The following is a 72,089-nucleotide window of genomic DNA, read 5'->3' on the forward strand; positions in this document are numbered from 1 at the left end:
AAATGTGTGCAATTTAATGCTGTTTCCAGAAAGTTAGGATATACTGTTTGGATAATTTTTCCTGTTAGTTATTGCAAGTCACTGTGTATGTGGTACAAGACTACTTTTGAGGGGGAATGTTAACAGTTAATGTAGTGTATTTATTATTCTAGTAGGTACGTTGCCAACTAGCTGAAGCTGTTTCAAGATTGTTTTCATTTATACTTGTAAATGTGTGCATCTAATTTTTTATGCATTCTTAATAAGGTTAAAATGTCCTGCTTTGCTTGTAATGTGAATATGGGTGTGCTGCTTTTACTTGGGCCTGTTTATTGCATCGCTGTGCTGGGTAAATTACTCTTAATTGCTATGTTTTGAGGTAGAAGGAGCCCATGGAGTCTGCTGTATATTGTAGTTTATTTTACTTCTCTTGCAAAAAGTATTTTTAAAAGTTAAAAAGTTTACAGACTTTTTTCCTGTTTATTTTTTTTTTTACGGATGCATGCTCAGAAGTTAATGCAGTGTATCTGAGATTGTGCTAAACCATGTTGTTGTTACAGGGTAGTTTGCTTTTATAAGTAGCAAAGTTTGTATTTTGTGTTTTAGTGGTGTCTTCAATAAACTTACAATGTACTGTTTTCATTAAAATCTGATTATGACCATTGCTGCTGTTGGGCATGTTCATTAATAGAACATTACACTGTGTAAATTAGTGCCATACATTTCTTTTAACTGCTGTGGTCAAAAGCTAAATCAGGTCTATGGTATCCTCTGTGCATTCTCATTCATTTTAGTGTTTTTTTTGGTTCAGTGAATGTGGTTAACTTTTTTTTCTTGAGGGGTGGGGTGTGGTGGGCATGTTCTGTGGTAAAAGTAATGCCTTTCATTTTCTACAAGCTGTATTAGTTAGTTTTCAATGGCCAAAATGCCCCCTACATTACTTCATTTACTATTTGACCTTTTTCAAACTCTTTGTAATAACTCTTTTCTATTCCATTCTTCGGTTCTTTCGCATGACAATACTTTTTGAGCCAGTTCTTTTGAGTGCCAATGTTTTTCAAGCCAGTTTTTTCAAGGGCCACTGTTTTTCAAGCCATTTTTTTGTGCCACTGTTAAGCCATTTTTTTCACATGCCAGTGTTTTTCAAGTCAGTTCTTTCAAGTGCCAATGTTTTTCAAGCCAGTTCTTTCAAGTGACTATGTTTCTCAAGCCAGTTCTTTTGTATGCCAATGTTTATTAATCCAGTTCTTTTGTATGCCAATGTTTTTCGAGCCAGTTCTTTTGCGTGCCAATGTTTTTTGAGCCAGTTCTTTTGTGTGCCAATGTTTTTCGAGCCAGTTCTTGAGTGCCTATGTTTTCCGAGCCAGTTCTTTTGCATGCCAATGTTTTTTGAGCCAGTTCTTTTGTGTGCCAATGTTCTTTGAGCCAGTTCTTGAGTGCCAATGTTTTTCGAGCCAGTTCTTTTGTCTGCCAATGTTTTTGAGCCAGTTCTTTTGTGTGCCAATGTTTTTTGAGCCAGTTCTTGTGTGCCAATGTTTTTTGAGCCAGTTATTTTGTGTGCCACAGTTTTTCAAGCCAGTTCTTTTGTGTGCCAATGTTTTTCCTTGTGTGCCAATGTTTTTCAAGCCAGTTCTTTTGCATTCCAATGTTTTTTAAGCCAGTTCTTTTGTGTGCCAATGTTTTTCGAGCCATTTCTTTTGCGTGCCAATGTTTTTCGAGCAAGTTCTTTTGTGTACTAATGTTTTTCGAACCAGTTCTTGTGTGCCAATGTTTTTCAAGCCAATTCTTTTGCATGCCAATGTTTTTTAAGCCAGTTCTTTTGTGTGCCAATGTTTTTTGAGCCAGTTCTTTTACGTGCCAATGTTTTTCGAGCCAGTTCTTTTTTGTGCCAATGTTTTTCGAGCCAGTTTTTTTGCGTGCCACTGTTTTTCGAGCCAGTTCTTTTGCATGCCACTGTTTTTGAGCCCGTTTTTCGTGTACCAAAGTTTTTTGCGCCAGTTCATTTGTGCCTACAGCAGTATGTTACTGCACCCTACTAACACAGTTTTGGTAAATATGTTGCATATCAGGTAAGTACAGATTCAAGCATGAAGAGAGCAGCAGCTTCATCACAGTCAACTCGCAGCAAGAGAATGTGCAAGTGGCAGGATGTTTGGAAAACAGAATTCGACTGGATCAAGAGATGCAGTGATGTCAAAGCGTTCTGCAGGTACTGCAAGAGAGAATTTCTAGTGATCCACGGTGGAAGAAATGATGTTGCGTGACATGAGGCAACTAAACAGCATAAGACTGCTATTCTTCAAGCTAAATCCACTCACCTGATGACAAAGTGCGCAAGGAATGCAAACCTTGAGGGACCAGAACTTAGGATCATTGCAGCAGAAGCCTCTGAGGTGTTCCATGCTGTTAAGCACAATATTTACTATAACAGCTTGGACTGTGCAGTAAAGTTGGCCAACCAGTTGTACAGTGACTCGGACACTGCAAAGAAACTATCTTGTGGAAGAACCAAGGCTAAAGCCATAGTTGAAAATGTTTTGGGACCGCACTCATTGGAATGCCTCCTGCATGACCTTCAAAAACCAGGCACTTCATTTGCAATTTCATCAGATGCTTCCAACAAGGGGAACATAACATTATTTCCACTTGTTTTGAGGTATTTTTCTAAAGAAGAAGGGGTGGTGAATGACCTTTTGTACTTCTATGAAGACCCTGATGAATCTGCACAGGCTATTTTGCAGCAAATTTCCAACATTATGGAAAGGCACTCCTTGCCCTGGAACAGCATTTCAGCTTATGGGGCTGATAATGCCAGTGTGAACTATGGGAAGAAATCTGGTGTGTATACCAGATTAAAAGAAAAGTGCCCATCACTCCAGAAGGCTAACTGTGTTGCCCACATCATTCACAATGCAGCCAAAAAAGCTGCAGCTCAACTACCGTATGATGTGGAAGCATTTGTAATGAGACTTTTCAGCCACTTCTCAGGTTCTGCCACAAGGACCAGAGACTTGAAAAACTTCTTTGAGTTTTGTGGCATGGAATTTGAGAGTCTGTTAAGACATGTGCCAACAAGGTAGCTGTCACTACTCCCAGCCATTGAAAGAGTAGTGAAAAATCTCCCAGTGTTCCAGTCCTATTTCCTCTCCCAGGGAGAAGAGGAGACCCCCCCGGCAGATATGGCAGTACTTTTCAGCTAACGAACATGGTGAGAATGAATTGCCTATGCTGCCCCAGTACTATTTGCACTTTCTCTGTGCTGTTCTTGTTGATTTTAATGAACATATAAGTACATTAGAAAAATCAGCACTTACTGCCATGGAAACTTTTTGTGTAATGGTCTCTCTGAAGCAAAAACTGCAGGCAAGAGCTGAAGGTGCTTTCTTTGGAGGGAACCTTAGGGCACTTATGAGCTCATTAGACAGCACTTCTGCTAACAAACTGAAAAGAGACGTCATCGTGTTCTTGGAGACAGCAGTGAAATACCTGGAGCAGTGGTTTGATTATACTGAAAGCAGCTACTTGTTTACATTATCTAAATTATCTCTAAATGAGCCCTTTGCTTTCAGTGACTTACTTAATGTGACCACTGCCCTGAGTCTGCAGGATGTAGATGAAGATTATCTTTTTAGGGACTACTTGGCAATTAGGCCCTTTCTGGAACAGTTATGGAACACAAGCTTGACACCAGGAGAGAAGTGGCTGAAGCTTTTCAAAGAAGGGCCTGAACTGACTACACTATATTCGGTAATTGCTAGGGTTTTATCTATACCGACCTCAAATGTATTTGCAGATAGAATTTTTTCTTTGGTGAAAGGTAAATGGACAGATGTGCAAAACCGATGTAGTGTGGACTTGTTAAAAGCTGAACTAGTGATGACTGTAAATTACCGGTTGAAATGTTATGACTTTTATTCAAATATTATTTCAAATCGGGCCCTTCTTCAAGCCATAAAATCAAATTCAAAATACACCTTTAAAAAAAAGTGATTTAGTGTACTAGTGTGTAGTATAAAGTACTAGGGTGCAGTTTGTAATTTTGTGTTCTTTGTTTAGCGTTAATTTGCTAGTATGCATTATGTAGTACTAGGGTACAGTATGTAGTTTTGTGTTTTTTCTTTGCTTTAGCTTTAATTGATGATAAACAGTCTTAATTTTATACTTGGCTTGTATGTGGTATGTAGATTTTTTTAAGTTTTCTTTCTGAATAGTCATAGTTGGTTTATGAATTTTTTTAACTTTTTAAATAAACAAGTGTCTGTTTAATGAGTAGTGTGTTTTTTATTCCTTTAAAGTTTATTTACTGTTACAACTGAGTAATGTGTGTTTTTGCAGTAATAGTTCACTTCATTTAAATGGTTTGAGTTTTCAGTATGCTGTAATGTCACAATGTTGTATCCTTAACTGTAATACTGCATCTCCTTTAACACCTCTGGTGATGTTGTGGTGGGGGTGTGGCCAGTGTCATACTGACCATACCCGTATCCTATTGGCCACACCCCCATGCCCCACTTTGGCCTTGTTAAAAGGTGGCAACCCTATTTCAGAGCTTAAGATGCAGTGTTAAGAGCTACTGTTGTAACCTTGGTGAAGTGACCCTCTACAATAAGTTTGATACTTTTGTTATCCTTGTTACTTAGTTACTTAACACATACCTCTAAACCTGCAGAGGTTGAAAATCAGTACAAAGGCTTGAATGCCATTTGCACTGATATCAGGATTGTCTACGATGTATTGGCTAAGGTTTCAAATTTGCCTTAAAATGATTGTATAGCTTCTAGGGAGCTTTATGCTATCTATCTCCTACAGACTTATTCTATCAATCAAAATGGAAAAATAAGTTATTTATTCTAGTTACTGGAAGGAAATCAATCCTTCAATCACAAATAAACTAATAACTCAAGCGATCCAGCTTACCTCCAAACTTGTTCCCCTTAAAAAACTTAAATATACACAGATCATGATACTTCATAATGCCTATCTCACTCCAGTCATTATAAATAAAATATACCCAACCACCTCTCCATTCTGTTCCTATTGTAATAATCACAAGGCTGATCTACTCCACATCTACTGGAGCTGCAATTGCACTTACAAGCTATGGTGCTCACTTAGTCCAGCTAGAAAAAATGGGCTATGAAAAGTCCACCTTATCTTGGAAACTAGCTCTCCTACACATCACCCCGCTGGCCTGACTAAACTACAAACACGAATATTAATAACACTAGTTTCTTTACTTAAATACTACATTGCATTACATTGGAAGGATGGAGCATCACTCATATGGGAGGGTTTCAAACAATTAGCTACCAAACACCTACTAGCTCACAAATATTTTACCTAGACTGAGAAATTCCACACTCACTTTGCAGAATTTTGGAAATCCGTTTTTGAACATATTCTAGCTTGAAGGCAGTATATATAATTAATGATGGAATTTTAGCATATGTGTAAATAGTTCTTACTGTTTTGCATTTATGTTTTATTATTCAGCAATGTATTCTCTGGTCATTCTACTACCTGTCTATTAATATTGTTATGTTTTACTGTATCTGTTTTCACAAAAAAAGGAAATAAAAAGATTTTATAAAAAAAAAAAAAAAAAAAAATCAGTACAAAGGCCATGAAAAAGAAGGCACAGCCAGTCAAAAATCTGGACATTTAGGTATCCTAAAATTAGAATACCAAACGGTGTATAATCTATCTGCTTCCATTAGGAATGAGAGATACTACTCACAAACATGTTTAAAAACAGAGTGGCAAAAAATATGGAGAAAATACAAGCACATTATCAAAGAGAGAGTGCAAAAGCTGTGGACTTTAATAAACTGTACTACAAGGTTCTACAAAATAATCTCACTTATGTTTTTGCTTCTGTAAAAGGGAGAGTCAAGATGTCTGCCTTCTTACTTTAAACTATTTGTGCCACATGTAAGTTGGCCATGGAATGTGGTTTTCTGTGTACTAGACAGCTTTAAATAGCATGTGTGACTGGGGGAATGCAGAAAATTGTGTGAAGGGGTAAAGAAGCTTGAAAACAGGGATGTACTTGCAAAAATAGGAATATCATGTGCAAGTCACTTAGGGTAAATCAGGCCTGAAAATAGGTGCACCCCGCAAAACAGGGACAGTTGAGAAGTATGATTTAACTTCTTGTAAAGGCAGTATCACTTCACTGGTTGGTATAAACCATAATGTTAACCTCAAACTGAAAAAGGTTCTTACTACTGTCTAAGGAAAGAAATAAACAGTGTGTTCATCAAAAATGTTATTATTCAACTAATTATGAAATGGATGAAGATTATTTATTTACTTATTTTTTAAGCTGATCAGACAAGATGCAAATTATTTTTTCTTGCTGATTTCCTCTTCATGCCTACAAACTATCACCCTCTTTCTAGTCTGTCTCAGATATTCTTTGTATTTATACATCTAACAAGATGCAAGCTTAATAGTTTAAGCAAATCTGTTGAGGTACCCTAAATCAAAACTGAAAACAAATGTACAGAAATACCCTTTAGAGTTTGATTTCTGCTTTCCATGATTCAACAAGTAAAGGACAGTCATTGTTCCTACTGTCTTATCATAGAAGGAGCAAAGCGATTAACAAAACCATTTCCTGGTGTATTGGTTCATTCGTACTTGTTACGTTTGTTAAAAAAAGCACACTACCAGTCTGCTTTAATGCAAAGAAATAACTTTATTAGCTCAAAGAGACACTGTCTAAGCAAATACTTTATTTTACATTCAGTTATTTTTTGCTCTACTGAGGGCAGAGTGACAGCGAGCTTGATATACATCACTCCTCCATCAGAATGTTATAGCAGTATCATGTAACTGATTAATATCTATCTGCACAACAAAAATGTTAATAAGGCTACTGCTGTCCCATAATCAGCCGATTCTTCTCCTTAAACATAAGGACCGCCATGACACTAGGAATGGCTGACCATAACACTATTACAGCAAATGTCTCTAGGGATTCTTTTCCTGCATGCTATCAAAACAGCTTATTCATTGGAGTTTGATAGGGAAGGTAGAATGTGTGTTGTGCCATTGGGCTCTTGTTCAGCACCAAGCCCTCATCGGACTGCAGGAAAGCATCCTGGCATGCCTTGCATGTCACTAGCTTATAACAAGTGTGACGCATTGTGACAAGCTGGCAGTATATCAGGTGCTTACTAGATTACTATAACTGAAGGGCCAGGATTTATTAAAGGCAGTTTAATCTGCTCCTGGACATTTTTGTTTAAATAGCAGCATATTAATGAAACACTGTGGTATTGTACTTGTAGCTATGACATACCAGAGCAGTTCAGCTGTGGTACTATGCAAAGAACAAGAAAGAAGGAGTATAGTATGCCTCTGCACAATGAACATGCACGTAAACCTACAATAAATGTGACTTTCTACACTGATATTGCTACATGACATTTTGAGAAGATGAAGTGAATGTATATGTAGAATGTATATGCTTTTCACATTATAGGAGGTGGGAGTGGTGATCCTACACTGTGCAAATAATCCACTTGACACTCAACTATATCGGTCAACTGTGCAGCACAATAAATCTGAAAAAAGCCAAAATTTATTGGGGGAGGGGGGCAAACGACAAAATCAGGGGCACATTTTAAACAAATCTTGTATAACCTTAGAAAGTTGCTAGAATAAAATGTTTTGTGTTACCATGCATTTCCTGAAAGATAAGAAGACTGAAACTTAAATGTCATTATTTAGTGAATTCAGTTCTCACTGATTTGCCAGAAAACCACAAATTTGAAGAGAAACAGACCAAAAGAATAAGACAAACATTTCCAGGCCTAGACAGTTCCTTGAATGGGTAGATACTTCAGGCTGCTATTCCCTGTACACAAGGTACAGGGTTTGAGCTTGAGTAACACCTAACTGGGGCATGTTATACACACACACAACACACACACACACACGCACACGCATGCACACGCACACACACACACACACACACACACACACACACACACACACGCATGCACACGCACACACACACACACACACACACACACACACACACACACACACACACACACACACACACACACACACACACACACACACACACACTTGAATTCACAAGAACTCATTCAAACAAGAACACCTTAAAGCTGCATAAATATGCTCACTGTGAGCTGCATAAAAATATCTCCTTATTTGTTTGCAGTTGAACTTGGAATTCCCAAAATAAACATCCACTTGGCTCCTGGCTCACACGTTAAACTCCACGCACTGCATGGCACGTCAACAGTTTGTGCAACAATGCATGTACACAAACGTGAATTATGGACTCAGACGTGATGTGAATGGACCAGAAAAGTGCCACCTGGGGTGGACCACCCCTCATGCCCCCCCTAGCTACGCCACTGAATAATAAAAATCAGACTCTATTTTCTTTAAAAATGTATATCATCTCTAAAGCCTTAATGCATAATAAGCCAAGTGAAACCTTGGAGCATTTCTGTAGTTACATTCTATTGCTTGTTCATAATTGCTTTAACAATATCAAAAATATGCTACATACAGGATATTAGAAGATTTCATCTTATCGCTTACCATATCTGACCTCTGTTATCTAGTGTAGCTAAACAGATATTAAATATTATTTGCATGCTACTTATTTCTAATGTAATAATGTTCATATTGTACTAAATATCTCAACGATCAAATGACATGAACAGAACTGCTTAGCCTGATATGAAAGCTCACAGATGAATGAAGAAAATGCAGCTGGCAGTATGTGTGTTGCTTGAATTGTTACAGAGATATCCTAGGCTGTTTATACAAGATTACAAATAATATTTACTTGTGTTAATTGTAGCTTGTTAAAATCCAGTTTAAAATGTAGAATCAAATTAATGCAACCATTGTAAAGATTACTTTGTAATGGATAGTTTCCCATTTACAATTTTCTATTAAAACTATTCTAGAGATATTAACATTTGTTTGAACTATGAAACCCTAACTTCACTTTTGTAAAGGCTCAGGCCACACCCATTCAAGCTCCAATGGAGAGAAGGAGTTAACAAGTTTCTTATCTCTTAATAAATTAAACCTGAATTTCCATTTACACCCCAAATGTTCTATAATCACTAATCAAAATTAAGATATAATGCAATATGATCTAAAAATTAATAGTGTGAAGTAAATACAACTGATGTTTAGGCAACAGAGAATAATCAATTCTGGAATAAGATTTGCAGATAACAAAAAAGTGAAATGTCTTATTTCTGGAAATTTTGAATGATAGGGATTACATTACCCATGGGCAGCCACGGTAGTGCAGCGGTTAGCATTGCCACCTCACAGCAAGAGGTTCTCCAGTTCGATCCTCAGCTGGGGTGCCTTCTGTGCGGAGTCTGCATGTCCTCCCTATGGTCACGTGGGTTTCGTCCGGTTTCCTCCCACACCCCAAAGACATGCTGTAGGTGGATTGGACACTCTAAATTGTGTGCATGTGTGTGCCTTCTGTGGAAAGTTGGGCACTGGGCTGACAACTCGACACTGTAAAACTCCTCTGCCAATCATGAGCAGACAGGTGATCCACTGTGGCGACCCCTAACCGGGAAAAGCTGGAAGAAGAAGAAGGGATTACATTACCCGTCATCATCATCATCATCATCCCCTTTTTCCCATTTACATGGGGTCGGGGTATCATATTAACCATCGCCAACTCTCTCAATTCAGTGCCACTCTCCTGCCTTCTTCAACACTCATGCCTGACTGTCACAGATCTTCTTTCACACAATCCATCCACCTCTTTGCTGGATGCCCTCGCTTCCTCTTACCTTCTTCCTGTCTGTCCCAAATCTCCCTCACCAGATTGTCTTCTGCTTTTCTACACATGTGCCCATACCATCGTAGTCTGTTTTCTTTTATCTTTTCTGCAATTGGAGCTACTTTGGCTTCTGCTCTTATGTCCTCATTTCTTCGCCTGTCCCGCAGTGTGCATCCTACCACCTTTCTCAGGCACTTCATTTCCATCACCTCTAGCTTCTTCAACTGTTCTGCCTTTACTGCCCAGGTTTCTGTACCATACAGTAGTACTGGTCGCACCACTGTCTTGTACACCTTACTTTTCAGCTTCTTTGGCATTCTTCTGTCATATACTACACCTGATACTCTATGCCAGTTGGCTGCAGCCCCTCTGATTCTAGCTTTGACCTCTTCATTCAGACTACCCTTCTCCTCAACCACCCCTCCCAGATACTTGAAGCTGTTTACCTGTTCCACTATCTTCCCATCTATCTCTATTCTCAGCTTCTTCTGATTTCCCCAATCTGCTGCCATTACCACTGTCTTATCTGTGCTTAGTTTCATCCCATGCACCTACAGATTTACATTCCATTCTCCTATCCTTTGCTGAAGTTCTAGATCAGAGTCTGCCTGTACTGCCACATCGTCTGCATACAGCAGCTTTGTTGCTCTGACCCCTCCAACCTGTTTGCTGATGTAGTCCATTACCAGTATGAACAGCAGTGGGCTCAGAGTTAAACCCTGGTGTACACCCACTCCCACTGGGAACCCCTCAGTGAGGCCAAACACTGTTCGTACTTGAGTCACTGGGTCCTTGTACATAGCATGTACTAATTCTACCAATGTTTCTGGGACTTCAAACCACTGCAGTACTGCCCAGATCAGCTTTCTTGGGACCTTGTCATATGCTTTCTCCAAGTCTAGGAAAGCCCAGTTTGACTCTCTCCTCTTCTCTAGTTTCTTCTCAAGTATCTGTCTCAATGCAAACATCGGGTCAATTATGCTGCATCCTGATCTGAATCCGAACTGTTCATCTCCCATCTTACATTCTACTATTCTGCGTATCCGTTTATCTCCAGAACTTTCATGCAATGTGGTAGGAGTTTGATGCCTCTGTACTGCCCACAGTTGTGGATGTCCCCTTTGTTCTTGTACACTGGCATGAGTATGCTTATTCTCCAGTCATCTGGAATACACCTTTCTCTCCACACTGCAATTAGTACCCTCAGGAGCCATTTCTCCCCTAGCTCACCCAGCATCTTTATCATATCTGCTGTGACCTCATCTGAGCCTGCTGCTTTCCCTGACTTCATTTTCCTTAGTGCTGCTCTTACTTCTTCTAAGCTGGGCTCCTCTTCTACTCTCATTGAAGGCTGTTTCTGGGGCAGTACTGCTTCTGTGGGGTTTTCTTCATTCAGAAGCTGCTGGAAATACTCCTTCCATCTGCCTTTGTTGTCCTGTGGACTGCTGAGCAGGTTGTTGCTGGCATCCCTTATGAAGGGTGTCTGACTATCTTCTTTATCTTTCTGTATTTGCCTTGCAACCTGGTATAGTTTCTTTGTGCCCCTTTCTGAGTCACTTTCCAGAAGCTGATAGAGTGCCTCCGATGCCCTATTCTTTGCTATTGCAACTTCTTTCTTAGTTTCTTTGTTAGCCAACCAGTAGTCCTTCCTAGCTTGGTCAGTCTTTTCAATCTCCCACTTCTTCCTGCACTCCTTCTTTCTTTTGATTACTTCCTGCACTTCTGCATTTCACCACCAGCGTTCCTTATGTACCTTATTTCCATACCTGGCTCGGCCACATATCTTTTCTGTAGTCCTAACACATGCTTTGAGTACTGAAATTTCAACTTTGCTTGAAGAAGAATTAAAATTAATCTGGTCTATCTTTTTATTTAAGGTGATATTTCAATGTCTAACTAGAATACCAAGATGATTTTGTGTTCTTCAAAAAATATCATTAAGATGTAGAAGGAATGGAGCATTTTTTTATTTTTTGGCATGCTGTATAAATAGATGTTATAACAATTTTTGATGTGGACATGTATTATTCAGTGATTTTAAATCTTCCTTTAACATAATTTATGACTACTTACTTAAGTATTTAATGGCTATATATTTAGACTGTTTACTTTCTGACTATGCTAACTATTACCAAAGACATATTACTTATCCAGGGTCTATATTAGAAGACTGAACGTTCAAAATTTCGAGTGTTCTAATATCGAACCCTATGAATCGAAAATTTAAAACATCGAACATACAGAACAGCAAATTTTTTACTAGGGAAAAAATTTGCTGTTCCAAAACACATACACACAACACAAGCACACCAAACAAACAGCAATCCACACACATACACCTAAACTCTTACACCTAACCCTACACTAAACTATACATACACCACTAACTATCCACTTACCTTAACCCAAACCCTAACCCTAAGGTCTGTCACTGTCGCACAGTCACCTCACCTGTGCCCTAACCCTTACTCACCTACCCTGCCCTAACCCTCACGTCCACACAATCACACACTTACCAGAACATGACCTGTAACTTTCCACCACAGTTCTGAAAATACCAAAGCAAAAGAAATGGACAACTGAATTCTTTCCCTAGGAAAAAATTTGGTTTTCTGTTTCTTCGATATTTTCAGCGTTCACTGAAAACAGGTTGATATTAGAACACTCGAAATTTTGAAAGTTCGGTGTTCTAATATAGACCCGTTATCCAGATTTTATTAAGCTTCTCGAGTTGTTCACTTGTCATGTGCATGTCTCCTGAATACATGCAATACTAAAGTCTGCTTTATAGAAGAGCTGCTAAAATAGCATCTGCTTTCCTGCTAGTTGGATTCGGTTATGATTCCATGAGACAAATTTCATCTCTACCCTAAAATGTTAACTATTTGCAATGACACTTATGCTTCTGTGGGAAAAAAATAAGAGTAAAGTAGAATATTAACCTCACAGATATTTTAATATATCACCATTATTGGCATTTATTACAGGAATTTCCTTGCCTAAACCTTAAATTTCCTTACCCAAAATAAACCTTCTATTCAGTAGAAACTCTAAATATAATATCTTGAAAACAAAAACATAACTATAATTCACAACAAGTTATGAACTAAATAGCAAACACAGCTATGCAATAACTGAGCAAACCTCTAATGATATATAATATAGCTCTCTGTTATATATGTAAATTTCCCACCATATAAGATATTCCTCAAAGACATGGCATAACAGCATTGTACTTCTCATGCCTAATAAAGACTGTAATAATGATTATTTTTTTATCTCCCCCCATTACTCTGCCCATGACCCTGACTTGCTGTATAAATACATGTAACATCTGTTTATAGAGTTAAACTGCAAGTGTATTGTAAAGGCAAAGAATTTAGAGGGAACCTAGCCCACTCTCAGGAAAACATAATTATATTCCGCTGAAAAGATCTTCGAGTAGTATCACACTACTAACATTTTATCACCATATTAGCTGCTTATAGCCAACCCACGGTGGTGGTGCTGCGGTAGCATTGTCGCCTCACAGTAAGACGCTGTCTGGTTCGATTCTCAACTAGAGCGTCTTTTGCGTGGAGACATGCGTGAATGGGTGTACCTTCGTTGACGGTTGTGCATCAGGACTGGTAACTCGGCATGTAAAAATCAACTACCAATCACTAGCGGACCGGAGTTCCGCTGTGGCGACCCCTAACCGGGAAAAGCTGAAAGACACAACATTAGCTGCTTATAGCCAATAGATAGATAGATAGAAACAGAGAGATGTGGCAGTACCAAAATATAGGCTGTTTCTGTTCCTTGATTTATAACTTTATGAATTTTTAAAATTCCCAAATGGTGTGAACTACTTTTCTTACAACTGCACTATATACTTCAAAGGTTTAGAAGACTACAACAAAATGAATTGTTTGTAGGGCAGTAATTCAGTGTTGTATTTCATATAACAAAGCATTTTTAAAAGGAAAATATATAAATCTTCATTTCAGAATAGTGATCACATTCAAGCCATCATTTGTATGTAATATTTAAGCTGTGATAACATGAAATTGGAAAGGTATAATAGAACTGCATGCATTATTGAATTAGTTACTTGTATCATGCAATGTCACCATATAATTTAAATGCTTGTGTATAGCTGAGAGCTTTGTAAGCAGAATCTTTCTATAAAAGGTGAAGGGATGAAGAAAAGACATATGGAATTTTATTGCATGTTGTGTATGGTTGCCATCATCCTCTGTCATTCTTTTTATTACTTCCACTTGAATCCATGGGAACAATAAAGTTTGTGTTACCAGGTAAATTTTAAATGCTCTCATGATATGTGCTCTGTGCAGAACTTAGAAACACATGGATATACTCACAGCTGCTGCATAGAGCACTTTGTATGCTCATTTTATCTTTATTCTTCAAACTTCTAATATGCCATTGTCTTTGAAAAAGCTCCTTGAGAAAGTCCTTGATTGCACTTTGAAATTTCTGTGCCTGCTTGATATTGAACTGGTTTGAGGACAATAATAAAGTATTTGCCTACAATGGTATTAATGCCTGGCTTAATGTGCTTATTGTAAACTAAGAAGAAGGCTGAATAAAATCATAGAAGCCATCCATATTTAGCATAGGCCTGTTACCTAGTAAATTACTCTCTCACTGAGGGAACTAAAAGGAACTGCTATTCATCTTTCTTCTTTGTCTACATTGTTAGTTTTAAGCCTTCTTTAGTGAGTCATGTACAAAAATAAATGTTCCACACTCAATATCTTTGTAGCAGCTATATATCTTAATCTCTGGCCATTATTATTTTTCAAATCATCATTGTTCTGTTTTGCTTATAGGATCATAGGTTCACAATAAACAAGTAATCCAGGAGACCACTGAAGGGCCTAGTCCAATTTCCCAACAGTCCCAGAGGACTGTGTCTCTAAGTGACTTGCTCAGAGCATCACAATAGACAAATGGAGGCTGAGGGATTCAAACCCTGGAGTAGCAGAAGCAGCTCATTCACAACATATAATTGTAATCATCTTGTCTTATTCATGAAATAAAACAAACTTTGTAATCACTTAAGTTGGATTACTATTGTGCATATTTTTGGCACACTCCAAGACCAGCATCATTCCAAGGAACAAATATCCTGGAAAAAAGAGGTATTCAGGGAGTGGATAGTTCTACCAAACCGAACAAGTAGACATCTATGTATATATATATATATATATATATATATATATATATATATATATATATATATATATATATATATAGATATATGGGTAAACAGTTATATTTCTTACCAGGGAGTAGTATGACTCATGATGTAAGCTTTTAAGTTGAGACTTGAGCAGAGGTTAGTAGTCAGACATCTAAGGCCCTTAGAGCTGCTCAGTTTCAGACCCACCCTATTCCATGTTCCACCTGCCATCAGAATTGCATAACATACAACACAACAATAAGGCACGGTGCTAGAAAGATTGCCCTCAGACAAGATTAAGTAAATATTAATAAAAAGCTTTCAAATACAAGTTTACCAAATGCTCTGCTAGAATCTGCTATATGCAAGAAAGTATGGATGATCATGATGAATAGCATGGCATGACCATGGCAGACCATCCATTTTTGTGTACCATTAACTTAGTTTAACACTTATTTTTAGTTTACAATTAGATAAATATGGTAAGAGAATTAGTTTGATGAGCATTTCCAGTCATGATCTAGGTGCAAAATTACAATGCAAACAAGAGACATGAAAAGACAAAAATTGGTATGACATAGTATATACGAGCAGTAGTATATATGAGCAGTATAATCTTGAATAAATGCAGTACAATGATAACATTAAGCCATGAAAGGCAATAACAATTAAATTGTGTTCATTAAATATAGAAGAAAATTGTTTACACAAAAAATAGAACTTAGAATAAAATATTACAAGAATAATTATTTCTGCATTCTCAGTACAAGCACTGTTAAAATTACTTAATTAATTTGATAAATTTACAATGTGTACATTTTAGATAGAATGTTCCTATTCTCTGGGACTGAATAACTTAGTAGCTGCAGTGCATAGTCAAATAGATTTTAGTTGTAGTAATTAGGTTGTTTTCGAAGTGGATTGTGCCTGGTCTTTTACCTTTAGGAGGTTTGCATGAGATGGAGGACTTGGTATGCTGGCAGATACAGAGATCCCAGAATGATCCCTCCTTTTAAGCTTAATGTGTCTACAATAGGTACAGAAATACTGACATATAGAAGAGCTTGTGATTTGCACAGGTTTCACCTTAGTCCAATTTTGCTCTTGTCTCATACTGCTAAAGTGGCTAGGAATCAGTGCTGAGCTTTATAATTATGGTCTGTCAGTCACTTCCCAAATGTGGCAAACTCTTTTTATTCTTAATAAAATACATTTCAGTAATCACGCATCATTATAATTGTGCAACCAGTAAGTAAAACCACTTCCTGCAGTGTCCAAGTCTGAAGAAGCACTTGTTCCTTCCCACCAAAGTTTCTGAATTTGCACATCACTCAATGCAATTATTTATTACAGTCCGGCAGGGTAAATGTAATTATATGGGCCACCCCAGTGTGTACTGAAGTCAGAAACTGGGCTAACTTTATAAATTAGTAATGCTGACCATTGCAGAAAATGGAATTAAGCTGCTGACATGATGGCGTTCCACAGTGCTCCATCCATCTATATGATTTTCTTTCAACTCACTCAAAAGTGTTGCCATTTACTTAGCTCTCAGACATCCTGTCCATTTCAGAACCTGTCACCCATCAAAAGCCACTCAGACTGCTGTCATGATATTTCACCAATAGCAGGAAGTATGGTAAAATTATACAAGGTTCTTAATGGCACATGATATGTTTGCTTTATTGAAAAGAAAATTCAGAAAGATGAAGCTACTGCTATATTATTGCAACAGCAATTTTGTTGTTAAAGTACAGTGGACAGTTTACCTCTTCTTCACCCAAACCATCCAGTCCATTCAGTCCTACAGCTGCAGTTATAAGGACAGGCCTTTGATAAATTAGAGACGTTTCTTATTTAGAGGAAACCTGTTGACTTCTCCAAGCAACTAAGAAAGATTGTAACCATGTTCTGTGATATTGCTGTAAATTATTGTAAGCAAATCATAAACAAATTAGTACTAGAGATGTTTTTTATTTAGAGAAAATCTGTTGACTTCTCCAAATAACTAAGAAAGATCTTAACCATCTTCTGTGATATTACCATAAATTATTATAAGCAAATCATTAACAAATTAGTTCAAAAAAATTAAATTTCCTTTAAAGCACTTAAAAATGGGAGCTATTTGGATTGCAATAGTGCAATGTTGTGGAATAGCAATATTCAAATGATCATAGGAGTGCCAATATCTATCCTTAGGCCTTGAATTCTATTTCAAGGATGACCAAGCCAGTCATATCAGTGATGAATTTATCAAGCTGTTTTTTAAAAGTAGACAGTGAGTCACACCGCTTAACTTACATTAGGAGTTTGTTCCAGAGGAGGGGTAGGCACTGTGTGACAAATCTAACTCATCTCTGCTCTTAGGTTTATGTTAAAGACTATCTCCTCAATCTATAAAATCCACTTCAACTAACTAAACTTCTCCACTGCAATCTCTCAAACAAGTCACCCCAAACCAACCACTAACCGAAAACTATCATGTCACACTTTTAAGCTGTCCACCTTGCCATTATTCAGTGACATACACCCCAATTCTGGACCCACTACTCTTACCACACCCATCAACAGTAAAACCCACACATCATTATATATAGTGAATCTGAATCTCTGCAGTATCCACAAAAAAGTCTCAGACTTTCACACATGGATCACTCACCACCATTATCGGCTTTCCAAAAAAGGGGAGAAGTTGCTATCATGTACCTAGAACAGCTTAACCTCTACCCCCTCCCTCAACCCCTTACTAACTTCTCCCCTGCTGAACCTATCCTTCTCAATTGTCACCTTAACCCACACAAAATAAATTGCCATAACATCTATCTATATACCTCCTGGTAACAATATTCCAGTTCTTGAATCTATTTTATCTTGCATCTCCCAGCATCTTTCCTATGAGACAGTTATACTAAGTGACGTAAATATTGATTGGAATACACTCTTCCCCCACTCCCTTACCCTTAGTATCAACCTCTTTGGTTTCAGTCAACTTATTACTTCTCCCACGTTCTACAATAAAAACTCCAACTCCATTCTTGATTGGATCATAACTTCCAGCCATAATCATTACCATACTCCTACCACTCTACCAGACTCCTTAAGTGATCACCTCCCTATCTCAGTACTAGGAATTCCTTCCCATACCCCAAAGCCCACCTTTATAGAGACTGCCACAGTTTGTCTAACTTTAACCTTCCATAATCAACTCTCCCTTGTCAATTGGTCTAACCTGTATAATCTTCCTCTAAATGATGCTGTTCTTGAGTATAATAATACTTTCTGAAACATACTAAACAATTTAGCACCCACCAGAAAAATTAAGATCAAACGTAATCCCACACCCTGGCTCTCTAAAGACACCCTTTCCACAATGAAACGTAGACAGAACCTGGAAACAATGGATAAAGTCAAATTCTGTTTCTCTCTTCCTTAACTACAAAACACTAAGAAACCTTACTAAAAAAACTCATTATCCGTGACAAGAAAAAATTCTGTCAAGAAGCCCAGTCCACAAACACTTCAAACCCTAAGAAAGTTTGGTGCACCATGAACAACATTGTCCATCCAGGGAAACCTTCTACCTCCAACCCCTTCCCCAATAAAACCCCTTTTCAAAATTGTCACTCAACTAAACAATTACTTTATAAACTCTATTCACAAACTATCTCCCCCTGAAAATATCCAGTCACAATTCCCCACCCCATCCTCCACCTGACTCCACACAGCCTTCTCCCTGAAATCTGTCTCCACTGCCTATATAAAATTCCTTCTACAGAAACTTAAACCCTGTTCTCCTTCCTTTGACAACCTACCCCCACCCCAATTTCTCAAACCTGCAGCCAATTCCATAGCATATCCTATCTCAATTTTCATCAACCATTCTATCAAAGAATTCTCAGTCCCAGAAATTTGGAAATCCCTTTATACTATTTCTTTGCACAAAGGAGGTAACTCCACCAACCCTTCCAACTTCCATCCTATAGCCATCCTCACGCCTCTCTCTAAAATTCTAGAGAAATGCATTCATAGGCAACTTCTTAAATATCTACTTCAGGAAAATCTCCCCACCCCCTCTCAACACAGATATTGGCCCCATCACAGCACATCTACAGCTCTTCTATCCTTCACCCAAACTATAGCAGAGACAAGAGATAACAATAAACTTGTATCATGTCTATTACTTGATCTCTCCAAAGCTTTCAACACTGTCTCAGACCCCAAGCTCCTTACTAAAGTAACTGAACTCAACTTCTCCACTTCCACTACTCCCTGGTTCTCATGTTACTTTAACAACAGACTGCAGTCTGTTTGATAGCAGTTCTCCTGCTCGCCTTTCTTACCTATCCAAACAGGTGTTCCCCAAAGATCCATTTTAGACCCCCTTCTGTTTAATATTTTTACTAACAATCTTACCTAAAGTACCTCTTCACTGATCCAGTATGCCAACAACTCTACTCTAATTACCTTATCCGACAGCCCTACTGAACTTCACTCCCTCACACAGACTTCATTTTACACCATTCAACACTGGTTAATCAATAATCCAATTGATCCTCAACCCAAAGAAAACTAAGCTTCTTCTTTTTCTTCTAAAATCTATGTCAAACCTTACTACCTTCTTCAGTCTCTCTTCTCTTGACAATACCATCATTCACACAGACTCTCACACCAAACGTCTAGGAATCAAAATTGATGATCAACTGAAATTTGACCACACCATCCAACGATCTATAAAAAAAAATCAAAAACTTGGTTTACTTTATAGAAATAAAAAAGTTCTTATCCATCACCTCGAGGACCCCACTTGCTCAAGCCTACCTCCTCCCCTGCCTACTCTACAGTTCCCCCATAGTTACTCACCTACAGGCAAATCTTTTAACCAAACTTGAACAAACTTATAACCAGATAGCTAGAATTGCCTGTAACTCCCCTTACAAATCCCATCACTGCATTGCCCTTAAACAACTGCAGTGGCTTGAATTCCCTCAACTACTCCAACTTTCTCAACTACAGATGACACATTCCTTTCTTTACAAACTTGCAGACTGTCCCTCTCTGTCCACCCTCCTATCCTTATACAAACCTTCTCAGCCTCTCCGTAGTGCTAAGCAAATGCTACTTGGCACCTATAGACCTAAGATGACAAAAGGTAGATTACTTTATAAATACTCCTTAGCTCAAACTTGGAACAAACTCCCAACTAATCTACATGCTATCCAATGTCCGATCCATTTCAAAAGAGAATTGGTAAACCACCTCGCAATCACTCCCTCCTGCCCCTATCACCACCCTACCTAACACATACTTCCCCTCTAATCTAACTATAAATATTTTATTTTCTCTCACCTTTCTGTAGTTTATCTTTATATAACTAATACTTTTCACTCTCTTGACTCTCCTATACATACCCCCCTCTTTTTACTTCTACCCTTTATTTTTAGTCTTTTTCTTTATACCTCTGTTCTCCCTCTGTACCAACTTGATCTAGTTGTCTAGATGTTTTGGGGCTTATTTCTTCTTCCTTCTGATTCCCTACTGGAAATCCTCATTTTTAATATGTTCTTTATGCTAAATTTTTATCATTTGTTAATTTAATTTAATGCACAAATATATGTAGTTATGTTTTCATCTTACTCTGTATGTATTTCTTATTCTTCCATTACAATATGAATGTATTTATATTATTATTATTTGACTGTAACATTGTATTGCTATCTTTGTAACTGGAGCTTTTATCCTCGGGTCTCCACTGAAAATGGGCCACTGGTCCAGTTGGACTAACCCGGTTAATAAAAGACAAATAAATAAATAAATATTGCCACCACTGAGACCTGGCTAAAACCCCATATTAAAGACATTGATTTTCTTCCTTCAGACTTTCAAACAGAAAGGTTAGATAGAACCCAAAAAAAGGAGGCGGTGTTGCCCTCCTCTATTCCAGTACCTACAATGTAGTACCTTTTACTAACCAAATACCTCAGTTCTCAAACAGAGAAATACTCATAACATTTCTAAATATGAATAATGACAAAAAACCTTGTATCATAACTATCTACATAACATCTGGAAACAACGTACCCATATTGGAGGATATCCTAGCTAATATTAAAAATGAGACTATCTTACTAGGCAACATAAATATCAATTGGCTAGAAGTAAATCCAACCCCCCCCATCCTGTAATATTAATCTTTCCAGCTTCACCCAGCTCATTGACTCCCCCACCAGACCTAACAAAGACAATAACAATAGATCAATTTTATACTGGATTCTGTTTACAGACCCTAACAGAATATCCTCAGCAGGAACTCTTCCAAACACCCTCAGTGACCATCTCCCTGTCTTTATAAATCATGCTTCTCCCTCCAGTCAAGGTCAACATCAATATAAACAAATAAGAAATCTGACCTCTTTCAACCCAGTAACATTCAACAATATGCTAAAAGCAACAGATTGGACTTTACTAAAAACCTTCTATTTCGGCAAACAACCTTTATGACTACACTAAATAGCATTGCACCTCTACGTGTAAAAAGGATCAAAAATAACCATTCTGCTAAGTGGAAACGGCAAATAAATGTTTCTTTTGCTTCTTCTGAAGTCAACAGTAGTGCTGGGAAATCTGACAATGAAACTAAGGCTTTTCCTCCCCTTCCACAGCCCCAACAGCCCAGTTATATGCAGGAGAACTTTTGGAGTTACAACAGACCAGCAACCAACGATAATAACTGAAAATGAGGACATTTCCAGAACAATAAGGAGGGACAGCACTTTAACAGCAAGAAAAGAAAATATTGACTATACTGTTTGCAATGTAGCAAAATCAGCCAGTGTTACCAGTAGTGACAACCTGATTGTAAACCTTACAGGTAACCCCTTGTCTTGTACAGAATTATCAGTATTACAGCATGGGTTAAAATTTATTCCCACATCTCTGCCATGATTATATGTCTGTAAAACTGAATTGTTTAAGCTGTTGGATTATTTTGAAAATAGTAACATTTTGTCTGAGGATGCCCCTCCATTGAGACAGATGGAGAGGATGGGGAATGTGATTTTTTTCTCATGTAATTCATCAGTGGATTCATATGATGACATTAATGCTTACTGTCTTTTAAATACTTCCAAGGTACCACATAGTAGTAATTTCATTCCCCCTTTTGTTAATAATAACATCCAAGAGTTTTCATCTTTGGTAAATTATGTTCTTGAGGTTAGTCTGAATACCTTTAAAAAAGAAAAAGCTAAAGTATGTTATAATTTGACTAAGGCTGAATGGAATGCACTGCAATGTCTTAGTACTAGGAGGGATATTGTTATCAAGCCCTCAGACAAAAGTCAAAAATAGTTGTGTTGCACTATATGCAATATTTTAACGTGTATGGATCATCCTTCTGACAGTAATGTATATCGTGTGGCTAGTTACATAAGGGTTACAGACTTGAGTACTTTTCCAAGCAAGATGTGGAAGTTAAATTTAAAGCGGAAGGCAGTTGTTTGGCAAAATTTTACTTCCTGCCAAAAATCCATAAGAAAGTTTTTCCCCCCTCCTGGAAGGCCAGTTGTGGCAGCTGAGAATGATTATTTACGCAATATGGGTCTGTTTCTTCATACTTATTTGCTTAGTTATGTTGTTGGTTTACTCAGAATAAACAGGCTGTGTAATCAGATTAAGTCTCTCAAGGAAGAGATTTTGCATTCTTTTATAACCTTTAAACAAAGGGGATATAGCAATGAATTAATTAATTCTTTGAATAAACTGCTGTGCTTGAGAAGGGATACCACTAGTGTGGTTAATGTTCCAGATGCTATGAAGTCTGTGAATTGATATAGGAGTCATGCATGGAATATTAGTGATAAAGGATATATTTTGTCACTACTTATAATATCTATAGTGCTGAGTTAGTAAAAATCTTAAGATATTACTGGCCATTCTTACATAAGGGGAAGTCTGGGATTAAGAATTTACCTGACTTCTTTACTGTCTCCTATAAGAGAGCCAGAAATATAAAAGCCATTGTTGTTCATAATTTGTTCTCTATGGCTACTGAAATTTTAACTATTCCTTTACAAAATTCTGGTACATTTCCCTGTGGTAAATGCTATATTTGTATTCATGTGGTCAGGACTTTTGATAAAATAAATGACATTTTTTTCAGCCTAGGACTGTTTTCTCCTGTGTGCCTAAGGGAGTGGTTTACTGTCTCTCATGCCTCTGTGGTTTCTCCTATATAGAAGAATCCAAAAGAATGTTTAAAATCAGAATACAAGAGCATGTTAGAGACATTAAACATCAACATTTGGATAGCTCTGTGGTATCATATTTTCATGTAGTACATCTGGGATCTTGTACCAGTTTAAAAGCATGCATTTTAGAACAAGTTCTGATTAAGGATGATGTTGCACTTAAAAACAAACTGTTATATAAAGAAGCAGTCTGTATTTTAAAGTTTGGCACTTTGGTGCCTCATGGTTTAAACAAAGAACTTGAGTGGAAGGCTTTTCTGCATTAAATGTTAATTATTAGTTTGTGTTTAATTGTTTTAGTTAATTGATTAATGATGTGATGTTTGTTATTTAAGTGTAGCTTGTGCTACTGTGATGTTAACTCTGTGAAAAGCTTGCTAGCTGAGGCACCAGAGTATTCAACAGTTTTGGATTTTATGCTTCTGCAGTTGGTGTTTCTTGCTTTCTGTTTTTTTTTTTTTTTTTTTATTTATTGTGTAGTCAAAAATAACCATGCCCTGCGGCTATCCAAGTCTACTTAACTTCTTATGCATGCCAGGGACAAAGTATGGAAGTCATGGCATCCACACAGAAACATCCCAGACCTACTAAAATTCAAACAACTTTTCAACCAAGTAAAAAAGCTAGTCAACAAAGATACAAAAGAACACTACTCCAATCACAAACAAAACACAAAGAAATTCTGGAATTACATTACCTCAATGCTAAACCCAGGCAAGAAAAACAACCCCTACCCTCATCCTGACAAATCTCCTGCAGAAATAGCCTCCGTTTTTAATACCTTCTTTATCAACTCCATAGCTAACATCACAGCAATTTTTTTCAAACAAACCACTCCACATTCCACACATCCCACACTCCCACATCTAGATCACCAACACACTCCCCCTCCCCATCACACTCCCAACATACACTAAATCCCAACACCCACCTCTCTTTTACCTTTACTCTAAGACCAATCTCAGTCTCAACTATAAAAAGACTACTACAAAAGCTAAAACCTTGCTCTAATGCCCCTGAATGTATAACTGCAGAATACCTAAAAATAACTGCTGAGGACAGTATCACTTACCCCATAAGCATACTTCTCAATAGATCCATCCTTGAGTCCTACTTTCTCAAAACCTGGAAAAAAGCATTAATTTTTCCTCTGCATAAAGGCGGCAATAATACTGACTTCACTAAATTCTGACCTATTGCAAACCTTTCCTCTGTCACCAGAATCTAAGAGAAATGTATCAATATCCAACTTCTCCACTATCTTCTTGAGAATCAAATTCGTTCCCCCCTCACAACATGGATCCAGACTTGGCCATAGCACTACAACAGCCCATCTCTCATTTATGGATATAGTCAACAGAGCCCGCAGTGCTGGCAAAATGGTATCCACTATCTTCCTTGACTTATCTAAAGCATTCAACACTGTTTCTCACCCTCTACTCATCTCCCAACTTTCTAAGATCAGCCTTTCCCTCCCCACTCTAAACTGGTTCTCTAGTTACTTAAAAGAAAGACAACAGGCTGTCAGATGGCAAAACTCCATCTCTTCTTTCCTAAACTCCCCAACCAGAGTTCCCCAAGGTTCTATTCTGGAACCACTCCTATTTAGTGTATTCATAAACAATTTCCACACATCTCTATCTCAAGGACCTGCCATTCAATATGCAGATGACTCTACTATTGTCTGCTTAGCCAACTCCTTCTCTGATCTTCTTCAACTAACTCAACAGGCCTTCTCCTCCACTGAATCCTGGATGCACAATAACCAAATAGCCCTGAACCCAAATAAAACCAAGATCATACTATTCACCCCTAAGAAAACAACATCCTTAAACAAAGCTGAGTTCACCATCTACTCTCAGAGTAAGTCCATAACTGAAGTCATTAGCTACACAAAGTCCTTGGAGTCACTATCGATACAAATTCAAATATATAATATATTATATAAATTCAACCTGCATATTCAGCATAACATTCACAAAACACATCTCAAACTTGGAATCATCTATAGACATATTCACCTCCTAAGCCCATCCAGAAAAATTACCCTTGCCTCAACTTACCTCCTATTCTCCCTTATCTATGGTGCACCTCAACTTAGCAATATTCAAAACTCTACTAAATCTAAACTTGAGACATATTACAATAAAATCATCAGATTCACTACCAACCCTAAATATTCCACCCATCACTGGACTGCTCTTAAGTCTCTCAGATGGCTAGAGTTAATAAACTATCTCTCCTACTTGCAACAGCTCACAAAGTACTCTTTAGACCCCTAGATTGTCCTGCCCTGACCTCAGCATTCAACTACTACCACTCTAACATGCCTCTTAAATCAGGAGATCAAAAGCTCTTGCAGGTTCACAAACCAAATCTCCCACCAGGCCAGCATCTTTATTAAAGCTGAGTAGCAAAGAACTGGAATGCCCTTCCTCTGTCCATTAGAATTACTGAAAATCCTACTTCTTTCAAGACCCCCTTCATAACCACCTATAGCCAAATTAGAAATGTACCTGCACCAAGGCCCACTAGAATATGAATGCCGCATTATTTTCTTATGTACAATATTTACTACCTTTACTCTTTTCTGTGTACAGAAATAAAAAGTTAGATAGAGATCATAGAGACTACACACTATATAGTTCTTTACTGTGCATTCTTCTCTGTATTTACTCTCTATATATTGTAGTACATACTTTTCTATGCAATTCAATTGTGTAATTCAATTTTTGTAATTCAAATTGTTAATTATTTGTTCTGTGGAGCTTTTCTCCCCAGGCCTCCACTGAAAATGGGTTCTTTATGGCCCAGTGGATTTTCCTAGTAAACTAACTAACTAACTAACTAACTAACTAACTAACTAACTAACTAACTAACTAACTAACTAACTAACTAACTAACCATTATGCCATTAACTAAAACAAGGTACAGAGACCACCATGACAGTATAGGAACATAACAAGATGCACAGTTTACTGGAGTAACTCTCTGGATGATCAGAAGAGGTACTGGCCTGCTTATAAAGGAGCACATTAGAGCAACAGAATAAACAAGTAAACCAGGAGGAAAGAAACTATCTGGATCCATCTCAAGGTTAGAAATGACAGGAATGTCTGCATATGGTCAAAGCCAGATCATGGATAAATGGAGCCTAGACAGGGTAATGGACCAGTGCAACCCCCCCCCCCCCCAAGGCATTCCAGTAAACCAATACTTGGATCTCTCGCCCAAGTTACCATAAACATTATTCAAACCCATCAGTGTAGTACTATTTTCTTCTTTTCTTTTACAATGATTACAGAGATTTGGATTTAATTTAAAACTTTTATTTTATATTTCATATTACAAACAATGATGGCCATTTGGTAATCAAAACAAAATAGACTCACATTGAAAGAGACCTATTATGGATAACAGTAAATGTGGCTTCCCCTGAAACTGACATTAATTGAAAATGTATCTGGCCAGTACTATTATTCAGTGTACTTTGCCACCCCCCCCCCCACATACACACACACACATTTTTAGGACAGTGCATACATGCAAATGTTCTTTATTTACCTTCCTAATTGTTATAAATTATATTTCTTATTTAATACACCTACATTTAATAGTGTTTTATATTTATAGTTTTAAAAATTTTTTCAGTAAGCAGTGAAACAAAACATATAAACTAATAATGGCAAAAGTGCCCATTTCAGAACATTTCAGCAATAAAAAGTCACTCAGACTGCTGTCATTATAATCCATGAATATTCATATTCAACAATTATAGCCACTTTATTGACTATGTACACATCACATGTGATTCTGATAAAAAATAGCCATGGTAAAGTTTTCCAATTTGCTTTGCACAAATAATCTTGCAAAGACAGACTAATGGCGTTTTAACTTTATCAGCTCAGTAGGGTTAGTCATTGTTATCCACAGACATATCCGAAACAAAGCATTTATTACGCAAGTGTATACGATATCCTTGGTGTATAAAGGGAGCCTAATTGATTTATATTACTGTTAACTCTTGAGAAAGATCTACTGTTAAGGTGAGCACTTCATACATTACTGTACTATATTCTCTGGAAAGGATCTGTACAATAGCAAACCATAATATTTAAATAGTTTCCCAAGCAAAGTTCATATACTTATGCTGGGTGAGCAGTAATAGGGTCTTTAATAACCCTGCCCAGATCTGCTGTACCCTTTGACTGCACTTCCAAATTGTAGTACTGTTTAAAAGTGTATAGTGTTGTCCAGGTGTGACAACTTTTAAAATGTCTTATGCAGAATCATTTCAGAAATCTTTTATTTATTTACTTATGTATGTATGTATTACATGTTTGCTTGTTTGCTGGAGTAGTGGACTGATCCATAAAGACCAGTTGTAGTCACAACCTGGATGTTGCATCAAAACACCAGGTATGTATTACTACAAAACCTATATCATTGCAAAATTTAATTAACATGCATTCATTATCATTGCATCTGGTACCTTAAACTAGAAAATTAGTGGATTGATTACTAAGATAAAGCTCAGTGTCTTACAGTTGAGGAAGTCATAATTAATGTTGTTGTTGTGTCTTTCGGCTTATCCCGGTCAGGGGTCACCACAGCAGAACTGCGGTGCGCTAATGTTTGGTAGTGGATTTTTACATGCCGAGTTACCAGCCGTGACGCACAACCTTCAATGAAGGCATGCCCATTCATGCATGCCTCCACACAGAAGATGCTCTAGCTGAGAATCGAACGGGACAACGTCTTGCTGTGAGGCGACAATGCTACCACAGCACCACTACCGCGGATAGGAAGTCATAATTAATAATAAACTGAATAGCTAATGTATGGTGGGATTAACTGGAATATTTAAGTGCAAGCACAATAGGCCACAGACAGGAGAGTGCTCTAATGAACAGTGGTTATAAACTGATTTAGCACACAGAAGAAAGAGAGCATGACAGAGTAATTATAGGTGTAAGTAGCTTATATTTGTACTTGGGTATACTGAATAATAGAGGGAACTAATATCATAAAGAATATATTCAGATTTAGAGCAGTAGGCATATCACTGACTTTTAAGGTAAGACTATACAACTGAGGTAGAGCCGAGGCATAGTAGCTAGAACAGGATGAGGTAGTTAGCAATGGGGATTAATAGGAGTCTGCTGCTCATACATGGAGATGTGATAGAAGTTTGGTTCTAAATTCTTAGAGTATGGGAGATAAATGCTTGACAGTAAATAATGAAATAGTTTAGGATCAGACATTGAAAAGACATACCTGGAGATAACAATGTTACAGGAGAATGTAGAAAAATGGCATTGCCTGTTCGGGAATGGAGACCATTGATAGAAGCAAGGATAACTATATAGGACAGCTGGCAGTGCCTGATTTGTAGCACGGGGAAGGAAATAGAAAGATAAAGTTTTCCTGGACTGGTAGCTATTTTATACATGACGAGAATAAACAATGAAGCCTGTGTAGTGGGAAATGAGCATTTATTTGTAAATCTTGTTAGAAAAGTTTCTTTTTTTTTTTGAGAAGGTTCAAACAGTTGTAATGCATACTCAAGCTATGGCTGAAATTTACCCTTACCACTGGCAGCACTATCTTTGGAATATGAATAAAAATAAAAATCTGTAAAGGTGACTATGCTGCTTGGAAACAGTGTTATGAAGCCTTTAGCAGAATACAGCATTCTCATACTAAATACTAGAATTTTCTCAGTAATATCGCTAGGATGCAGGCAATATTAAGTAACATTTGCAGATTTATTTCACGTTCATTCCAGTAGAAATAGTGCCATTCTGAACAAAATTAAATGGAGTTATTAAACACTGATATAGCAAGCCTTCTAACCTGCCCCTGATCTATAGAGTAATAAATTGTGGTCATCATTTAAATTCTATTGTTTCACAATCTATTAACTACTAGGATTACTACAATGTTATTTATTCTTGTTCCTGGTCTTATTGCATGCCCTCTTTGACAAGCCTTCCAGATACAACACATTCTTTACCTTTGTGGGTGCTGCACTTTAGAATGTCATTTCTTACTCCATTATAGCACAGCCTTCCATCTTTTTCTTCCCTCACCATCTTCTTCTTCTTTCAGCTTTTCCCAATTGGGGGTCGCCACAGCAGATCACATGTCTGCTCATGATTGGCAGTGGAGTTTTACAGTGTTGAGTTGCCAGCCTAGCACCCAACCTTCCACAGAAGGCACACACAAGCACACACTCATGCCTAGGGCCAATTTAGAGTGCCCATTCCACCTACAGCATGTCTTTGGGAGGAAACTGGAGCACCTGGAGGAAACCCATACAACCACAGGGAGGACATGCAGACTCCGCACAGAAGGCACCCCAGCCGAGGATCAAACCAGAGAACCTCTTGCTGTGAGGAGGTAACGCTAACTGCTGCACCACCACCGCCACCCCTTTTTCTTCTCTTACCAATAAAACCAAATTGAAATTTGACAGAAAATGACAGTCAGCCTTTGCACTACTCTCTTGCAGCTAACTTCAACTCTACCGTATCAAATCTGCTGTCATGCTGCATGGAATCAAACAGAAACTGAAAGATTCCCAAATCATTTTTGTCTCCTACAAAATAAGATCCCACAGCAGACCACTTTTTGTTATCTGGGACTCCATCTAGATTGTGCTCTCAACTTCTCTTTACATACAGAAAACATTGCTGAAAAAGTCCACATGCAACTCAAAGCACCTCACCCCTCTGAAACCAGATCTGCAGATTAGCCAAAAGAATATTCACTCTACAATTTAAGTATTATTCTCAATCTAAAGTTGTGAGGGAGGAGGGGAGTGATCATTAACAGACAAAATAATACCTGTCTCATTCTTTGTCTCAGGTTCATCAAGTTTAGACAATACAAAACCTATTAATAAGCAGAAGTATTAAAGCTGACTGTACAGAGGAGTGTACATGAATAAAGTGAGCAACTGTGAACTGAGGGTGAGTGTTCTAAACAAGTGCATATAAGCCTGTTTAAAATTTTGTTTTCACATTGCATGTCTAGTTAAGACAGAGAATAATTATTAATGTCCTGTCAGCCTGATCTCAGTTTTTGGAGAAAATCAGAGACTCATTTTGCTTATTTATTTTTTGGTAATCACGGTTGTTAGCTAATCACAATGGCCCCTTTTCCATCCCAGCCAAGAATCAATGCTAAAGGAAGATATTAAGGGCCATAAATTCACAACAGAAATGCAATGTCAGACAAGTTTAATTGAGTTATGACATTTCCTACTTGGATTTTAACAATGCATTTGAAAGACTTCAGTATAAAATGGTAGTGGACAAGTTAGACTAAGGATGAATTCAAGGGTGATGGTCATGATCACACATCTCTAGTCCATGACCAAATCAGCCAAAGCTAGATATTAGGTAAAAATAACCACAAAAGCAAAAGGCAACCATAACGCCTTGTTTAACTATGTTAGAGACTTCAGAAACAATGCCCAGCAAAGCAGAGAGCTAATAGTAAAGTAAATAACATATTCAGGCCCTGAAGACAGTCTGCAGGAAATGTGAAAGTTGTCTACTTTACCTAAATATAAATAAATACAGTATAAACTTTATTTTTAAATGGTATTTAAAAAAAAGTACTGAGGTGTTCATGCAAGTGATGCATTTTTTGTAGTCACATGGTTATAGCATGTCATCATAAGATACGGAGTCTTTATATTTATTTATGTAATCATAAGTTAGAAAATCTTTACATTCATTTATTTTCTTAAATTTGTTTACTGGCGTATGCACTGATCAATAATGAACCATTCCTTGCCCAGTCTGAGTTGTGGAAAAAGTCAATTACTTGAAGAATACAATATGTACAAATTATCGAATACAAGTAGTACAATCATAATATACATTGTGAATATGGAAAGTAATCAATGCAATAAAAAGAAAAATATATATATGCGTACATATATATATATATATATATATATATATATATATATATATATATAAATATAAAGAGGTAGGTAAGTAAAAATGTATTTATTTTATTTATTTTACATTTGTTTACCGGGGAAGTCCAACTGGACAGGCTTTCCATTTTCAGTGAAGGCCCAGGGAGAAAAGCTTCATTATTGACTATACAACATTATAAAAATAGGAAGAAAGTATTACAGTAGGTGCACAATAGAAAACGTATCTTAATACTTAATAAAATTGTTGTCATACACAATTTGCACAATCAAAATCTTATCTTAATACATAATAAAAGTTGTTGTCATACACAATTTGCAGTGGTTACATTTGGTGGCAGATATGAATATAATGCACATGACATAATACAGTGGACTGAGATACATTGTTATGCATATAATGTACATTACATAATACAGTGGACTGAGATACATTGTTATGCATATAATGTACATTACACAAAACAGTGGACGGAGATACATTGTTATGCATATAATATAATGAACATTACATAATACAGTGGGCTGAGATACATTGTTATGCATATAATGTACATTACATAATACAGTGGACTGAGATACATTGTTATGCATATAACGCACATTACATAATACAGTGGACTGAGATACATTGTTATGCATATAACGTACATTACATAATACAGTGGGCTGAGATACATTGTTATGCATATAACAAACATTACAAAATACAGTGGACTGAGATACATTGTTATGCATATAAGGTACATTACATAATACAGTGGACTGAGATACATTGTTATGCATATAATGTAATGAACATTACATAATACAGTGGGCTGAGATACATTGTTATGCATATAATGTACATTACATAATACAGTGGGCTGAGATACATTGTTATGCATATAATGTACATTACATAATACAGTGGACTGAGATACATTGTTATGCATATAACGCACATTACATAATACAGTGGACTGAGATACATTGTTATTCATATAATGCACATTACATAATACAGTGGACTGAGATACATTGTTATTCATATAACGTGCATTACATAATACAGTGGGCTGAGATACATTGTTATGCATATAATGTAATGAACATTACATAATACAGTGGGCTGAGATACATTGTTATGCATATAATGTACATTACATAATACAGTGGACTGAGATACATTGTTATGTATATAATGTACATTACACAATACAGTGGATTGAGGTACATTGTTATTCATATAATGTACATTACATAATACAGTGGACTGGGATACATTGTTATGCATATAACGTGCATTACATAATACAGTGGACTGAGATACATTGTTATTCATATAATGTATATTACATAATACAGTGGACTGAGATACAGTGTTATGCATATAACATGCGTTACATAATACAGTGGACTGAGATACATTGTTATGCATATAACGTGCATTACATAATACAGTGGACTAAGATACATTGTTATGCATATAACGTGCATTACATAATACAGTGGACTGAGATACATTGTTATGCATATAACGTGCATTACATAATACAGTGGACTGAGATACATTGTTATGCATATAATGTACATTACATAATACAGTGGACTGAGATACATTGTTATGCATATAATGCACATTACATAATACAGTGGACTGAGATACATTGTTATTCATATAACGTACATTACATAATACAGTGGACTGAGATACATTGTTATGCATATAACGTGCATTACATAATACAGTGGACTGAGATACATTGTTATGCATATAACGTGCATTACATAATACAGTGGACTGAGATACATTGTTATGCATATATTGTACATTACATAATACAGTGGACTGAGATACATTGTTATGCATATAATGTACATTACATAATACAGTGGGCTGAGATACATTGTTATGCATATAACGTACATTACATAATACAGTGGACTGAGATACTTTGTTATGCATATAACGTGCATTACATAATACAGTGGACTGAGATACATTGTTATTCATATAATGCACATTACATAATACAGTGGACTGAGATACATTGTTATGCATATAACATACATTACATACTACAGTGGACTGAGATACATTGTTATGCATATAATGTGCATTACATAATACAGTGGACTGAGATACATTGTTATGCATATAACGTACATTGCATAATACAGTGGACTGAGATACATTGTTATGCATATAATGTACATTACATAATACAGTGGACTGAGATACCTTGTTATGCATATAATGTACATTACATAATACAGTGGACTGAGATACATTGTTATGCATATAACATGCATTACATAATACAGTGGACTGAGATGCATTGTTATGCATATAACGTGCTTTACATAATACAGTGGACTGAGATACATTGTTATGCATATAACGTACATTATATAATACAGTGGACTGAGATGTATTGTTATGCATATAATGCACATTACATAATACAGTGGACTGAGATACATTGTTATTCATATAATGTACATTACATAATGCAGTGGACTGAGATACATTGTTATGCATATAGCGTGCATTACATAATACAGTGGACTGAGATACATTGTTATGCATATAATGTACATTACATTATACAGTGGACTGAGATACATTGTTATGCATATAATGCACATTACATAATACAGTGGACTGAGATACATTGTTGTGCATATAATGTACATTACATAATACAGTGGACTGAGATACATTGTTATGCATATAATGCACATTACATAATACAGTGGACTGAGATACATTGTTGTGCATATAATGTACATTACATAATACAGTGGACTGAGATACATGAAAATAATGTAAGTGAGAAGGACAACACTTTAAGATAAAGAAGAATAAGATATGTTTGAGATAAGAGAGAACAGAAATAGCAAAAAAACAGCCAAGCTAGACCTGGATATGTTAATCTTGAATAACATAGCATAGTTTTCTGACAAGGTAAGTGAACATGAGAAATGTTTCGCTTAATATGGTGTCATATTGATATTGGGGTAATGTAATATAGTATATTAGTATACATTCAACAGTAAAAAAAGACATTATTGCTAAAAAGAGAAGGTGAAACAGCATAGGAGGGGAGGGGTAGATGCATATTCACAATGTTGATGCCAACAGGAAATGAATGAGAATGTGCAGGGATGAGAACAGATGCATGTGTAAAGGGCATTTTAGGTTATATGGCCAATGCTGGATCTTTTTCATCAGGTATGCTTTGAACTCTGGTCTGAAGCTGTAAGAGTGGAAGCATCCTTTTGGCTAATTGTTAGTTCATGCCATAATGTTGGACCCTGATGAAAGAAACTGGGGTTGGTGCAGCATAGTTTGGGTTTATGTATTTAGAAAGTTGTCCCTGAAAACGATGGACTCCTAGGGCTGCAGAAAGTGGTTACAGGAATTAACTTTGAGATAAATGGTATATCGGTATATAGGTGACAGAGGTTAAAGATTAGGGACCCTAGTAAAAAGTTGTATCTTTGTCTTATGGATGTCTATATACATTTTTCAATGAAGATGCACTGGTGTTCTTGCTTTGGGGAATTTGCTGTGAAGAGACATATTTTTGGGCATCTATATCACACTGCCGAATTGTGAAAATAGCAATAGCGAATGGCTACAATATCAAAAACGCCATTCATCGAAATGTGTTTTGTGGGGAGCTGCACCCCCACCCCCCGCTAATTATATATACCAACTCCGAGATTGCACTACAGTGAGGAAAGGACAAATATTTCAATCCCCACTGTGCCGCGACCCCACAAAACACATTTTGATGAACTACATTTTCGATATTGTAGCCATTCTCTATTTTCACGATTCAACTGCGTGATATAAACCCATTTTTGGAGCCTGTATGTTGGGTTGGTAGTTTTTTCTTGGATGCACTGGCTATTAGTGAATGATGATATTCCATCTGGGCAGATAAAATGCCTTTGCCTGTGGCAGTTCTTGCAGGATAAGAGAGGATGTTTTGGACCAGAACAGGAAGTAGTTGCTTTTTCATCTGTATTTTTTCAATGTGTTGATGAAAACATATTGTTTGCTCTGGGTGTACAATATGTATTTGAAAGTGGTACCAGTTTTGATGGGAAGGCGCAAAGCACTGTACCACAGCAGGGCTCTTCAAGTAGTACAGTAGTAACAAACTAGAACTGTTCAGTGAATAATTAAGGCAGCCTTTTAAGCTACCACTCAGTCTGACTTTTGTCTAATTCCTTGTACTGCAGCAATGATCCCAAGAAGTAGATGCCAAAGAAAGTCTTTTGCTGATGAGAATAGCAATGCATTTTATTTCAAAATGTTAAAGGTAGCATTTATATATGCTTCTTCTTGGAAGTTGGTGCTCTGAGTTATACAAACTTTAAAAGTTTGCAGTGTTCTATTACTAAAAAATGCCATGTTGTAACCATTAATATCTTTTCTTTTGAGTGTGTGAGATCTCCTCCTGATAAATTACTTTTTTCAAATTGGTACATGCAATAAATGTCTACATTTGTTTTGTTTTATATTATTTGTCCATTTAGCTGTGGAAGGTAAGCTGGGCTAAAGACCCTTTTCAGTCATAACCCAAGCCAAAAGAAAGAAACAATTTACATTCTAATAACATCTAATTTGCATCCTAACCCCAGGCTACAGCATCCACAGACTGGACAGACTAAACAAACATCGTGAAGGAGTAACTATAATTTATAAAAACACACTCTGACTTGAATGCCTAGAACCAAACCCTCCAAAACTCAATAATGTTGAGCTACTCTTTAGTTGACTTGAAATAAATCCCAATAAACACATAACTATTATAGCAATTTACATCCCTCCTGGTAACAACTCCACCATAATTGAGGACCTCCTCCACTGGCCATCCTTAACATTTCCTCAAGAAACCATAATTATAGGAGACTTTAATACAGACTGGCTAACCTGTACCTCATATAACCCCACAAATGTCATTAACTTGTATGGATTCTATCAGTTAATACAATCCCCAGCTAGAGTTGACAAAAACACCAATAGACAGGCAATACTAGACTGCATTTTAATCAATAAACACTCACTTGCATACCAATCAAATTGCCTCCCAGACAGCATTAGAAATCACCTGACAACTTACCTGTTCAGAGAACATCTACAATCCTCCAAAAATGCTACATGTAGACAAACACACAACAGTAAAAAATATTCAACTCAAACATTTGTATTCAGCATCCAACATTGCGACTGGACCCCACCAACATTACTTCCCCTAGATGCTGCTGTATTGTACTTTAATAATACGTTCCAAGACATATTGAACAGCCTAGCACCTCCTAGAACTATTGGAGTAAAGTCAGACTATGCTCGCTGGTTAACAAAAGAAACCAAGTTGTTGCTTAAAACCAGAGACAAAGCTCGGGTACAATATCAGCCACCCTAAACTATTATCGGTAACTAAGAAGTAAAGCCAAGAAACAGATCAAGAATGACAAAAAAATCCTATTACATTGCAACCCAACAAAAATAGCAAAACAATCCAAAATAATTCTGGGCTTCTATAAAACAACTACTGCAACCTGGTCATTCCATGACCCCAACTCCTAACACTACAAACACTATAGTCGGTATAGCTACTCATTTCAATAATTACTTCAATACCTCTGTATTATCTTTAGCCAAAATAACAGCAATGCTCCTCTAATCATTCCCAAACTAGCCACCAATGCCTTCTCCTTACAGCCCTTGCAAACTAGTATCACACAAAAAATTGCTCAACAAACTTTAACCCACATCCCTCGCTGCTGAAAATTTACCTTCTGAATATCTCAAATTAGCTGCTGACACAATCTCTTATCCAGTCTCTGTTTTGATCAATTGCTCCATAATAGAGCATTATGTTCCCAAAATCTGGAAAATATCCCATATTATACCACTACATAAAGATGGGACCTCTGCAGACATTTCTAACTACAGGCCAATTGTAATTGTATCCCTTGTATTGAAACTTTTAGAAAAATGTATTCATTCCCAGCTCATGAATTACTTACTACTGAATAAATTTCTAACCAACTCCCAACACGGCTTCCAACCCCACCATTGTACCACTATACCCCTTTTAAGTTTCATAAACACGATTAACCAATTCAGAAATAATAGTCAACTATTCTCCATCTTCCTATATGATTTCCCATCAAAAACTCCTCAATGAACTGTTAACTCTAAAACTAAGCCATTATGCCCTTGCATGGTTCATGACTACCTCTCTGACTGAAAATACGCTGTCTCTACCTTACTTTATGCCTCTCCTATCTTCCCCAACTTGAAGAAACCAGACCTAGCAAAACTAGATATTTGTTACAATAAGATAGCCAAATTTGCTACTAACTCTCCATATAGATCCCATCATTGCTATGTTCTATGACAACTAAACTGGCTAGAGTTACCCAACCTCTTAACATTCACCTAACATTCAATGGTCCGTAGAATAGTATACCAACCTAAGTGTCCAGCACTTCATAACCTACTTCAACCTCAGTCTAATAAAAGAAACCTGAGATCTTCTGACAAATTTCTACTACAAGTCACAAAAGTTAAAGTTTTGGAGACTCTCTCTACTCCATTTGGATCACCAGGACTTGGAGCTTGACCCCTCCAGCAACCACTGATAATCCCTCACAGTTCAAAATGCTTCTTAAGTCTCATCTAACTAACGCTTGCCCTTGCTCCTGTCTACCACCTGGCTGGTTATCATCCCCCTTGCACTATAGACCTCTCACTTACACCTTTATAATCTCCTAAATAGAGTTTTATTATCTGTATTGATGTTATCCTAACTCATCTTGCTTATTATTTTCCTTTACAGCTCTAGCCTACATTCTTTCTCTGGTCTCTCAACCTACTCCACTCACTGTCATCCTAATTTTCCTGCTAGAATCCATGCAATAAATAATCAACTATCTTAACTCCTTTACAATACATTAGACTGTGTTTACTTCCTATACAATAGATTGGTACTTCTACCTAACTCACAACACTCTAAGCAAAACCTGTATTATCTATTGTATGTAAATGCTTTGCCATTAATATGTATTATAACAGTTTTTTTGTATAACATGCATTCATTTGTACTTTTAATTTCAATACTTCATACTAGACATCTTTTGTTATATTTTTGTTTTGTTTTGAATCTATTAGAGCTTTTTGCCCAGGCCTTCGCTGAAAATGGGCATCTGCCCTTCGGACTATCCCAGTAAACAAATGTCAAACAAATAAATAAATAAACACATACATAAATACATAAATAAATAAAACAATTAGTAAAGCATTGCTTTATTTATTTGTTTACTTTTATCTATCTAACTATTTGTTTACTAGGGTAGAGCGCTGACCACAAATGACCAGTTGCAAGCTCAGCGCAGTTTACAGTATATAAACAGAACATTCTATATCAATCTGGAGTTAAAATATAAAATGCATGAATATAGGAAACTGTACATATACACAGAGGTTAACACATGTACATAAGAAATATATAAACACAAAAAAGAAGAAGGGAAAATGGGAAGGACAACAGGAAGAGGACAAGGAGTTGGAGACTTTGCTTGAATGTAGATTATGCAACTGTATACAGGTAATTTCGATTCTTGGCTGGAGCGCCTTCTGTGTGGAGTCTGTATGTCGTTCCTGCAGTCGAGTGGCATTCAAAAGACATGCGTAGAATGGGCGTGCCTTTGTTGAAGGTTGGACATCGAGCTGACACCTTGGCACTGTAAAAATCTACTGTCAATCAGTAGCGGACCGGAGTTCCACTGTGGCGACCCCTAACTGGGAAAAGCCGAAAGAACAACAACATACAGGTAATTATAAAGCCCCAAGTTGAGTAAGTGAGGGACTGGATTCTGTGGATTTGTGTTAGAATAGTTATCTACAAGGCAGTCAGCAGACAGTAGAGAACAGGAATATAAGAAGAAAGGGATTTCTTGTTAGGGACCTATTATGAAGGAGGTACAGAGTAACGTGACATGTCCTTTATTTAGACAATTGCATTCACACTGCTTTTCTAGAAAGTGCTTGAACTGAGGTTTGAAAACTGAGTAGTCAGTTAGTTCATGTAGGTAATGAGGAAGTAATTGCTATAGTTGTGGGTCAAGGTCAGACAAGCTATGACTAGAAGAATGTAGCCTGAAAGAAAGTGTTTGTGGAAATGGGCCACCTTTGTCTTGGCTCCTGAATGTATAGGCCAGAGATGCTGCAAACAGCATTTGAGTTGAGAGTGGAAGGAGGCGGTCTGTATGAAGTATTTTAAAAGAAGGAACCCCAAAAAGAATATTGCCTCAGGCTTGTACTGGCAGCCACTTCATCTTAAAAAGAATGAAGCAATAATCTTTATTCTGACTGGAGTTTGATATGAATGGGCAGATTTTATTTGAGAGGGTTTGAAGGGTAGTTATGCTTTGGACTGCAAAGACAAAGAAGTGGAGTTCTTACTCAAGTTGTGCATGAAGGATACCCTTGCCAATAGCACTCTGATGGGGGCAGAGAAGAACTAAGAGATCTTGTTGGCACAGAAAAGTAGGTAGCTGATCTTAGTTCAAAGTTTCTCAATGCAACAGTTAAAGAGTAGTCTGTTAACAACAGTTAACAGCATAGCTAACAAATGATATGAACCAATAAGTTTGCTTAGTAAAGTAACTAATAACATGTGAGTAAGTTAATAAATAGTAATCAACAGTTGTTACAATGTACAAAGTTCATGCAGTTGGTAGGATTTAGGTAGCAGGTTCAGGAAGACATGCAGTAAGAGAAAACTGGTATACTGGGAGGTGATACGAGAAAGAATCAGAAGGAGAATATGGTATTAACCACGATCAAAGAAGTGGGATCCTTTATTTCCTTCTTCATGTGCTATTTATGCTTTTTCTAAACAGTGGAGATTTGAAGTATCAAGCATTTAATAAACATAAGTATGAAATGGTGTTTGCCTGTTCAGCATTCTAATAAACAGGGAAAAATGAAAAATTGGTAGGTGCTTCCGATTCATCATTCTAATAAAAAAAATTAAATGTGGAGAGGAGTACAAAGTACAAAAACACACTTTTTATAATGTCTGGGACCAGAGTATTTTTTAATTCTGCAGAACAGCAAAGTCCTGTACTTTTTGTGCAGGTGGAACTTATCAGCTTTGAAATCCTTCAAATTCTCATAACAGCAAAAGGTACTAAAATAATTCTTGTAATTTTCCAGTACAGAATCAACTATGGAAATGACATTTACAAAAAACTAAAACCACAATTAAAGCAAGAGCAACATATTTTGAAAAGTCCACTGAAACTCAGTTTATGTAATTAGTCAAATTTACCTACAAAAGAAAAATTGTCAGCTATTAAGAAGTGCTTTCAGTTTGCTGTTAATGTTGTTTTAACTGACGATTCAGCATAAGTACAACTGCTCAGAAATAAAATCTAAAACTGAAGTGCAACTCTACAGAAATAGAATCTGAAACTGAAGATCAGCTTTTCAGAAAAGCAACCTGAAACTGAAGAGCAGCTTTTCAGAAATAAAAACTGAAACTGTAGAGGTTTATTTTGTGCTAAGCATTGTTGCCATATGGTACAAAAGCATTGCTGGTGTTATACTTCACCAGCTACTCTCCAGTATGCTTTAGGGAGAGTCCACAGATCTATCTGAAATTCCTCAGCTTACTGTGTTTCTGTGTTTTAGCAAAACAAATTGATGTAGAATATTAGTCTGCAACACTACACCTCTTGTCAAATGAAACCAGAGGAGCAGGCAGTTTTATTGCACTGAAAAATGTTCTGACAGAAAACAAGTTCGACTTGTCAAAATTGTGTTCTACAGCAATTAACGATTTCCTGCTGTGTTTGGTCAGTGCCACGGTGCTGGGGATCATAGAGATGAAGAGAAAAGATCCATACTTTGGAAAGTTGGTATAATTTGTATAATTTCACTGCATAAGTCAATAAGGAATTTTTGTGGAAAAAAAAACTGAAAGAATATAAAAATTACTATTGTTATGAAAGTCATTAATTTTATTCAGGCAAAGACATTAAATCACCAAAATGTTTGTGCTTTCCCTGAGGATCAGAATACAGAATATGGAGACGCTCTCCTTCATTATGAGATGAGATGGTTCAGTCATGGAAAATACTGTATCATGTCTTTGTGCTGTTACCAGAAATTGCAGAATTTTCCAGAGAGAAAAATTGGTACTAATGCTGGTATTATAAAGAGCTGCCAGCAAAAGAGGCAGAGGCAAAAAGAATACCCCATCGATGGAAAATGCCCAGAAACATGTCTCTGTGAAGCATCTATTCATGAGCCTGTCTTTTGAACCTGCTCAGAGAGTCTGCCACTAGATTGTGCTCTACAGGAATGTATACTGCCTGAAGCCTTAACTGATAACTGAGAGCCACCTTCCAAGCCAGAAGCACCATTCTGTAGAGAAGGTAAGATTTTGTGCCTTCCTGCTTGTTGACATACCACAATAGTGTAGTGCTGTCTGTGTACACCTTCAAGGGGCTGAAGAGAAAGAACATGGAATGAAAAGCCTGAAAGGCCAGAATCAGTGCTTTCATCTCTTTTATGTTGATATGGTCTGACTTCTGATGGGGAGGCCAAAGACACTGAACTGTCAGGTGACCAAAAGAAGTCCGTGTCTGAGGCATTGGTGAACAGCTCTTGGAGAAGGGACTGTAGGCTGAAGGGCCCAGCCTGGGTTGAGAGCAAACTGTTAAATCCACCACTCAAATTCCTTCTTGAGGCATGGAAGGAGAGGTACACATTGAAGTTTAGATGGTGATGATGCTGTAGTCAAACTGACTTGAGGTACCATTGAAGCTTCCCCATATGCAGTCTGGCAGAGGAAGCATTGGAATAGAAAAGATCATGAATCCTAAGGCCCGAAGAAACTCCCAGGCTGGCATGGCAGTCAGAGGAAGAAGAGACTGAAAGAAGGCTATCAATGACAATACCTTTGGAGGTGGAAGGGAGGCCAACATTGGCACAATCTGAATCCTGCATCTCAGATACACATGATCCTGAGAGGGAGTCAGGACAGACTTTTGGAAGTTGATAGTAAACCCCAGACTTTGAAGAAGAGAGATGGTGAGCTGCGGATCCTGTAGCAATTGAATGGAAAAAGATGCCTGAAGCAACAGGTCATCTAGATAAGGAAATATCTGAATGCCTTGGAGCCTGCAGAAGTCAATCACAGGAGCTAGGCATTTTGTGAATACCCTTGGGACAGTAGAGAGGCCAAAGGGCAAAGCAGAGAATTGAAAATGAGAGGAAGACACAGAGAAATGTAAAAATTACCTGAAAAGACAATGGATAGAGATCCAAGAAAACCAGAAAAGCCTGGAGTAATAAAAGATTATACAGAGTTGTAAGAGTAAGCATTTACAAAGAGATCTCGAGGAAGGTGTTGAGCCAGGAGATATCCAAATTAGGTCTCCATGTGTCTTCCTTTTGAGGAACCAGGAACATCCTGGAATAAAAAACCCTTCTCACTTGGGAAGGGGGACAGGTTGAATCATTCCTTGGCTCAACAGGGACCCTAGAACCTCTGGAGAAATCAGGAAGTTGGTCTAGAGGAGGTTGAAGAATCCCTGAAAAGGGAGGGAGATCTTTCCATACCATGAAGTAACCCTTATGGATGATAGAAAGAACCCAAGAGTCTGAAGTGAAGAGATGGTAATTTGGAAGACAAAGGGAGAGCTGAAGGGATAATAGAACTTTGTCTAAAAGAAGGGGGGGGGGTGAACTGTCAAAGAGAAGCAACAGAATAAAGGAGGCTTTTGGACCACATAAATCTGAGAAGCCTAAGCAGAAGGAGCCTGTCTCCCACCTTCCTTCCCTTAGAAGCTTGGCTGGGTTGTCTGTTAGCAAAAGCAAACCTAGAAGGATAATTCCTCTGGAACTTAGGAATAGGTGAAACAAAAATAGATTAAGGTCTTGAAAGGCTTTGCCTTTCTCTTGAAGAGACTAAAACATGTCAGCAGCAGCAGTCCCATAAAAGATGTGTATTATCCAAAGGACACAAAAAGGGAGAACCAGGCCAGCAAGTTAGTACAAATAACTAAATCCTTCAGATAAAAACAAAATGTACCAAGTCTAAGCACAAATCCAGTTAAAATTATATAGTTTAATAGTCACTGGCAGTTATATCTAGTTATGTAAAAGTTAGTAAGTATTGTGATCAGGCAGCAAAGGGCTACTAAAATATTGAGATACAAACACAGTTATCACCATTAGGAAATATGAATTTATTCTCCTTCTGAATAGATGGTAGTTGGGTTTTACTTTGAAGATGTGTACAGTTCAGGAGGCCGTAACTTAGTAATAACACAGAAGAATACATATAGTTTACAGGAGACCTAGCAAACTGTGTACTGCATGCACTAAACATCAAGTAATCTAAAAGAGTTTAACATTTACAGGCAAGGAAAACAGGTGGTCACAATCTGAAGAAGCAAGATAGATTCCATGTGGCAACAGAAGGCAGTATGATTTTATGGAAAGGGCAACAGAATACTGAGACAGTGCAGCAGACTTAGAAAAGTAATAGAACTCAAAGGCTTGTGTATGTGACAAAAGACATTTTAAGAAGCAGGGATAAAAATAAGCCCCGGGATTCATGAAGCTTGCACCAGGCGCATGCATAGCATAGGCGTTATAACACCAAATATGGCCACTGAGCGATTCAGGTACGATCCAATTCCACGTGCACTACCGGCGTACGCCAGATCTGCGCAGACCCCGGTGTAGGTATGCAAATCACCCCATGTGCAGTGTCGCACCATGCAAATGAAGGCATATAGCGATTCATGAAGTGGTGCAGGCGTAGCGTAAGCCCACGGAAATCTAAACCAAAAAACACGGTTTACATTTTCCCAAACAGAACATCGGAGCTATGAAAGAGGGCCAGACCCAGGTATCACAACGTTAACATATGCCAATGGCGAAATACACAGCCAATGGCATAAGAAAAGATGCACAACACGTAAATAACAACATTTAATGTTATGTTCACAGTAACGCACAGCACAACCGCAGGGCATGTGTGCGGAAGCTGTAACATAAAGAAATAATATAAAAATGGCATAAAATCGCAACATAATAGAAATCAGGTTTACAGCATAATACACAATGGTAGGCATGGAACACCACAACCAAGGTGCAAGGGTTGCTAAGGGCTTGCGATAGTGTTCGGCGCGGTAACTATGAATTAATAGTCAATGCCATGCAAATGAGGCAGATAATACTGAATCGCAAATGTCCCGACCGGATGAAGGTTGTACCATACGGCGCAGTGGTATAACACCGAGGAGTGGCTCAGAGGAGATACATGACATCAGCAGAGGGGTGTGCCACCGTAGCACTAAGCACATTGGAGCATTGCAAATCTGGCCTGTCCGTTGCTAAGCAAAGCTGCAGGACAGGGGTGGGGAGGAATCGTTTAGCTGATAGCACACATGGTGGCCAAAAGCACATGTGTACAAGGATGAAAACGTGCCTGAAACCCAGTAATCGGACACACGCGCCACAAACAATAGCAGAAACAGGAAGGTCAGGGGAAGAAAAGAAGGAAATGTGGAAGTAGGGTAATTGGAGTACTAATGAGCAATCAACACCAATCAACCCACGAAGGCCAATCGACGGCAGCTGATAAGTCCGCTTGCAGAAACCTGCAAAACAGGATAGGGGAGGCATTTGAATGCAAAGAAAGGAGGGGAGGTATTGGATTGCAAAGATAGGAGACCTGACACAGCAGAGCAAAGCAAACTGACAGCAGACTGGCAGTAGCACACATAACGCAAGATACGCCAGGTCCAGGAAAGTACAAATGAAAGTAGGCTGCAGGATGCACACCAGAAAATGGTAGGTGCAACACGCAGAAATGTAAAGGGAAGGTCAAGAGGTAATCCAGGGCAGGCAAATGTAATTCAACACCAAAGGCACCACAATAGTAGTTCTGGCAGTAAAACACATAAGATAACCTGTAGCTACGATTGTACATACACACCCTATGACATCATCGGTGTTCACAGCACAATAGTATAAAGTGTGAAAGCACCCAACACACACCTGTGTATTCCCAAACACCGCACCATAGGTGTAAACACACAGGGAACTTTTAAAATGTATATGTTGGGAGCTGCCATAGCTGTGATTCATCAACATGTGTTAGTGACTGACGGTGTTATGGAGGATGATGCCGACAACCACCGCAGGCCTCGGAGGAGAAGGAGAGTGTTCAGACCAAGGGTAACCTACCAGGGGCTACATGACCTGGAGATAGTAGAGCATTACAGGGTGGACAGGGACATCTTACAGCAAATAGTGGAGCTGTGCCAGCCATGCCTGAGAACCAGAAACAACAGAGGGGAACCCATACCAGTGGACACGAAGGTATGTGTAAGCCTGCGAATACTGGCCACAGGTACCTTTCAAAGGCCAACTGGAGATATAATGGGTATCTCACAGGCATCAGCATCCAGGGTACTACACCAGTTCCTGGATGCCATATTACCACATGCCAATGAGCAGATATACTTCCCCAGAACTCAGGAGGAGTTGGCCAGCAATATGCGCCACTTCCACCATGTGGCACAATACCCGGAGGTACTGGGTGCGATAGACTACACGCACATACAAATCAAGTCACCACCAGGTGAGCAGGGTAGGCACTACATAAACCGCAAGGGATTCCACTCCATCAACTGCCAGGTCGTGTGCAATGCCCAGGGCATTATCATGGATGTGTGTGCTGGCAGCCCTGGAAGCTACCATGACTCCCGTATCTGGCATGCCTCACAGCTGTATCAGGTATTTGTCAGGGGGGACATCCCACATGGCCATCGCATGGGGGATGCTGGCTATGCACTGGAGCCATGGATGATGACTCCCATCAGAAATGCACACACACCCATGCAAGAATGCCATAATGAGGCACACGCACAAACCAGAATCATCATAGAGCGTGTGTTCGGGATGCTGAAATCACGGTTCCGGTGCTTGGATACATCTGGTGGAGCCTTGCAGTACTCTCCAGGCACGTGTGTCCACATCGTCATAGTATGTGCCATGCTACATAATATGATCCTGCGGAAGCAGCTGCAGCAGGGACAAAATGGTGAAGGCCCTCATAGCCCACCGCAATTGCCAAGGCCATTACAGGCACAGAGGGATTCAGACCATGAACACACTGTGCCAGCCCCAGTAGGCAGACGGAGGTGTGCCCAATGTGCCTACACCTTGGCAAACAGGGAACGTATAGCACATACTCTGACAGTGTAGGCCCCTATGGACTGACACCTCTCCACCTTCACACACAGTAAAATGGATGGCACACAAACATGACCACCTGTAAATTGTAATGTATAGGTGGCCCAATGTGTGACTCCTACATAGGCAGCCCTCAAACATTGTAAACACAACAGCCAGTGGAACACGGAATGCCAACACCTGAACAGTACATGAGTCTTACAGCATATGGTGGTGCTGCGTGCCTGTCACATTCCCCGCCAGATATATATAGATATATATATATATATGTACACATATGCATATATATAATACAGATAGAAAGGGCAAAAGAGGGATATATGGTGATATAGATGGATTCAGCGATATCTGCAAATATAATAGATAGTTCAATGACATTCATAACATCTTGGAGGTACAAATAAATAGGATACCGCCAACCATGGAATGTGTAACATACCGACATGCGTAACCACGAGGCTGAAAGACCGATAGAACACAGTACCAGAACAGTACATCCGCGAGTAATAGTATGATGATATGAAGGGTCAGTTAGTCACCACTGCCGGTGTCGCGGTCCACGTAGGTACTGCGTTCAACTGTGTCTGTGAGTGCCCTAGTCTGTGTAAGTGTGCGTTGAGGGTGCCATGTGCATCTCTGTGTGACTGTAATGTGTGTGTGTGTCCGCAACATGTGTATGTTGGTGCCAAGTCAGAGGCAGATCAGTATGGTAGGTGTGGGTATAGCTAGCCATAGGCATACGGTTACTACCTGTCACACAGTAGGAGGGACAGCCCCACCCTGGGCAGGTGTGTCCTGACATAAAACAGTACAAAGGGCAAATGTCCGAGATGGTAGGACATAAATATGTCCCATATATAATGTAACAGTCGTATTTAATAGTTATGCCTGTATGTAAGAAACTTAAATGTTACATGCAATATGATAAGTAGCCAAAGTCACACAACAATAGGTATGTAGTGAGGATAAAAGTATGTGCTACCTGTGTACTGACCGTGGCTACGTGTTGGCCTGTAAACACCGCTTTGTGTCCCGCAAGTGTCCAGCAATGACCATATGAAAAGGTGGCAACCCATGGCAAACAGCTCTTTTAACAACACAACCACAATGACTGCAAATATCTGGGACAGAAATACAAGGGATAGCTGTCACTTACACATATCTCCTGATATATCACTGCAATTATAGAGGTATACAAGTAGCAAGCTCACCTGCAGATGATATAGAAACCAATTAACAACGGCCCAACGTATAATCCTGTAACATAAGTCTACTAACTGTTAGCTCTCTAATTAGGGACGGAGCCCACACACATATATATATACGGATTATGTAGAAATGCAAGGCCCACAAACTGTATATGTTACGTACAACCACCGACATCCCCCACACTAGAAACTAAAGCAATACAAACTGTAATAGCAGCACAAACAGCCAGTCAGTCAATTACATCTGCAGAACCCTCAACATACCGTGTGAGAGACACAATTAAAGGCGTCATGCAAAATTGCAGGCGTTGTATAATGGAACAAACAGCCATGTTACAGGTTTTGATTACAATATTCCGTTATCAGATGTCGGGATGACAGATACACCCACATGTTGAACCAAATACTCTACCTGCCACACACAATCCACAGGGGACATGAATCCAAACTATACTTGTCTCCATGCATAGCAGTTGCAGTTACACATAACAAAACACAATACAGACCGTCTCCCCGAAGGTAGGGCAAATAGGCAATGCCCAAGTGGAGAATCCAATTATACCCCACTGTCACCGCGTAATTGGTGAATGGAGTAGCTGCACAGCTGATATGCAAGTAATTAGTCACTCAGGAACACCAATTGGCGGGATTAATCCACATGTTTCAAGTATCGACGTATATAAGGATGACTTGCCAGACATTCAAACCATATGCTCATACCGAATAACAGTTGAAGCACTGTGAGAGAGATAGAAATGAAATGCCGTAACGACAACAAGGTATGTAGAATGCCCGATATATAAGGTTACGTATAGCATGATCTGTATTAATTAGTTTTACTTTATGTATAGCCTGGTTTGCATTAATTAAACGTATCTGCAATGCATAAAGTGGGGAAAGGTATTTATGTAGTGATGTCTTGCTGAGCATACTAACGCTTGTAGAAACTGTGCGTCCAGCAGTGGGACACAAGGTACACAGCACAGACACCACAAGGGATGCTACATGAGGGCATTAAACAGAACAATGCCATACAACCCGCCGTCAGTGGTAGGGTATGTCCAACAAGGATGTGCCATAGCAGGGGGTAGTATATGTTGATATACTGTCTCAGCACGCATGTGTATGGGCATATAACGTTAATGAAATATGTAAGGTGGTCCCGCTGTGCAAGTATGCTTTGCATTATGGGATACTATGTGAAATATGTGTAATGTATAGTAATATAGGTAGATATGACAGATATTCTACACAGCATAACAGGCATATCATGCATACCACAGGTATCGTCTATTGGTATGTACAATAACAGGATACATATGGCCTGTAGGTATGGGACATAGTAATAGCATGATAGCTAATATAAATGGAAGGGCTGCCAAGTAACCATGCACAAAGGACATGTAATAGCTGCACAGGTGCATAGTGGGGTACTATGCAGTCTGGCAAGTCCATGTGTAAGCACAACTACAGTGTTCACACTAGTGGCACCTCTCCAGGGTTGTGTCCTATGAACAGCAGAGCCAGGTGTCACCTGCACCTCTGCACAGTACAGCCACTGCAGTGATCCCAGGCCTGCATGTGTCTCCCAACCACCAAGGGAGGTATCACATGAACAGTGCAACTGAGTGTCCCTGCGTGATGTACATAGGACTTATGTTCCACAGCATGGTGAGTGTCCGCTTTGGGAATGTAACCCAGAAGCACATCCCACTCATTGTGGCGTGTGTGCACATATCCATGAGCATGTTGCTCACAGTGACCTCTGCTTATTTCGCATATGAGGAGTATATCCATCAATAATGTTGTGGACATAGGCCCTGTCTGATCAGCAGAGGTCACCCCTGAGTATGTAGTATGCAAATGTGTACAGATGCGGTGTCCGTAGTGCAGCCGCATATTTAAACTGTTGGAGCTCAGTAAACGTCATGGCGTGTTAATGTTGTGGCATGTATAGCTGTAGCTGTTGTGTAAGGTACACCCTAAATGGGGTGGTGTACCCTTGTATGTGTGTAGATGTCTTGAGCTCAGAGGTACAATGGGTGCCTATGTACCAGCTACACACCCAGTACAGATAGGTGTGGCCACGTAGAAGGATATCCACGCCACAGTGGCAATACGGTAACCACAGGAGTGGGTGTGACATATGTGTGTACTGCAAATATGTACAATGTGATATGTATGTAGGGGACTACCATCTATGTGATAGTCAGTGGGTGAATGGTGTAATGCAAAGGTGATGTGCATGCACCTTGTGTCATGCAGCTTGATGCCATGATAGTCATATTATGTATCTGTCACAGCGACACCCATATGGTTGGAGTCAGTATAAGCTGGTGGAGCAATCATGGTGCTTGGTATGTAGGGGTTTGAAAGCTAGGCAGGGAAAGTCCCCTGTGCCAGCCTGTTCCGCATGGAAGCATATACTGGACATGAGGGGCCCTATCACTGAGGACCGTGGCATGCCAAATGTACCTGACATGTAGTAGGTACTATGGTATGCTGGCCTCACTGTGTGTCCTGTCTATGAGCCACATAGAATAACATCCTGAGACACAGGGTACGATGTGCAGGTGGATGTGTATGTTGTCAATACCAGAATGGGGAATGGTGCTGAAAGGCAATGAGAGGACAATGTAGGATGTGTTGACTCCCGTACCATCAGCAACTGCCCTGGTAACTGTATGAAAGGAGTCCACCATGTGTAGGGGCCATGCTCTGGCCTTAACAAGCCCAACCCGGATGGCAGCAAAGGACGGGAGCCCAACAATGTCTCTGTGAATGACGTCCTTGATGATGTTCCCCATAGCCATGCAGAACAGTCCAGTCAGGTGTGTAGGACTATAGTCCCACTCGTGCAATGTGGTGCCACCTGTGTGTAGTGTGATAAATGCTGCTGTGTGCCATTCAGGGGCTACAATGTCTGAAACAAGGCTATTACTGAATATAGGTTCATAGGTTCATAGATTCATAGGTTCATACTAGGCTATCTGCCCGAGGGCATTTACAAGCCTAGCCCATCATTTTGTGGCTTACGCCACCCCTTTAGTATGGGGAACTATACCCATTATTTTGCTGTGCCTCTGTCGAGCAGTGACACTGAGGTAATCCCTGGGGTATATCTGCGATCTCCCATCCATTGGTCAAGATTTCTCTTGAACAAGGCCAGCGAGGTGCTCTGCCTCACATGTACCGGGATTTTGTTCCACAGCATAGGGAGTCTTGTGATGAATCTATCCCTCCAGCACGTCCTATTAATAGCCGTGTCGAGGTTTAAGTCTCCCGCCCTTGTGGCTCTGATGGATCTAGATTTTTTGAGGTGAAGCATATTCATCAAATCTGGGTTTGACATGGCCTTGTATGTTAGGCAAAGGTCACCTCTGAGCAAGCGGTAAGCGACTGAATAGAGCTGGAGTTCTTTCAGTCGGGCAGCATAGGACAGATTTTTGAGACCCTTTATCCTTTTGGTGAGGAACTTTTGTGGCCTCTCCAGCTGCTGCAAGTGTCGGGTCAGATACATTCTGAATGGGGCATTGTACTCAATCATTGGTCTGATGAGTGATGAGTAAAGGGAGACTATGACCTCCCTTGATCTAGATGAGATTCCCTTCATGATAAGGTGGGCAATGTAGAAGGTCTTCCTAACTACTTTAGCTACATGGGTGTCGAATGACAGACTACTATCAACCTGGGTCCCCAGGTCCCTGATAACTTCTTCTGTGCTCAGTGGATTGCCACCTATTTGGTAGCTAAGGGTAACCATGTTTTTCCCGAAGGGTATGACTATGCATTTTTTGGCATTTAACTTTAGGCCGTGGCTCTGGCACCAGTTATCCATTTCTGTGAGACCCTTCTGAAGGATATCTGTGTCAGATGTGTTTTCTACTATGGCCCAGTTTGCAGTCATCTGCAAACTTTGTCAGCCATAACCCTCCTGTGTTTGCTTGTACTTCGGAAAAGTAGATGCCAAACAAGAGTGGGCCCAGGACTGAGCCCTGTGGGACACCACTTGTGACAGGCTTTGAGTCTGACATGGCGCCAGCAACTCTGACCCTGTGGGTTCTGTCACTCAGCCAGTTTGCAACCCATCTTGTGATGTATGGGTTAACATTTAAGCTGATGAGTTTTTCAATGATACCGAGTGGGGTATTGTATCGAAGGCCTTAGCCAGATCGAGGTAGGCTGTATGGACTGCCTTTCCCTCATCAATGGCTTTGGTGACTGTTTCAAAAAGTCAACCAAGTTTAAAAGGCATGATCTGCCTTTGACAAAGCCAAACTGGGTTGGATCCAAAGTCTGCAAATTCCCTATGTCTTTATTTATGAGGTCCATTATGATCCTCTCCATGGCTTTGCAGATAAGGCTTGTCAAGCTAATGGGCGGTAATTTCCAGGGTCGGTGGAGGCACCGCCTTTGTGAAGTGGGACCACAGTTGCAGTGCGCCACTCCTGGGTACGTATCCAGAGGTAAGACTTTGATTAAACAGCTGTCCTAGCTGTGGGTTTAATTCCTCATTGAGTTCGTGGAGCACACAGCCGGGGACACCATCAGGTCCCATGGATTCTGTGTTTTTTGCTTTGGAGAGCAGTTCTCACTTGGGCTGGAGATGTTTGGGGGCTGCAATCGTTTGGTATAGATATCTCTCCTTTTGGGGAGGGGAAGTTTGCACTGAACCTGTCAGCCAGTATGTTGGCAATGTCTGTAGGATCAGTAATCTTCACATCATTTGAACTAGTTCTGAGCATATCTGGGAGTTTCCTCCTAGGTTTCTAACATAGCTAAAGAAGGCCTTATGATTGTCTTTTGAGTCTTTAGCTATTTTTCTCGTAATTTGCTTTGGATGATTTTATGAGAGCTCTTAGTTTTTTACTTATAGTGATCAAGGGTGTCTTACCTTTTAAGGATTTTGCTCTATCTTGTAGTAGCTTCCTCCTTTTGTTGTAGAGTTTGTTTATGGCTGGGGTCCACCAGACTGACGCTTGCCTTTGGTACAAAGAGTCTTTGTTTTGCTTGGGATTGCCTTATCCATGCAGTCCTGCAGGTGCTGGTAGAAGGCATTTGTAAGTGATTCAGCGGCTTGAGTACTGTTTTCTGCTGGCTCGGGGGCCTTAAAGGAGACCACACTAGTCTTTAGAAGTGTGAAGTCGGCTTTTGAGAAGTTCTTTACTGTGGTCTTTTTTATTTCAGGTGGGGGTGGGATGAGGACCTCCAGCGAGATTAGTTTGTGATCTGATCTCACCAGTGAAGGGTATACTTCTGGTGTTGAACATTGTGCTCCCATGTTCATGATGATGAGATCAAGTATGTTATCTCCTCTTGTGGGGATGGCGACTAGTTGTTCCATGGCATTTGAGTTTATGAATTCCAGGAACTTTTGGGCTAGGGTGTTTGGGCTTGAGTAGTGTTCCCAGTCTATATTAGGGTAATTGAAGTCACCTAGTATGATGGTGTTTGGTGATACATTTATCCCCTCTAGTGTTTTCAGGAAGGCCATGTGAGGTTCCTGAGTTTGTGAGGGTGGCCTGTAACATGCTACAATTTGCAGAGCAGTCTTGCCTACGGTTAATTGCACCTGGATGGTCTCCGATGCATCATGCGTTGCCACCAGTCTTGAGGTGTGGGTGTCCTTGATGAATATGGATACCCCCCCTCCTTTCTTGGTATTGTCCGGATTTTGGGGCCGGAACACATGATATGAGGTAAAACCTGATAGCGCTGGGGTGCTCTCAGGAGCCTTGAACCAGGTTTCTGTCACAGCACAGACATTGATGTTCTCCATACTGAGAAGGGCCTAGAGTGCGTGCATTTTGAGATTTAGACTTCTGGCATTGAGCAGCATTACCCTTAGTTTTTTCCTTTTTGTGTTCTAGGGTGGTAGGTTTAGAATTTGAGCCTTGCCTAAAAAGGCATTATGGGGTGGCAAGAGCCTTTGCCAATATCCGAATCCCAGGGGTGACAGGTGCAAGCCCCTTGCGACAGCGTGGCTTGTCCAGCATGTCATCCCAGGCAGACAGATACTGGATCCCCTTTGAATGACACCAGTGTTTAAGCCAATTGTTAAAGCTGATCATCTTATCTCTGTATTGTGGCATCATTCTTGGTGAAGGTAGGATACTGCTCAAGGTCAGGGTCATACCTGCCTGGGCTACATAATCAGAGAGCTCCTCAATGTCTCTTTTCATGTAGTCCAAGGAGGTGCGTCTCAGGTCGTTTACACCAGCGTGGACAATGACTGAGTCATATTTGTACCTGCTGTTGAGAGACCTGAGTGCTTGCGTTATGTGGTGGATTCTAGCCCGACAGACAGCTTACTGTGACCTTCTCCTTACTCAGTCTGGTGGCGGACGTCAGTGTGTCTGACTATGGAGTCACCAATGACTAGTGTGTCTGGCATTGTGTTTGGCCTTAAGGGCTGTGACTGTTTGACACTCTGACTGTGAGGTCTATATGTTGCAGGTGTTGTGTTCTGAGGTGGTGGTTGTTTGGGTGTCTGCTTTGGTGGCCTCTGCTGTTTTGGTAGATTTTTGATCAGAGCCTCCGAGTATGCCTTTGTGTGTTTATGTGTATGATTTGAGGTTGTAATGGTACTATGTGAGACTGGGTCTATAGTGTGTGTGGTAACCTTCTCCTCCTGACTGGTCTTGCCAGTCCTATGTTGAGAGAGCTCAGCCTCCAGTTTGGCCGTATAGTTGCATCTCTCGCATGTATTTGTGTTTTGTGGGAGGAGGAGGGTTGTCTGTGTACATGAGGCAATTGTAACATTGCCTCAATATTCCCAGGTTCACCAGCTGAGCAGGAGAGGACACTAGCAACTGATCCCTCGACATGCTAGAAGGATAGACAAAAAACTTTTAAAAAGATTCCGGGGGATGTGGGTGACCGAGAAATGGGGGGTTGCCTTTTTGGGGTACTATCTATGACAAGAGTGCCGTATCAAGGTAATAAGTACTGTAAGAGCAAGTGCTAGGTTTAACAGATAGAGAATAGTCTACTTGGAGTCAAGTAGAGATGATCTTTTTAGTTATAGGATGCGCTGATTTGATCAGTAGTATAGTTCGAGGAAGGTAGTTTTAAGGGAAAATTTGAAGAGTGGACTTTAGGTAGCCCGAACAGTTTAAACCTGCTTAACCAGCGCTGCCCTAGTGTGCAACAGTGGCAGCTCCGCTTCATCGCAAATCGTGCTAATTCGCCAAAGCGTGCTTTATAGCAGGGGGCTGGAAAAGACAGGAAATGACCCAAAATGGCCAATAAACTACAAGTTATTGCTTTAAACCACTCCTCTGAGGACAAACAGGCAGCTCAGTACTCCCTACTCCCACTAGTGAGTAAAGAAACTACCCCTTGACCAAACAAGGAAAATGGAGAAAACAGGAACCAAGACAAAGCCCAGGGATCAGCAAAATCTGATCACTGGAACAAACTATTAGAAAAGTATGGAAAACAAGAGTATTTTTTTTGTTTTTTTTCAAGTTTTTTCAGAAAGGCAGAAAATACAATAAATGCTGTGTTTTCGACTAAATGCTATCAAAAGCTAGTACACTTGAGTGTATTAGCCTGTTGTTTAACTTTTAAGCAAAACTTAAACAAGCAAGTGCAATAAACAATTCAAGCTATTAAAAACAGTAAAAATAGGTAATAGCAGAATAAAACAGGCAGAAATAGCAATCAAAAGGCTTAAAAAGTCGAAAATGCAGAAAAAAATACTTAAAATCTGGAAAGTTTGTCTTTTCTGGTCTCTGCTGCTCTAGGAACTCTGCTGGACACCACGAGGAGCTGTGCTGAGTTCTCTATAGCCAGAAAAGCCCACCAAAGCGTGCTTTATAGCAGGGGGCTGGAAAAGACAGGAAATGACCCAAAATGGCCAATAAACTACAAGTTACTGCTTTAAACCACTCCTCTGAGGACAAACAGGCAGCTCAGTACTCCCTACTCCCACTAGTGAGTAAAGAAACTACCCCTTGACCAAACAAGGAAAATGGAGAAAACAGGAACCAAGACAAAGCCCAGGGATCAGCAAAATCTGATCACTGGAACAAACTATTAGAAAAGTATGGAAAACAAGAGTATTTTTTTTTTTTTCAAGTTTTTTCAGAAAGGCAGAAAATACAATAAATGCTGTGTTTTTCGACTAAATGCTATCAAAAGCTAGTACACTTGAGTGTATTAGCCTGTTGTTTAACTTTTAAGCAAAACTTAAACAAGCAAGTGCAATAAACAATTCAAGCTATTAAAAACAGTAAAAATAGGTAATAGCAGAATAAAACAGGCAGAAATAGCAATCAAAAGGCTTAAAAAGTCGAAAATGCAGAAAAAATACTTAAAATCTGGAAAGTTTGTCTTTTCTGGTCTCTCCTGCTCTAGGAACTCTGCTGGACACCACGAGGAGCTGTGCTGAGTTCTCTATAGCCAGAAAAGCCCGCCAAAGTGTGCTTTATAGCAGGGGGCTGGAAAAGACAGGAAATGACCCAAAATGGCCAATAAACTACAAGTTACTGCTTTAAACCACTCCTCTGAGGACAAACAGGCAGCTCAGTACTCCCTACTCCCACTAGTGAGTAAAGAAACTACCCCTTGACCAAACAAGGAAAATGGAGAAAACAGGAACCAAGACAAAGCCCAGGGATCAGCAAAATCTGATCACTGGAACAAACTATTAGAAAAGTATGGAAAACAAGAGTATTTTTTTTTTGTTTTTTTTCCAAGTTTTTTCAGAAAGGCAGAAAATACAATAAATGCTGTGTTTTTCGACTAAATGCTATCAAAAGCTAGTACACTTGAGTGTATTAGCCTGTTGTTTAACTTTTAAGCAAAACTTAAACAAGCAAGTGCAATAAACAATTCAAGCTATTAAAAACAGTAAAAATAGGTAATAGCAGAATAAAACAGGCAGAAATAGCAATCGAAAGGCTTAAAAAGTCGAAAATGCAGAAAAAAATACTTAAAATCTGGAAAGTTTGTCTTTTCTGGTCTCTGCTGCTCTAGGAACTCTGCTGGACACCACGAGGAGCTGTGCTGAGTTCTCTATAGCCAGAAAAGCCCGCCAAAGCGTGCTTTATAGCAGGGGCTGGAAAAGACAGGAAATGACCTAAAATGGCCAATAAACTACAAGTTACTGCTTTAAACCACTCCTCTGAGGACAAACAGGCAGCTCAGTACTCCCTACTCCCACTAGTGAGTAAAGAAACTACCCCTTGACCAAACAAGGAAAATGGAGAAAACAGGAACCAAGACAAAGCCCAGGGATCAGCAAAATCTGATCACTGGAACAAACTATTAGAAAAGTATGGAAAACAAGAGTATTTTTTTTTTTTTTGGTGGCCTAGTGGGGAGACATGTAATTCAGAGGTTGGTGGACATCACAGCCTGGGACATTGGAAGGTGACATGGGGCCATTGTCCCAGGACATATAGAGTGTAGGTCAGTACTGTGTAGGTGTGACCACAGGGACACCACAATGTTCATGTATGGATTGCAGCCATGTAGTGAGTGAGGGGGGTGTACTGTCAGCATTGAATCCATCCTCCAGCATGTTGCCAACAATACCTGGGTCTGCAATGTTCCTGAGTGACTGTTGTATGTGACAGCAGATGTGGGTGTTGCCATCGAATACTGACATACCACCATGATGCCTGGTGGTACACCCCGGAATGTGTGGCAGTCATGTTTATGTAGCTAGTCTTGGAGTATGTGATGAGGGACCCTGTGGCCCCACCACGGCTGACCAGTGAGCCACCCAACACATGGGAATATACACCACTGTGCAACAGCCTACACCTGTTGTTGTACATCATATGTCCATGGAACATGACCACCAGAGTGGCGTCTGTTATCTGGTGTGTACCATCATGGCTCTGTGTGGAATAGCATGATCCATGCAGTTGTGTACATGCTAATGAAGTGCACTGGGGTATGTGTCTGCATTTGTATGTGCATTGTCCATCTGCACGGGTGTCATGATGTTAACAACAGCTGTCAGCAGACGTCTGTAGTAGGTGTTGTAGTACACATGTACTGTGTATGCTGTGATGGGTGTGTTGCTGGGATGTGGCTAACAAGGTCGATTAGCATATGTTCGGAATCCACCAATGAGGGGATAACCCCAGGTGTGTAACACCAGTCACATGGTGGTAGTGTTCATGCCAAGGGTAATGTAGGTCATGGAGGTGGTGTGCATGGGTTGATCCAGCAGAGCGGAGGGTATGACTCATGGATGTGTCGGTACATGAGTGGCTATCCCAGTGAAGTGTGGGGTAGTGTCAGCCACACATCAGTAATAGCTGTCTGAGGCCCACTGTCCACTATACCAACATAGAAGGTATGTTACCCGTGGGGTATGATGTTGACTCTGTCGCTTGTTACAATGTGTATAGCAGTCCCGGACACAGTTAGTTGCATGTGGAGCACCTCTGATGCATTGTGCTAAGCAACTTGCCAGGATGTGTGCAAAACATAGTGGGATATGGGAACCCCTCAGCTGTGGGTGTGCCGGTCCAGGTATGTGCCTGAAAGGTATGGTCTGTCTATAACCTGTCATTGCAGGTGTGCTCTGCAAAGCCTAGAGGCAGGTCCCAGTCACTGCAGAGATGTTTGAGTGGTACATTATAAGGTGTGCCTTGCCTGCGTGCATCACAGAGGAAGATGCAAGCATTGTGTCACATGACCCCATGTCGTGCCTGCCAGTTACCGCCCTGCCGGTGACAGTTATTGGAAACTGTGCAAGACAGGCAGTATAGAAGCAGCAAGAGCCTTACATGTGAGCTGTACTCCCAGGGCTGACAGGTGCAAGTCATCTGTGGCACAGCATTGTGTTTGACCAGGGCAGTCATAGCGGACAGATACCACATGCCTGTGAAATGACAATAGGAGCATAGGCAACTGTTGAAGTGACACAGTCGGTCATTGTACAGTGGTATTGTGTCCGGACGAATGCAAAATGCTCCCCAGGGCTAGGCCCACACCCTCAGGGCTATAAGGCTGGTGAGCTATTGCATGTCCCTGCACATGTAGTCTGTGAAGTGGCATCACAGGGCAGTCACACTAACATGGCAAATGACAGACATATTGTACCTGGTGAGGTGTGGCATGGGTGCATAGGTTATGTTGCAGAAGCAGTTACCCGACAGCAAGATGTAAGTGACTAATGCCTTGTGTAGCCTGCTGTGTGGAACTGCAGTGTGACTCCCTACAGAGTCAGCTATGACTGGTGTGTTGTGAATGTTATAACTCACTATTGGCGGTATGTGATGGGCACACATGAGTCTGTGGGCTATAAGCTGGTGATGTTGTCTTCCACGATGGGGGCTACCTCTGGTGCCTACAGTGAGTATGGAGACGTACTGCACAAGTTGTCCTCGTAGGTGTGGCCAATGGTGTAGATCATGTGAGACTATGTGATGGGTGGGGTGTGTTGCGAATGTTACACATCCCCAAATGACTGTCAGGTGCAGTCAGGGTTGGCGACAGCATTACCCCCAGCCATAGCTGTCAGCCTCCTGTCCCCAAACTGAGGAACATTAGCCCTCATACCGTGTGACAAATGGGCAAAACGTGGAACACTTACAACTGGCTTACTAACAGCGTCAACTAGGAAGGGCATATGATGGCAAAATAGGCTGGTCTTACGTATAAAAAAGATATTCCAATGAATTAATATGATTCCCATCTATTTAGCCATGGCTAGCAGGTAAACTATTTACAACAATGAATGTGTGACAGACCCTTCCAGTGTGGAACCTTGAGGAACATGCACCTGTTAGAACCCCAAATGAGGTACATTCCCCATAATGAGGTACACCTGAGAGCTATGGGCCCAGCACGGCTGCAGAAGTGCATCCCCCACAGGCTGTAGTGCCGTATGTTGGTAGGTGAGCATTGAATGTGTACATGAGACAATTGCTTTATTGCCACATGTACGACATATCCCTCATATAGACAGGCAGTAGCACTGGTACGTGACAGTTGGACATGCCTGTATATACAACCATGTCCCACAGGATATGTGCGTTACGTGTGTACAACAGCTGTTGTACCATAAGCAAGCTGGGAAGTGTAGGACAGCCAGTGTACATGTGGGAAATGGTGTGGAATGGGCACTATAGTAATCAGTAGCTCATGACATGCTCACATGTTCTGAACAATTGCCTAGCATGACCATACAATACAGATAGGGAGTTGGATAATATCAACCCACAAGTGGTGATGACAGTAATTTAGGGTGGCACTGCACTATAACCCTGCTGAGTATGGTGTCCATGTCCATGAACCATTAGCACTGTAGATGTTAGCAGCACAGATGTACAAGACAGCACGGATATTTGATTACAAATACCTTTGCATGTCACAGGAGTGTTCCACCAGTGGCCTGTTGACAGACTCACAACTACAAAAGGTGCAAGTGTGACGTGCACACCACATCAGTGCCAGATACAGTAGAACAGGGTTAATGTGTTGTACCCCACCCTCATTGTAGCCCATACCACACAGACAAATGTTAGGCATCTGTGTATGTAAGGCTGTGAATGGCCATGACCTATCAGTATAGCTGTGTCAGTGTTGTGAACAACATACAGAATGGGCTGTGTGGGTGAGGTGTGTGACATATGTGCACAGTCTGATGGATGATACCAGCAGTGTCACCACTAGGTGAACATCCCTGTACCCATAAACTACTACCTAGGCTGTGGTCATCATTATGGACACTGTGTAAGGGATGGTGCTGTGCAGTGCACCCCCCGACATGATGACATCTCCAGGCCCCTTTGGTAGTCATATGAGGTACCCATGTCATGTCAGGGTGCCATCCATGAGCACGGAGATCACTGGACAGGCATATACAGCACTGTGGTGACCAATATTGGATCACATACCACCTGTAAGGGGTAATGGCTATGCATGGATGTGCGATACCAGCCTTCACAATCCACACCTCCACTATGCAGCATGCTGTCTACCTTGCAAAAGGACATTTGCTACACCATGATGACGGACATGCTACACGTCCATATCCTGATCTATATGACATATGTCATGGACAGCCACCATCCTAATACTAGGATCGCCGCAGGCTGGACAGATCCCTGTGCCATATATGTGACATACTCCTGCCATACCATGCAACCCTGTCCATCAAAGCTGCACATGTCATCCCAGTCATACATGGTGTGATGGCCACATGGTAGATGTACTATCAACTGACTGGATCAGTAATGTGGCACTGATGCACCTTGCGGTGGCACAATGGCTGTCTGTTACAGCGTGGAAACCGTGCCCGCACATGCTATGGTTGATGACCATCCCTGCGAATGTCGTCTGACTAGCCATTGTCCCATGTTTATCACATGTGCAATACAGGCAATCCATGGCAGGATGTTGAACAGTTGTACAGTGCTGTGTAGATGTATATGGCAAAACACATGCATGTACAGGTGTCCATGCGTATGTGTGCATTGTCACTGCTCAAGTCCATTACGGCTGTGTCTGTGTTGATATGTGACATATACACAGCATCCAGGTCAACAGTAGTACCGTGGACACATCGAGGCATGTGCAGATAGGTAAGAACACAAGTGCAGGCAAATAGACATGCCCACAGCAAGACAGCATTTACATGGAGTACGAACACCGTAATGAGGTGACACACATATATGGTGATGATATCCAATGCATAATGGGTGTGACATGTGTGACACAAACACATCAGTCATGTCAGTGTCATGATGCTTTGCAAAGATAACTGTGCAGATGTAGTAGATGTCATAGAAATGTATGTGCAGCAGTATCTCTGTACATCTCTGAAACTGTGACCTGTCACCATCATTATGTCTTACAGATAATGCCCCATACACACCTCCCAGCATACACCCGCCAGAAGGATGATGTCCTCTTCCCAAAGCTCCATGACAACTATGACTTGTTGTTCAGCCATGTGCCACAGCATGCCCAGCAGCGGGATGACCTGTGGCAGGATCTATGCAGGAGGGTGAAAGATGTGGGTGGCTATAACCGCACCTACCAGCAGGTGCGCAGACACTGCATGGACCTGATACGACATGCAAAACAGCATGCCACTGCAATCGCCAGGGAACAAGGTGGAACAGGTGGTGGGCCACCAACCCAGCCCCCACTCACACACACCGAGGAGCTACTGGCCAGTCTGGGGACACCCAGGGAACAGCATCCAGTAACACTAGCTGCCATCATGGAGGTGGGTGTCTCCCAACCAATGAGCCTGGAGTTGCCTGGTAAGTCAGTACTGCACATATGGCTATTATATCCCATGTAGTTGCATGTGTCACTGTACATTATGTAAAGTAACAACATATGCCAGGTATGTGGACACACATGCTGCATACTACAGCATGTTATGTTGTGTATGCACACATGTGCATACTATATGCTATTACACAGGTGAATGTGTTCACATGCACAGTGCAACCTGTGGCTGGCATACAGTCATGGATAATGTTCATACTGGTGTGTCCCCCCTTTACAGGTACCTCTGGCGTACCGCACAGACATGGGTCCGTTGGAGGTGAGACTGTCATCAGTATCTGGCATTATACAGTGTAGATCTATTTGCCATGTGGCCAGTTAACACTTGCACACCTGATGTTTGTTCCAGTCATGATATGCTGGTCGCACCATCCTTCATTCACACACGCCACCCATGTGCAATATATACAAATGTAATGATACACCGACTTGAAACCACAGTACTTGTCATTGTGACCTGTGTGGTCAGCTGTGCATACAACGGTGGAGGTGTTCTGCAATGGAGGCATATGTAGTATGCATTGGAACAACATGTGTGGTACGCACACAGTACCACACAGTGAGCTGTGATATGGGCAGAATTCACCAAATAGACCAGCAAGGCAGACCGGAGTTCAATATTCATTTATTTTTGTACTAAAACAAACTAGTTTCGGCAAAAATTGCCTTCTTCAGTGTAGGACTGTACCACTGTCTGTATGGATAAATCTTTGTGTAATATATGTTGATTGTGGCCATAAAACTATATATGTTTTTACATATATATGTTATACCATATTATTTTAAGTTTATCTCTTTACTATTATTTATGGTTGTCATGTCTTATATTATCACTGTTTTTCACTGAAGTTTCACATTTTGAATATTGTGATTACAGAAATTTTCTTCATCTCATTAATATTGATGAGCTTATTTGCCTTATTGGCTGTTGGTCTGTATTTAAATGGATGAGGACAAGGAACTTGATTGTACTGTCCTACACTGAAGAAGGCAATTTTTGCCGAAACTAGTTTGTTTTAGTACAAAAATAAATGAATATTGAACTCCGGTCTGCCTTGCTGGTCTATTTGGTGAATTTTGATACTTGGTGTGGACCGTGCATTCCCCCTTGCATAGGATTTGGTTTGCTCTGTGATATGGGCAGCCCACAGGTGTCACCATTGTGTCATATGCCCCTGCATTGGGTGCACACATTGTGATGTGCCACCTGACATGTCCCAGACATGTAGTGTTCTGTCTGCAATATTGTCACACTATCGCATGACCTATACCCCACATACCAAACATACAACCCATTGTCTGCATAGCCCTGTGGATTGTGACATATCTGACATCTATGGGTGTATGTCATATGGGACAACACAGGCATGTGGAAAAGATGCCCATCACACACAATTGGCCAACACATGTGCACACATGGCCGTGGGGGATGGCCAGAGATATGTAGCCACACAGTACTTGGGATGTGTATACACCCTGTTGCACATTGTCCACACATGGTCCAATTATAGCCTTAGTTGACCGATTATACAGTTGATGTGGTACACTGGACAACCTAAAAGCCTGTGCACAGCTACTGGAGGTGTCACTGAAGTCTACCATATACGATCTGTTGAACATCATGACTGTGTTGCAGTTATGGCTATGCAATGTGTACATATTATGCATTCTACAGCAACATACATGCCTCATGTTGCCATGCAATGGCATAGTGTCTGTACCTCACACTGTATAGCAATGTAGATGGCTCACACTACCCTCCCGTGCTCATGCACATTTGCTAAACATGCATTCTATCTGTAGGTCATACACACAACACTGCAATGTGAAGCCCATTATGATGCTGTACGTGTCAGGACACCATTGTGTCATACATGTATGCATGTTAATGCACATGTCAGCAGATTACATGTCAAGGTCACGTCAGCCATGTGTACTGTTATCCTGTTCTGGGCCACATGGTGTATCACGGGGATGCATGCATACTACCATGATTGTGTGAACTGCATGGCTACTGATATGACACCTGCTTGCTGTAGTGTGCACCCCAGGGAGGTATGCTTACTAACACTATTAATGTCTGAGCCGCATGCCCTCTGCTGTATCGCAGGCATGCTGCATGCCATCTGACAAATCACATGCATGGTGTGTCTGTGTTTGTGTGTGTGTCTGTGTTTGTGTGTGTCTGTGTGTGTGTGTCTGTGTGTGTGTGTGTCTGTGTCTGTGTGTGTGTCTGTGTGTGTGTCTGTGTGTGTGTGTGTGTGTGTGTGTGTGTGTGTGTGTGTGTGTGTGTGTGTGTCTGTGTTTGTGTGTCTGTGTGTGTGTGTGTGTGTCTGTGTCTATTGTACTTTACAGTATTTCTTTGCATTCACAGGTGATGTAGGTGCGTTACCCTCCTGTGGTCCATCTGATGTTAGTGTCCCCACAGATACTAGCGGTGATGAACATATGCATGAGGTACAGGCAGGGTTGTCAGGGGCTGAATCTGTGCCAATGGTTACCATCCCAACTATGTCCCCCTCTTCCCCGCACACAGTTCTGCTGCTTACACATACCGCATCACCGGTGGTCATAGAGGAAGGACAGTCAGCGTCTGTTGGCGTGGAGCAGGAACGTGTGGTGGCTACAGAAGGTGTGTCTACACACCATGGTGTCAGTGTAATGACTGCAGATGTGCCACACAGGCATGTGGCCGGTGCTGCTCGTAGGAGGACCTCTGGAAGACATGCACATGCAGGACAGATCGCAGCAGCTGGTATCACCAGACGCATGTTCCAGACTGTAATGGCAGCACTGGCACGTGCTGAACAGCAGAACAGAGAAGGGCAGAGGCTGCAGAGCCCTGCTATCCATACCCTAAATGACAACATCCAGGCATTGGCAAATGCTCAACAGCAGATTGCTAATGTTCTGGATAGGCGATTAGGTGAAATGGTCGGCATCCTTGACCGAGGCATGGCAATCCGCGAGCGGGAGCTGTCTACACTGGAACACCTGGTAGGAGTGAGGCGTAGGCCACGTGGACGTAGGCCAACAACACCACCTAGTGTAGGTCGACGTGAGCATGCCACCTCACATGCCCGCTCCCATATTGCCAGTAGCAGTAGCAGTGCGGCTGGTGCTGCGCTGTCAACACCAGGACACAGCAGGCCACATGGACATGGCCCTGGATGGTCTCAGCGGGGACACGGTTCCAGTGGACATGTGTCGTCGAACAGTAGCCACTCTGTACCTCCATCTGGTAGTGCCCATGCAGCCCCAGGCAGGCACAGGTCACGTGGCTGTGGACGGACACAGTGAGCTGTACAACCTGCACTGTACAATCTGGGGCTGTCAATTATACCCCGTGTAGGCATCACAAATGGCAAAACTGTGTACACACACACATGCACACAGCAAACACAACTGTAGGCCTCCACAACATCCACATGCATTCTGCACAGACATGTCCAGTCAACTCACCGGCCCTTACACACACACATGATGTTATCCATTGGTGCAGCCTATGCCCCTGGCAAACATATCACCCTGTGCATATGATGAAGCCTGTGCCGCATCCCTGTCATCCACACCATCGGTGCAGGGTTATACACAAATATTCTGATGCACAGGGTGAACAGCATAGTGAGAGGTGTATGTAATACCTGTGTATGCATAGTGAGGGATGTATATGTTGCAGTGGTTGTGTGTGAATACTGAGAGATGTGTATGTGACATAGGTTGTGTACTGTCGACATGCACCAGTCATACCATGTAGTGCAGGTGCAGCATGCATTGTGATGTGTTCACGGTATGTGTATCGGTTACATCTGTAGCACCATGTTGGTTGTGATACCCTGGTTCCCTGCTATGGTGTACTTGCATGTGCCTACAGGTAGCAGTGTTTGCAGTCCCCCACGTGTAACTGTGGATTACTCACAGGCACATCTGGCACTATCAGCATGCTACATGTACCCTCAACCTGACTGTTGGACACACCAACATGACACAGATGTCCACACATATACTGCACCTGATACATGTGGTCAGTGCCACAGGCTACACTGGACAGAGACGTGACATACATAGCAGGACACATTACAGGTATGGTGACATGGTGCAGGGGTTGTACACAGCGGCCTGGCCAATGATGATGTGAGGTGTCACTTGGTAGCTGGAGGCCACACTGTGCAGCAGTAGGACCCTGTAACAGTACGGGAACATGGCCACATTCATGGGGTGTACACCACTATAACGCACACCCCATAGTGTGCAGGTGGGGACCCTTGCCTGTGTGGTCATCACCCTCACAGTACTATGCACCCACACAACATGTCACAGAGAAGGGACATGCACAGGTAGCCAGTATGGCTGGGACCTATGGCATCAACAGGGTTGTGCAATGCATCACCATTACGGGTTAGTCACCACGTGGGGCTAGTGATCATTTCCCACCGTATATTAGCATACACCCTCACACCAAGCACCAGACATACATACAGACACACACACACTGTGGTGACCACACATGTGTATACGGACAGCCTACGTGTGTGATGCACCACACCGGCCGACATCATGCTTCCCACACTGACATATGTACAGATCTCTACAATGGTGTACAGGGATGTGTAGCAACTGGGACATATTCCCCACGATATGTGGCATCCCTGGTCACACATTCGGACACACATGGCAGTGCTGGGAATGATACACCTGTCATATGATGACACGTTTGATAGACATGCAGCGGTATTGATTGAATTATGTGTACCAATGCTATATCTGGCAGATGTGCTGCTATATGCACACGGGAGGTTGTAGGTGTTACAGTTGCCATGTGACATATAGTTGTGAACACCTGACCGCTGTGTATGCATTATGTCAGCACCGTCACGTAACAGCGACATAGCGTACTGTTTGCACATGGCATGATAGGATGGTGCATGACACAACTGTGAGCCACCCCCTGCACACATACATCTAGACAGGTGGTTCACCATGTTATGTACACACATCCCTCCATACATGCTGTTTGTATGTCACCATCTACAGGTGTCAATGATGGGTCTGCATTGCGTCTGCATGTCGTAGGTAGGGGCAACTATGTTATGGACATTGGCCACTGCACATGCATGGTTGCTGCATGCACAGTACAGATGTCACATGTGTCTCCTGTTGCCATGTTTGTATGCATTGCTATTGTTGGACATGTGTGATGACATACGTAACACATGGACTGCGGTATGATATCACGGGTGTCACAGGTGACCAGTACAAGGGTATGTGTCCCAGACAACACTGCTACCCCCTGTAGTGTGAGCATTCAACAGACATGGGCCCACCTTCCATTCGTGTGTGTAGCATTGATTAGGCCAGTGTTATGCATGTGGTACATCAAAGGCTATGTATGTATGTGTTGTGTGTGCAGTCCATGCACACATCCACACAATCACATGTATGACATATCCAGACGTGTGTTCATTGGTGTACAGCAACAGTCAGGTGTCACAGCTGTGTAAGGGCTGTGGTATGTGTTGAGCCGACCTGTTCATGTATACTGGTATCATTGCAATGCATAACACCTGTTGGATCCCTGTTGGTACATGTGTACTCTGCACAGCTGGTGTACACCTCTATACAGCTCAGTGGTCATGTGTCACATGGTGTTGTGGGACTGTAAGGCTGTGTAGTGCTGCACTGACGACATGGTGCTGACTTGACAGCTACAGTGTACACTGCAGTGTGTACGTGTGTGACCTGCACCTGTGACTGCTGTGATGGCAGCTGTGTGTGTACAGGTCACTGCATGTGTGACCGCCCTGTGTGTGAGGACAGTTTTACCTTACTGTGCCCTTCTGAAACTGTGCCCTTCTGTGTGTACACTCCGTCTGCATGCAAGACAGCCCTTTGCAACTGCTAAGTGTGTGAGCATGCCCAGTATGCTGTTGTGTAGATGGATACACAGTACATTCCACACTGCTCCCTTTCGTGATTAGACTCCGTGTGCATGCAAGATGGCCCTTTGCAACTGCTAAGTGTGTGAACATGCCCAGTATGCTGTTGTGTAGATGGATACACAGTACATTCCACACTGCGCCCTTCCATGATTAGACTCCGTGTGCATGCAAGTTGGCCCTTTGCAGCTGCTAATTGTGTGAGCATGCCCAGTACGCCGTTGTGTAGATGGACACACAGTATATTTCACACTGCGCCCTTCCGTGATTAGACGCTGTGTGCATGCAAGATGGCCCTTTGCAACTGCTAAGTGTGTGAGCATGCCCAGTATGCTGTTGTGTAGATGGACACACAGTACATTCCAGACTGCACCCTTCCGTGATTAGACTCCGTGTGCATGTAAGTTGGCCCTTTGCAACTGCTAAGTGTGTGAGCATGCCCAGTATGCTGTTGTGTAGATGGATACACAGTACATTCCACACTGTGCCCTTTCGTGATTAGACTCCGTGTGCATGCAAGATGGCCCTTTGCAACTGCTAAGTGTGTGAACATGCCCAGTATGCTGTTGTGAGGATGGATACACAGTACATTCCACACTGCACCCTTCCATGATTAGACTCCGTGTGCATGCAAGTTGGCCCTTTGCAGCTGCTAATTGTGTGAGCATGCCCAGTACGCCGTTGTGTAGATGGACACACAGTATATTCCACACTGCGCCCTTCCATGATTAGACTCCGTGTGCATGCAAGTTGGCCCTTTGCAACTGCTAAGTGTGTGAGCATGCCCAGTATGCCGTTGTGTAGATGGACACACAGTACATTCCAAACAGACGTGTGATACTAAACATGTGGGCATGGCCATTGACATCCTGTATAGCCATGGTGGTCATCCAGGCAACCGATGTCCATTTTCAATGTCACGATGGATGCCTACATTGAACACACTGGTTGCTCTCTCGAAGGGTGTACTGTCTGTGGCGCATCCCGTATTTATTTAGTGTTGTAGTGCTCCGTAGATATTTAGTTGGCCCGATGACAGCACTGGCGTGTTTGTGTACGTCTACCTTGGGACAGTAATATGCTTTCAGACTGCTTACTCTCTAAACATTCCCTGTCGGCATCTTTGCCTTTGCGGATGATGTCACCCACCTAGAAGTATGCCTCTGGGAGTGCTGTGTTCAGTAATCTTGGTAGCGCGTTCTGTAAATGCGTAATGCTGTAGTGTGATAAGGTAGTTAGGTGTATGTTCAACTCCCGGCCCTGCCAAGTGTGTGTGCGTGTGTGTGTGTGTGTGTGTGTGTGTGTGTGTGTGTGTGTGTGTGTGTGTGTTTCCAGCTGCCTGGGGACACAGTAATGCTTTTAGATGCCTCACAACACATACATTCCCAATCGGCGTCTTTGCCTTTGCGGATGATGTCACCCACCTAGAAGTATGTTACGGGTGGTGTTACACGCCCTTACAGGCATTTGCTGTATATCTTGGCAGACATCTATCCTTGCTGTACTCTCACTGTACTTGTACACGCCGGAGGCTTCATGTATCATGGCCTAGTTTTGATGTGTGTATGTCTATTTGTGCTGTGTGCATGGCTGTGGGTATGTCCCACTATCATCATTTGTAAAGGTGACAGCCCTATAGGTACTTCATGTAGACTGCTGTGTCATTTGACATGTCAGCACATACCTGCGGACAGTACTGAACGTCCTACTGCAGCGCATTTCATACCTTCTGCGTTATCTTGCAGTCGATATTGCTGTTTCCTCACACATGTATCTGTTTCTGTTCATACCACTCCACCTCCTAGAGCAAATTTCTGGACAAGGCCTTATCTGATAGTGGGACACATAGGGGCAGTATTGACATGTTGCTCTTACAAACGTAAATAGTTGACACAATAATAGGTTTTGCATTAGTGTGGCTTTTCTGTCGGATTTGGTGTCTTAATCACATGTTTGTCATTATTTCATGACTTCAGTTATCAGGAAAGTGCCAGAATGTTACTGATGTTACGTGGAACACACCAAACATATGAGGCAGAACTCTGCACATTCTGCATAAATCTGTACAGTTGCGGAGTATGTGTCTGATACAAAATATCAACTTTCTGACACCAATACACACTCTGTATGGCGGCATCACAGGCCACATGCCATTACATATATATTGCAGGACACACCCAACCAGACAGTTGTATTCCTCACACAGGCCAACAGCTGCTTATCCACACTAATTGGTCTATCATGTACCGTATGTGTGCGCCGGTATTTGCACTTTCCGTCAGTGGCAGAGCTCATGTACGAGTATGGGGGACTGGACATTGTTATGGTGACACTGCATGACACCCTGAGGGACACATTACTTTTGTGTCTATTAACCTTCCACATTGACATTCACAGGGCATACGTTGTCATTCACATTTGTCGGAGTACATACGTATGACTTGTACATGTTTTCTCATTTGTCCTGATGTCTTTCTTCTCACCTGTCCACCTAGTATCACTAGTTCTGTACATGTATTTTGGACAGGTTACCTTCATACCCCTAACCTGTACACATTATGGGTAAACGCCCTGACGTTTGACCTTTGCCCTTGTTACATTTGTCATAGTAATGTGCCTTTCTGGTAAATTGCTGGCAAGGCATTACGAACTGTGCGGTTAGATAATAGTGACTGACATTTCCATTACATGATTAGTAACACTCATAACATACGTATTCCTGGCTATGCCAGTATTCTCACAATGTTCTGACTTTGTCTGGGGTATATCTAATATATTCCCTATTTGTATTTCATGTAATATGCCTTAGTGCAGCTGTGTTATTCTGACAGTTTGCCAGTTATGGGTACCATCTTGGTCGTACGCATGTCCATCCATGATAATCGCCTACATGACACTGATAAAGGGCCCTACATATTGCCAAAATGGTTTACGCAATATTCAGTGGATGGTTTGCCCCATTATTGAGAATATAGGCGTGTGCTATACCCACATCACTCCCACGGGGCGGGCCTACAAAATCTCTGCCAAACAACACCTAGGCCCATTTCTGCATACCCATGATTCCCATACCTGACAGCCCTCTACAGTACCCATTACACATGTTTAATGTGTGCGGTACTGAAGTGTGGAGACACTTATATGCACTCCCCACTCTCTGGATATCAGTTCGTATGTCATACATTCTATCGACACATGTGTCATCACCCTTGCACCTGATACTGTTGCATGTACAGCTATATCGTATTTGCTGAGGTCACTTATTTTGCGTCAATGTCGGTTGACACTATGTATGGATCAATTTTTGGGGTCCTGCAATGGACACCTATCTGCATGTTTAAAGTGTAGAACTTGCTGGACTGTCACTTTCTGGCCAATGGTTTGGAATGCAGCGGTTTATTCACCTTTCGTGCATGTCTGTTTGTCTACCCATATTAGCTATAACGTGGCCTATTTATGTACATATGTCATATCTATGGGACATAAGTCTGTTGTGTATACATATATACATGTACAATCCTCATTTCATAACTTGCTTTGGTTTACGTCTGTGGATTATGTGTATACACATATATCTATATCCATACCATACCTTTCCACTGTACAGATTGTCGAGAGTGTACAGCTGGTTGCCTCTTTATCTTCGTGTGTTTTACATAAACCTGTGTCTATCTGGCAATGTAGTGGCATTTCATTTGAGACTTACGGTGGGGAATTCTGGCAAGCAGTTCAGGTTATGACTGCATACCCTTCAGAGAATCCATGCTACTGACACACCCGTTATTCTATCCACTTTCTATGTTTGTTCTGGCACATATCTGGGGTTTGTCCCTATTTGTACCTGTAGTTTGCATGCCTTTGTCCGGTTTCATACTTTACGGGGTTAACAGGTTTGAGCCATGTATAACTAACGTGGGGGAAACAGCATTCATTTACTATGCTGTGAGTGGATCACACATGCACAGGCGCACTTGCATTTCCTTATTGTGGGTTACGCGCAGGCGCGCATGCATATCCTTTTTGTGGGTTACATATGTTTACTAAGTCTTTGTGCTTACGTGGGCTTTATTACTTGTGACAATACCAGTATATTATCTGTAATCCGGTTAATGGACATATGCGAAACACACATTCACCTTTACATATTTAACTGCCTGTACAGCACAGACGCATTCATTACACTTTCACATTATATGTGCTGTAGTCGTAG

Source organism: Protopterus annectens, chromosome 3.part1, assembly GCF_019279795.1.
Source record: "Protopterus annectens isolate FY-2018-M chromosome 3.part1, PAN1.0, whole genome shotgun sequence".
Lineage (NCBI taxonomy): Eukaryota > Metazoa > Chordata > Ceratodontiformes > Protopteridae > Protopterus > Protopterus annectens.